This window comes from Rana temporaria, chromosome 1 (assembly GCF_905171775.1).
Source record: "Rana temporaria chromosome 1, aRanTem1.1, whole genome shotgun sequence".
NCBI lineage: Eukaryota > Metazoa > Chordata > Amphibia > Anura > Ranidae > Rana > Rana temporaria.
In genome coordinates, this window is record NC_053489.1 from 689,561,316 (window position 1) to 689,633,404 (window position 72,089).

Here is a 72,089-nt window from a genome sequence, read left to right on the forward strand (position 1 = left end):
CTGGGTGACGGAGAGCTGGGTGACAGGGGGCTGGGTGACGGAGGGACAGAGTGACGGAGGGACAGAGTGACGGAGGGACAGAGTGACGGAGGGACAGAGTGACTGGGTGACAGAGTGACTGGGTGACAGAGGGACTGGGTGACAGAGTGACTGGGTGACAGAGGGACTGGGTGACAGAGGGACTGGGTGACAGAGGGACTGGGTGACAGAGGGACTGGGTGACAGAGGGACAGGGTGACAGGGGACTGGGTGACAGGGGACTGGGTGACAGGGGACTGGGGGACAGGGTGACAGAGGGCTGGGTGACAGAGGGCTGGGTGACAGAGGGACTGGGGGACAGAGGGACTGGGGGACAGAGGGACTGGGGGACAGGGGACAGGGTGACAGAGGGCTGGGTGACAGAGGGACTGGGTGACAGGGGATTGGGTGACGGAGGACTGGGTGACGGAGAGCTGGGTGACAGGGGGCTGGGTGACGGAGGGCTGGGTGACGGAGAGCTGAGTGACGGAGAGCTGGGTGACGGAGAGCTGGGTGACGGAGAGCTGGGTGACGGAGGGCTGGGTGACGGAGAGCTGGGTGACAGAGGGCTGGGTGACAGAGGGCTGGGTGACAGAGTGACTGGGTGACGGAGAGCTGGGTGACGGAGAGCTGGGTGACGGAGAGCTGGGTGACGGAGAGCTGGGTGACAGAGGGACTGGGTGACAGAGTGACTGGGTGACAGAGGGACTGGGTGACAGAGGGACTGGGTGACAGAGGGACTGGGTGACAGAGTGACTGGGTGACAGAGGGACTGGGTGACAGAGGGACTGGGTGACGGAGGGACAGAGTGACGGAGGGACAGAGTGACTGGGTGACAGAGGGACTGGGTGACAGAGGGACTGGGTGACAGAGGGACTGGGTGACAGAGGGACTGGGTGACAGAGGGACTGGGTGACAGAGGGACAGGGTGACAGGGGACTGGGTGACAGGGGACTGGGTGACAGGGGACTGGGTGACAGGGGACTGGGTGACAGGGTGACAGGGGACAGGGTGACAGGGGACAGGGTGACAGGGGACAGGGTGACAGGGTGACAGGGGACTGGAGGGCTGGGTGACAGAGGGCTGGGTGACAGAGGGCTGGGTGACAGAGGGCTGGGTGACAGGGTGACAGAGGGCTGGGTGACAGAGGGCTGGGTGACAGGGTGACAGAGGGCTGGGTGACAGAGGGCTGGGTGACAGGGTGACAGAGGGCTGGGTGACAGAGGGCTGGGTGACAGAGGGCTGGGTGACAGGGTGACAGAGGGCTGGGTGACAGAGGGCTGGGTGACAGAGGGCTGGGTGACAGAGGACTGGGTGACAGAGGACTGGGTGACAGAGGGCTGGGTGACAGAGGGACTGGGGGACAGAGGGACTGGGTGACAGGGGATTGGGTGACGGAGGACTGGGTGACGGAGTGACTGGGTGACAGAGGGACTGGGTGACAGAGGGACTGGGTGACAGAGTGACTGGGTGACAGAGGGACAGGGTGACAGGGGACTGGATGACAGAGAGCTGGGTGACAGGGGACTGGGTGACAGGGTGACAGGGGACAGGGTGACAGGGGACAGGGTGACAGGGGACAGGGTGACAGGGGACAGGGTGACAGAGGGCTGGGTGACAGAGGGCTGGGTGACAGAGGGCTGGGTGACAGAGGGCTGGGTGACAGGGTGACAGAGGGCTGGGTGACAGAGCGCTGGGTGACAGGGTGACAGAGGGCTGGGTGACAGAGGGCTGGGTGACAGGGTGACAGAGGGCTGGGTGACAGAGGGCTGGGTGACAGGGTGACAGAGGGCTGGGTGACAGAGGGCTGGGTGACAGAGGACTGGGTGACAGAGGGCTGGGTGACAGAGGGCTGGGTGACAGAGGGACTGGGGGACAGGGGACATGGTGACAGAGGGACTGGGTGACAGGGGATTGGGTGACGGAGGACTGGGTGACGGAGAGCTGGGTGACAGGGGGATGGGTGACAGGGGGCTGGGTGACGGGGGGCTGGGTGACGGGGGGCTGGGTGACGGAGAGCTGGGTGACGGAGAGCTGGGTGACGGAGAGCTGGGTGACGGAGAGCTGGGTGATGGAGGGCTGGGTGACGGAGAGCTGGGTGACAGAGGGCTGGGTGACAGAGTGACTGGGTGACGGAGAGCTGGGTGACGGAGAGCTGGGTGACGGAGAGCTGGGTGACAGAGGGACTGGGTGACAGAGTGACTGGGTGACAGAGGGCTGGGTGACAGAGGGCTGGGTGACAGAGGGCTGGGTGACAGGGTGACAGAGGGCTGGGTGACAGAGGGCTGGGTGACAGGGTGACAGAGGGCTGGGTGACAGAGGGCTGGGTGACAGGGTGACAGAGGGCTGGGTGACAGAGGGCTGGGTGACAGGGTGACAGAGGGCTGGGTGACAGAGGGCTGGGTGACAGAGGGCTGGGTGACAGAGGACTGGGTGACAGAGGACTGGGTGACAGAGGGCTGGGTGACAGAGGGACTGGGGGACAGAGGGACTGGGTGACAGGGGATTGGGTGACGGAGGACTGGGTGACGGAGTGACTGGGTGACAGAGGGACTGGGTGACAGAGGGACTGGGTGACAGAGTGACTGGGTGACAGAGGGACAGGGTGACAGGGGACTGGATGACAGAGAGCTGGGTGACAGGGGACTGGGTGACAGGGTGACAGGGGACAGGGTGACAGGGGACAGGGTGACAGGGGACAGGGTGACAGGGGACAGGGTGACAGAGGGCTGGGTGACAGAGGGCTGGGTGACAGAGGGCTGGGTGACAGAGGGACTGGGTGACAGAGGGACTGGGTGACAGAGGGACTGGGTGACAGAGGAACTGGGTGACAGAGGGACTGGGTGACAGAGGACTGGGTGACAGAGTGACTGGGTGACAGAGTGACTGGGTGAAAGAGGGACTGGGTGACAGAGGGACTGGGTGACAGAGGGACTGGGTGACAGAGGGACTGGGTGACAGAGGGACTGGGTGACGGAGGGACTGGGTGACGGAGGGACAGAGTGACTGGGTGACAGAGTGACTGGGTGACAGAGTGACTGGGTGACAGAGGGACTGGGTGACAGAGTGACTGGGTGACAGAGGGACTGGGTGACAGAGGGACTGGGTGACAGAGGGACTGGGTGACGGAGGGACAGAGTGACTGGGTGACAGAGTGACTGGGTGACAGAGGGACTGGGTGACAGAGGGACTGGGTGACGGAGAGCTGGGTGACGGAGAGCTGGGTGACGGAGGGACTGGGTGACAGAGGGACAGAGTGACTGGGTGACAGAGTGACTGGGTGACAGAGGGACAGAGTGACTGGGTGACAGAGGGACTGGGTGACAGAGGGACTGGGTGACAGAGTAACTGGGTGACAGAGTGACTGGGTGACAGAGGGACTGGGTGACAGAGGGACTGGGTGACAGAGGGACTGGGTGACAGAGTGACTGGGTGACAGAGGACTGGGTGACAGAGTGACTGGGTGACAGAGGGACTGGGTGACAGAGGGACTGGGTGACAGAGGGACTGGGTGACGGAGGGACTGGGTGACGGAGGGACTGGGTGACGGAGGGACAGAGTGACTGGGTGACAGAGTGACTGGGTGACAGAGGGACTGGGTGACAGAGGGACTGGGTGACAGAGGACTGGGTGACAGAGTGACTGGGTGACAGAGGGACTGGGTGACAGAGTGACTGGGTGACAGAGGGACTGGGTGACAGAGGGACTGGGTGACAGAGGGACTGGGTGACAGAGGGACTGGGTGACAGAGGGACTGGGTGACGGAGGGACTGGGTGACGGAGGGACTGGGTGACTGGGTGACAGAGTGACTGGGTGACAGAGGGACTGGGTGACAGAGTGACTGGGTGACAGAGGGACTGGGTGACAGAGGGACTGGGTGACGGAGGGACTGGGTGACGGAGGGACAGAGTGACTGGGTGACAGAGTGACTGGGTGACAGAGGGACTGGGTGACAGAGGGACTGGGTGACAGAGGACTGGGTGACAGAGTGACTGGGTGACAGAGGGACTGGGTGACAGAGGGACTGGGTGACAGAGGGACTGGGTGACAGAGGGACTGGGTGACGGAGGGACTGGGTGACGGAGGGACAGAGTGACTGGGTGACAGAGTGACTGGGTGACAGAGGGACTGGGTGACAGAGTGACTGGGTGACAGAGGGACTGGGTGACAGAGGGACTGGGTGACGGAGGGACAGAGTGACTGGGTGACAGAGTGACTGGGTGACGGAGGGCTGGGTGACGGAGGGACTGGGTGACAGAGGACTGGGTGACAGAGTGACTGGGTGACAGAGGGACTGGGTGACAGAGGGACTGGGTGACGGAGGGACTGGGTGACGGAGGGACTGGGTGACGGAGGGACAGAGTGACTGGGTGACAGAGTGACTGGGTGACAGAGGGACTGGGTGACAGAGGGACTGGGTGACAGAGGACTGGGTGACAGAGTGACTGGGTGACAGAGGGACTGGGTGACAGAGTGACTGGGTGACAGAGGGACTGGGTGACAGAGGGACTGGGTGACAGAGGGACTGGGTGACAGAGGGACTGGGTGACGGAGGGACTGGGTGACGGAGGGACAGAGTGACTGGGTGACAGAGTGACTGGGTGACAGAGGGACTGGGTGACAGAGTGACTGGGTGACAGAGGGACTGGGTGACAGAGGGACTGGGTGACGGAGGGACTGGGTGACGGAGAGCTGGGTGACGGAGAGCTGGGTGACGGAGGGACTGGGTGACGGAGAGCTGGGTGACGGAGAGCTGGGTGACGGAGGGACTGGGTGACAGAGGGACAGAGTGACTGGGTGACAGAGGGACTGGGTGACAGAGTGACTGGGTGACAGAGGGACTGGGTGACAGGGGACTGGGTGACAGAGGACTGGGTAGAGAGAGATTATACAGTCCACATTACAATTTACAGGGGCAGCAAAGGTGACAGAGAAAAGGGGGGTGCACCATGCAACCCCCCCCCCCCCCCTCTCTCACTGTCACCTCTGCTGCCCCTGCAAATTGTAATCTGGACTGTATAATATCTCCCCCCCATTGCATGGTCAACCCCCCCCCCCCTCCCCTGCACCTACCTTTTCTGCCCCTGCTCCAAGGATGGCCGGCGCGGCGCAGCGGAAGTCGGGACTCGCGGGAGGTCGGGACTCAGGACGGACGGCGGATCGAGTCCAGCTGAGCAACCGAGGCCTGGAGGGGAGGAGGAGGAGGTCTTGGTCTGTGCCGCGGTACTGGTAGGTGACGGTGAGTGACTCACTGTCTCTGCCTGCCCTGTAACGATGCTGCTGCTCTCTCTGCAGCAAGAACCGCGGCTGGCCGTTGGAGGAGGAGGAGGTGGGGGTGGAGTCGGAGCCGCAGAGAGAGCGGGACACGGTGACGTCACTGGTTGCTACAAGCCAAGCGGGGCTTCCCTAGCAACCAGTGATTTAGAATCATTTAATTACAGCGACAGCAGCAGCAGTGAGTGTGGCAGGCAGTTGATTCCGGGACTCTCTATTGTCCCGGTTTGAAGGCTCCCGGGACACGGGACAAAAATGTATATTACGGGACGATCCCGGGCAAACCGGGACACGTGGTCACCCTAAGGGATGACTCAGGACTGACTCCCACAGGGAGGGGGCACACTGGCACACTTGCATAATGCATGAAGACATATTTTTACACCCGTGAAGATCCATATAGAAAGCCACGGCAGCCATTTTAACTGGTCACTTGTAAGTAGGAAATAGCCATTTTGGAATGGGTAATTATGTCATTTTTGATTTTATCTTGAATCTATTGTTGTTTTCTAAAATATTGAAGTATTGAATTTTTGCAATTATGATTTATCCTTATTAATCAATAACTGGTAGATTTTTCTCTAAGGAGTATATTTTTCCTTTTGCATAGTTCCAATTTTAGTGACAAAACAAACGTCCAATGTATTTCACATTGTTAACCACTTACTTACCTGCAGTATAGTAACGGTTGGACGTGTGAAATAGACGTTCTGTTTCATTGTCATTTACACAAGGTTATTGAACCACATTGAGAATATATCATGGCACAAATGTCAAATGTACTGCATGCCCAATTTGGGGGTATTTTTATTGATTTTCAAGTCGTTCATGTAATGCAATTTGTATTTTAATTTCATGTAAATATTCATATTTTTGTCTACCAATAAATGTAGCTATTTTGTATGATCATACGTCTCCGTGAATAAGTTTCATATTATAGACTGTCATATAGATTGACTTGTATTCAAAAATATCTTCATTAAAAAATAATTCATAATAAATACTGTGCGGGTAAAAATGACCATAAAAAAGCACAACACTAGGAGTCTCTAAGAATGTAGAATGGTGGCAGTGACAAGGAGTTTCTAGCAACACCTCCCAACAACCTTCTAACAAGACCAAGATCATTTCTAACAAGATCTTTCTGCACAGTAATTTCCAGCCAGTGAGCCTGTTATATAAAGGACCCAACATCGGCATATACTGTAAGCACTTAATACTCTCATACAACGATCAGTAAATCAGATATGAATTCTTATTCTTAATAAAAGGGAACACTTTCTGGAAGTGTTCGGCCTCCTCCAGTTATATAAACCGGGAAGTTTCAGACGGTTTGTTGGGAGTTTTCTGTGTCTGGTCTTTGTGGAGGAGGACCCTCTGATGGCCTACTGGTGGTGTCTGTCCTCTCTTACATCCCAGCAGGCTGTAGACGTGTCTCTGCCACTCCGAGGATGCAAAGTAATAGATCAGAGGATCCAGACAACAACTGATACTGCTCACACTGACACTGATGATGTAGACGATGTACAGGACGTTATTACCTTCGTTATAGACCTGCAGGAAATGCATGAACCAAATAACATTGGCTGGGCCAAAGCAGAGGACAAACACACACAACACCACCACAGTCAGGAGGATGGCTCGGGACCTCTTCTGGGCGCCCTTCATGCTCGGTGAGCTGAGACTGTGGACAATTCCAATGTAACAGAAGATTGTAATAATTAAAGGTAAAAAATATAAAAGTGCGATACAAATGGGGAAAATGTAGTAAACATGAAACCTTTCAACCAATTCGGCATCCAGAATATCATAACAAGTTGTGATCTTCAGGTCGGGAAATTGACGGGTTTGTTGCCTTATGAGAATCGGCACGGTGCTGACCATCGATATCACCCAGATGCAGCAACACACCAGCCAGGCTCTTCTCACGGTGCGCCAGGAAAGGGACTGGACTGGGTAGACCAGAGCCAGAAACCGGTCCACACCGATACCTGTCATCAGCAGGATGGATCCACGCATGTTACTTAAATACATGGCCGTGACAAATCGGCACATCCCTTCCCCCACCATCCAGTTATTTCCAGAGAATCGGTACACGATGTGGAAAGGAAGAATACAAACAAAGAGAACGTCGGCAGCGGCTAGATTCAGCAGGAACACCACTGCCGGCTTCTTCACCTTCACCTTCACCAAGAGCACGATGATCGCCATTATATTGAGAGGAAGAGACACGAGGAGAACCACGGTGTAGATGGAGGGCACAAACTTTGTCACCAACCAGCTGTTCATATACTCTTTAAATTCACGTAAAAACATTTTGTGTAGGACCTCGATTTGTTGGGTTTTATTACCTGAAAACATCAAAATATGAGGTGAAGTCATTGTGCGATAAACATTGTGCGGCATTTTTCACATTACATCAAACACGAGGACAGCTGGTGATCTCTTGTGTGTCTCCTTAATGTTGGGTGTCCTGAGATCTGCTGAGGATTCCAATGTAAGGGGAAGGACACAGCAGATCTCTGGGAATATGCTTCAGCTCTAGTAGGTTAGACACTAGGCTAACCAAAAGGCCCATCAGATCTCTGTGTATATGGTAGAGTGACAGGTCAGTCTTGCTGGCTGAGAGGAGACGTGGGACTACAATTGTATCATACTCACTTTCTCGTGCAGAAATGTCATGTTATATTCAGAATGTGTTTGTGTTTTCCTGCTGTTTTATGAAATCCCGTTGAGGCTAGAACTGATCACCGAACTTGTCTCCAGCAGCCATCTTTGCAAAGCTTCATATTCTCATTGGGAAACAAGTTCTCTCGAGATTTTGCTCACCATTTTTTGTTAGAACTGATATAAAAACAGAGCCGATCCACCATTTTAGGGTTGTGTGGAATTAGTGAGGGAAAGATACACTTCTTGTGAGGGAAAGCCAGGCCTTACACAGGGAGAGTATTCCATGACTAATGTATATCAGATAGCCCAATCTTCTACTATCCCCTTACCCCCCTTGTATTTAATCCCCCCTTTAACCCTGACTGGGGACAAAGAGAAGGCAAATTTATTAAATGCTTTCTTCAGCTCTGTGTATACAAAGGAGCATGGGGGAGGGGCTCATGTCCAAAATGGGGGTGGGAGTGACACAGCCCCAAATCCACAATGGCTCAAAAGTGACATGGTCCAGAAATATTTAGACAGAATAAAGGTGGATAAAGCACCTGGACCTGATGGCATCCATCCACAGATCCTAGGTGAGTTGAGCTCTGTCATTTCAAAGCCACTGTATCTAATATTTAGGGACTCATTAATGACAGGAATAGTACCACTGGATTGGCGCAGGGCCAATGTGGTGCCCATATTTAAAAAGGGAACAAAGTCTTTGCCAAGTAACTATAGACCTGTTAGTTTAACTTCTATAGTTGGGAAGAAACTGGAACGTTTAATAAAAGACCACATGGATGAGTTCTTGCTGGAAAAAAACTATTTAAGCAACAGACAACATGGATTCATGAAAGACAGAAGTTGTCAGACAAACCTGATTTCCTTTTATGAAGAGGTAAGTAAAACCCTGGACAGAAGAATGCCTGTGGACGTGATATACTTGGACAGAGGAATGCCTGTGGACGTGATATACTTGGATAGAGGGGTGGCTGTGGGCGTGTTATACTTGGACAGAGGCGTGGCTGTGGATGTGGTATACTTGGACAGAGGCGTGGCTGTGGACGTGGTATACTTGGACAGAGGCGTGGCTGTGGACGTGATATACTTGGACAGAGGGGTTGCTGTGGGCGTGTGTTATACTTGGACAGAGGCGTGGCTGTGGACGTGGTATACTTGGACAGAGGCGTGGCTGTGGACGTGATATATTTGGATTTTGCAAAAGCGTTGGATACAGTTCCGCACACACGGCTCATGTGTAAGGTAAGGTCTACAGGATTGGATATATCAGTTTGTAAATGGATAGAAAACTGGCTGAAAGACAGAATTCAGAGAGTCGTGGTTAATGATTCTTACTCTGAATGGTCCAAGGTTATCAGTGGTGTACCCCAAGGGTCAGCGTTATCAGTGGTGTACCCCAAGGTTCAGCGCTGGGACCCTTACTTTTTAATATATTTATAAATGATATTGGGTCTGAGATGAAAAGTAACATTTCTGTTTATGCAGATGACACCAAGCTATGCAGTGGAATAACGTCCTTGCAGGATGTCTCCAATTTACAAGCCGACCTCAATGCTCTGTCTAATTGGGCGACTGAGTGGCAGATGAAGTTTAATGTTGATAAATGTAAAGTTATGCACTTGGGGACTAAGAATATGCATGCATCATACATACTAGGGGGAGTACAACTGGGGGGGATCTGTAGTGGAGAAGGATCTTGGGGGGATACGTAGTGGAGAAGGATCTGGGGGGATTCGTAGTGGAGAAGGATCTTGGGGGGATACGTAGTGGAGAAGGATCTGGGGGGATCCGTAGTGGAGAAGGATCTGGGGGGATCTGTAGTGGAGAAGGATCTGGGGGGATCTGTAGTGGAGAAGGATCTGGAGGGATCCGTAGTGGAGAAGGATCTGGGGGATCTGTAGTGGAGAAGGATCTGGGGGGATCTGTAGTGGAGAAGGATCTGGGGGATCTGTAGTGGAAAAGGATCTGTGGGGATCCGTAGTGGAGAAGGATCTGGGGGGATCCGTAGTGGAGAAGGTTCTGGACGGGATCTGTAGTGGAGAAGGATCTGGGGGTTTTAGTTGATCATAAGCTCAATAATAACATGCAATGCCAAGCTGTGGTCTCCAAAGCGAGGAAAGTCCTTTCTTGTATAGAGAGGGATGGACTCCAGAGACAGAGATATCATTTTGCCCCTGTACAAATCATTAGTAAGACCTCATCTGGAATATGCAGTTCAGTTTTGGGCCCCAGTTCTCAGAAAGGATATCGGGGAACTGGAGAAAGTGCAGAGAAGGGCAACCAAACTGATAAGAGGCATGGAGGAGCTCAGCTATGAGGAAAGATTAGAGGAACTGAATTTATTCTCTCCTGAGAAGAGGAGAATAAGGGGGGATATGATCTCCATGTACAAATATATAAGAGGTCCATACAGTGGACTTGGAGTTGAGTTATTCACTTTACGGTCAACACTGAGGACAAGGGGGCGGTCTTTACGTCTAGAGGAAAAGAGATTTCACCTCCAAATACGGAAAGGTTTCTTCACAGTAAGAGCTGTGAGAATGTGGAACAGACTCCCTCCAGAGGTGGTTCTGGCCAGATCAGTAGATTGCTATAAGAAAGGCCTGGATTCTTTCCTAAATGTACAGAATATAACTGAGTACTAAGATTTGTAGATAAAGTTGATCCGGGGAAAATCCGATTGCCTCTCGGGGGATCGGGAAGGAATTTTTTCCCCTGCTGTAGCAAATTGGATCATGCTCTGCTGGGGTTTTTTGCCTTCCTCTGGATCAACTGTGGGTATGGAGTTGGGTGTATGGGATTGTATTGTGTTTTTTATTTTGTTTGTTTATTTATTTATTTTTTTGTGGTTGAACTGGATGGACTTGTGTCTTTTTTCAACCTGACCAACTATGTAACTAACTATGTAACTATGTAACTAACTATGTAACTATGTAACTATGTAACTAACTATGTAACTATGTAACTATGTAACCCATTAACGAGAGAGACACAGAAGTTGGAGTAAAATCGCCACAACAGCCTCTTTTATTTTAAAACTCAAATAATTAAATATTTTAAATAATTCCAAATCTTTATTCATTATTTTTTTTTAACCAAAACAACTTTATTAACACCCGTCTAATTGGTCTTTGACAGTGTAACGGAATGACCCGGGACACCCAGAGACTTTGTGAGGATGGGGGATACTCCTGTGTCAGCGTCACTGATAACTCTTGGGTCTGAGTCCACCCTGTGCCCTTTGGGCATGGGGTGGCAAGTGAATCATAATTCATGTATTACATGAGATGGGACATCACTGATAGTTCGTATTGCAGGATTTTGAGATACTGCAAGATGTTGGCCCAACCAGTCAATAGTGACTCATTCTATGATCAGCCCTGACTAGTGACATGCTAATTGAGTCAGGGCTTGGAAGACATTTCATTGTCCTTGTGTAAAGGTGTTGTAACGGACAGGTGTTAATCCAGGTCTGCTCCCAGACCTCTAATTATGTATGCTAAATACTGTTTATGTGTGGAATATACTTGTTGGAGACAGAACGTCTTTCTGGGGATGTGGATTAGAAAGAGAGCATTGTGTGATGGTGTTTTGTTTGTAATGCTGTTGTAAAAGAATGTGATTGAAGCCCCCACGGTGTGATGTGTGGGTGGGGACAGTTTGATTGTTCCTGTGCCTTGAAAACTGTATAAAATCTGAGAGTGAACCATTAAAGTTGTCTTCATTTTGAAACCAGTAATGGAGCAAGTCTCGTTATTCTGGGATGTCTGATGTCTTTTGGACGGTTGGAGTGTCAGATGAGCTGTCGTAGTTGATGGAAGGTCGTAAACGGTGGTGACCGTTACAGACAGCAACCCCACTTAACCTCTCTTTCCACCACCACACTGCGGTACCATTACCATATCCGGCCTCCAGCCGAATCCAGCTCAGAGACACCCCTTTTTTTTACCCCGTAGTGCACCATAACCGTATTCCAGCGGACACCGTTCCACTGGAATAACCCCAGAAGGGGCCCATCCCACTGATGAGCCCCACCATTTCCATTACATCTGTTAACTGTCACCATCAAAGACCAAATGACACCGCCACAGCCCGAAAGGGTAACCCCCTTACCCTTACGGGCCCCTCCACACCCGCAGGGCCCTCTGAATTCCTTCCTGCATACCCAAGGCCCACAAATCCATACCCACGTCGGTTAGGTGAACAGCATCTCCACGCAGGTACCACATTAACCTCCAACTCCGTGTGACAAACTACCAAACCACTGTGCCGAGCCACAAACCTCCCCACCACCTTGTTCACCTTGATCCTCCCCTTATTGATCCTAGCCACCGACCTCGCCATGCGCCAAGTGGTCCGGGCAACAATGTCAGACCACACCAGCAACATACCTGGGAATGCTACCCGGAAGGTCAATACATCTGCCTTAACGGCTGAGATCAAATCCCCTTTGGGCCTAACCCCCAAGTCATCCCCCCCCACGTGTAATACCAACACGTCAGGAGGTCGGTCGAGCCGGACATAGCGCTGCACCTCTGGCAGCACCCTTCCCCACCCCATCCCCGGAATCCCCAGCCACCTAATCCTCACCTACCGCCTGGAAATCCCCAACTGCCTACCATCCGGCCTAGCATCTGCTCTCCTGGCCCCCCGGCAAACAAAGGAATGCCCCATGATCCAAACGAGGCGTGAATGACCTCCCTCTGAAAGACAAAACGGAGCAATACTCTTGACCGCCGCCTCATCCAACCCGCATCGGGCCGCCTCAGTAGCCGCTCTGATACGGAGACATTTCCTAAACATCGCCACAAATTGGAACCGTGACACGAACGAACCATCCCCATGCACCAAGAACTGCCCCTCCAACACCGGGCGTACCGACAGGAACTCCTGTACCACCCGCACAGGGCAGACCCCCGAACCCGGTAGCGGATACAAAAACACATCCACCCCCTTACCCTTTTGATCCGTTTTAGACCGCCGAAGCCTAAAAAACACCCTGTCCTCTGAAGACCTCACGTCACCCACTTACAGGCCCCCGCTACCTTTTTGGAAGGGCTAACCAACTCCCCCACACGAAACGCCCCAAAAAACGCCACCGCAAAAAACGCCCGGAATAAACTCACCTCATAACCAGAAGAGCAAATCTCCCCCAGGACCCCACAAATCTTCTGTAAGACCGAAAAGGAAACCGGTCTCCGCATGTCCCTGTGAGCATGACCCTTTCTGTACAACATTACCCCCAACAACCTGCAGACCCCCGCCCCCAACCCCCAACAATTTACACAAAACAGAAGCAACATCCCCAGAAGACAAGGAACTCAACTTACCAGGCTGGCTGGGATCGTCCCTCACGCCCTTTGGGGTGCCGACATCTGGGGAGTGGGGACCTATGAGGGGGAGCACAACAGTCACCGAATATTGATGTTTTTTTTTAATAAAACCAGCCGATTCTAATCGTAATTAATGTGGGAAAAGCAATGTTAAAAGTTTATTTTTAGGGAAACCACCGCTTTAAGTCACTATACAGTCAATTTGTTACATCTTATCTCGTCTTGTTATGTGAACTTTGACCCCACTTCTCATCCTTCAGGACTAGTTGAACCTCTGTGTTCATAAACAAAGGTATCTCCCAGACTACTGCGGCCCGCCTCCAACGCTATGCCCTATTCTTGGGGGCATACAGCTACAAAGTTCAGTATCGTGGTCATGATGCCAATGCTAATGCGGACGCTATGTCCTGACTGACAGGGAGGTCCATGGACTCTTCTCCACCGGTCAAGAGTTGTCGTTGTCGGTTCAATATTGAGTTGGCTCCACCCTTTGCAGCTATAACAGCTTCACCTCTTCTGGGAAGGCCGTCCACAAGGTTTAGGGGTGTGTCTATGGGAATGTTTGACCATTCTTCCAGAAGAGCATTTGTGAGGTCAGGCACTGATGTTGGACGAGAAGGCCTGGCTCACAGTCTCCGCTCGAATTCATCCCAAAGGTGTTCTATGGGGTTGAGGCCAGGACTCTGTGCAGGCCAGTCAAGTTCCTCCACCCCAAACTCGCTCCTCCATGTCTTTATGGACCTTGCTTTGTGCACTGGTGGGCAGTCATGTTGGAACAGGAAGGGGCCATCCCCAAACTCCTCCCACAAAGTTGGGAGCATAAAATTGTCCAAAATGTCTTGGGATGCCGACGCCTTAAGAGTTCACTGGAAGTAAGGGGCCAAGCCCGACCCCTGAGGAACACCCCTGCACCATAATCATAGCTCGCAACTGTCCCTGATTTCGAGCAATGTCCCTCTGTCCCTCATCCCTCCTCATTTGTCCATTGTAACAGTCACCACCGTTTGCGATATTCCCATTCCATCAGCCACGACAGCTTATCCGACAGTCCGACAGACATCAGACACGACCCATTCCATTTCCCAGAATAACGAGATCGACAAGCTCTGTTACTGGTTTCAAAATGTATGAATGAATACTTTTAATGGTTCCTTAGCTTTCTTATATACACTACAACTTGTTACAATAATCAAAGGAACAAAGAAACTCTCCACCCACACATCACACAATGGGTCTTCAATCTCATTCTTTTAGATAATGACATGCAGGTGAGTTAATTACTACTCATTACCCAGACAGTCTGTCTCCGCATGCAAGTTCCCCTCCCCTGTTACACAAACACATTCCTTTACTAAACATAATTGACATGCTAATTCCCTACCCCTGAAAGGAGACATCTGACCTTTCAGACTTAATTAGTACAATGGACACAGAATGTAATCACAGCAAGATACTTTAACATCCCATAATAGCCAGCCAGGCTGACTCTCAGTTTCAATCCACACACAAAACAGTATTAGCATCACACAATGGAATTTCTAGGAGCAGACCCAATAAACACCTAAAAAGCATGTGTCCCCACATAAATGAATAATGTCCTATTGACCTGGTGGGGTCAGAATAACCAACTTGTAATATCTCAAGATCTCCTGCAATACCTGAATTATCATTAATGTCCCATCTCATGTAATCCGAGATATCAGTTCTCAGTCACCCTATGCCCAAAAGGGGCATAGGATGACCCTAGACCCAAGAGTCATTAGTGACACTGGCACAGGAGTACCCCCCATCCTTCAAAGGTCTCTGGGTGTCACGGGTCATTCCATGGATGGCCTTCCCAGAAGAGGTGAAGGTGTTATAGCTGCAAAAGGCGGAGCCAACTCAATATTGAACCCTCCGGACTAAGACTGGGAGGTCATTAAAGGTCATGTGTGTGTAAAGGCAGGCGTCCCAATACTTTTGACAATATGGTGTATAAACCAGTGCATCCAAAAAACAAAAGCCTGCAATATCAACTAAAATGTGTCCAAAAATTAGAGTCCAAAATCTTCTGAAGCTCGTCCAATATTCTGATTCCCACCAGTGTCCAGAGGAATCTGTGACTGAATCGCACACCGAGCATGCCAGAAGATGAAGAAATACCTCGATGTGTGAAAGCTCCTCCCCCGTCATGCACCCACCCCTGAGGAGATCGATAATCGGAGATCGCTGTGAAGGATTCATCATTCTGCTCTGTGCCATGAGCCTTTATGACCCTCCTTACTACTCTGAGGTCCAAACACAAGGGGGACGGCTGGGGCCCCTCACGGGTTTGCACGCTGTTACTAAGCTGGTATCTCCGCAGGTTTATGGTGGCGCTGCACTCATTTGGGGCAATCGATCGTTGTAATAACACCTATGTAAAGTGTGACTCCAGACAAACTTTATTTGGGAGGCTCAGGAAAGGGTTTGTATTGGTGATTGTGTCCCTGCTGGGTGATTTCCCCCTCCCATTCTCTCCAGGTGACACCACATTCGTCAGATTCTGATATGGTGTCACAAGGACAGGAAGTAATGAGGAGAACACAGACACCAAAACTTACCTTCCCACACTCCATCCAAGGAAAAGGAAAAGTCTTGGCTGGAGTTCCACTTTAAAATACATTTTACAGAATAATGGAAGCATAAAAAAGACTTTTCATAATGAAGCTCCTTACCTTTAATAGGCGATTCACCTGAGAATAAGAGAAGAGAAGACACAGAGTTAGGTTTGATCTTCCATTGATATAAAAGTCACTTTATACAGAGTAGTGTTGGGTGAACGGTTCGGCCCGAGCATGCGTTCAGGCCGAACAATGGCTGCTCACCCATTCGGCAAACCCCCAAAACCGTTTGTTTGGCCGCCAAACGTCCAAAATTCACTGCGCTACTGCACATCGCATTGAAAGCCCTGCTTGGCTGAAACAATGAAAGCTTTGCCCAATCAGGGCACAGAGCACTGTCACAGCCATGATTGGATGCTGTTATGATGAGGAACCGGATCCATTGAGAGTCGGTCACACTCACCTGTCATGCGAATCGAATGCGGGGAAAGCCTCATCCAATTCACATAAGTGTGAACCCGGGCCTCAGTGTGCAATTCTGATTCTATTGTCAGTGTAGAATATCGGTTTAGTGTGAATCTAGTGATAGTTCAGGGTGAGTGTAGCGACCATTCATCTTTACATTGGTGTCAGTTCATTATGTCAGGAGAGGTTTACTGCAGTATATTTCAGTGTGTTATTGCACGTCTACCGCAGTATATTTCAGTGTGTTATTGAATGTCTACCGCAGTATATTTCAGTGTGTTATTGCACGTCTACCGCAGTATATTTCAGTGTGTTATTGCACATTTACCGCAGTATATTTCAGTGTGGTATTGCACATTTACCGCAGTATATTTCAGTGTGTTATTGAATGTCTACCGCAGTATATTTCAGTGTGTTATTGCATGTCTACCGCAGTATATTTCAGTGTGTTATTGCACGTCTACCGCAGTATATTTCAGTGTGTTATTGCACATCTACCGCAGTATATTTCAGTGTGTTATTGCACGTCTACCGCAGTATATTTCAGTGTGTTATTGCACTTCTACCGCAGTATATTTCAGTGTGTTATTGCACGTCTACCGCAGTATATTTCAGTGTGTTATTGCACTTCTACCGCAGTATATTTCAGTGTGTTATTGCACGTCTACCGCAGTATATTTCAGTGTGTTATTGCACATCTACCGCAGTATATTTCAGTGTGTTATTGCACGTCTACCGCAGTATATTTCAGTGTGTTATTGCACTTCTACCGCAGTATATTTCAGTGTGTTATTGCACTTCTACCGCAGTATATTTCAGTGTGTTATTGCACGTCTACCGCAGTATATTTCAGTGTGTTACATGCACGTTTACCGCAGTATATTTCAGTGTGTTATTGCACGTCTACCGCAGTATATTTCAGTGTGTTATTGCACATTTACCGCAGTATATTTCAGTGTGGTATTGCACATTTACCGCAGTATATTTCAGTGTGTTATTGCATGTCTACCGCAGTATATTTCAGTGTGTTATTGCACGTCTACCGCAGTATATTTCAGTGTGTTATTGCACGTCTACCGCAGTATATTTCAGTGTGTTATTGCACGTCTACCGCAGTATATTTCAGTGTGTTATTGCACTTCTACCGCAGTATATTTCAGTGTGTTATTGAATGTCTACCGCAGTATATTTCAGTGTGTTATTGCATGTCTACCGCAGTATATTTCAGTGTGTTATTGCACTTCTACCGCAGTATATTTCAGTGTGTTATTGCACGTCTACCGCAGTATATTTCAGTGTGTTATTGCACATCTACCGCAGTATATTTCAGTGTGTTATTGCACATCTACCGCAGTATATTTCAGTGTGTTATTGCATGTCTACTGCAGTATATTTCAGTGTGTTATTGCATGTCTACCGCAGTATATTTCAGTGTGTTATTGCACATCTACCGCAGTATAATTCAGTGTGTTATTGCACGTCTACCGCAGTATAATTCAGTGTGTTATTGCATGTCTACCGCAGTATATTTCAGTGTGTTATTGCACGTCTACCGCAGTATATTTCAGTGTGTTATTGCACGTCTACCGCAGTATATATTCAGCGTTTACACCCACAGAGGAGGAGGAGCCTGCGCTCAAAGGAAAACACACGCCGCTGTCTGAGGTCTGCACTACTGGGGGGGTTACTGTCTGAGGTCTGCACTACTGGGGGGTTACTATCTGAGGTCTGCACTACTGTGGGGGTTACTGTCTGAGGTCTGCACTACTGGGGGGGTTACTATCTGAGGTCTGCACTACTGGGGGGGTTACTGTCTGAGGTCTGCACTACTGGGGGGTTACTGTCTGAGGTCTCCACTACTGGGGGGTTACTGTCTGAGGTCTGCACTACTGTGGGGGTTACTGTCTGAGGTCTGCACTACTGGGGGGGTTACTGTCTGAGGTCTGCACTACTGGGGGGGTTACTATCTGAGGTCTGCACTACTGGGGGGGTTACTGTCTGAGGTCTGCACTACTGGGGGGTTACTGTCTGAGGTCTGCACTACATGTGGATATTACAGTGGGGGGAGGGGGAGGATGTGGATATTACAGTGGGGGAGGGAGATGTTGATATTGCAGTGGGGGGGGGGGGTTTTGCTGATCCGAAAAATGATCCGATCCGTGACTCCTGATCTGAGGAACGATCCGAAGCGTGAGTTTTTTGATCCGTTGCACCCCTACTTGTGTTACTATGTTGATGTTTTAATGTTGGTTTTCATTATGTGCTCCCCACAAATATGTGATCCTATGTGCAGTTGCACACGCCCCCTTCATACATGTGATACATAGTATTATGCACCCATGCAATGTGTTTATTTTGTACCCAACCCCAATCGCTCAGCTGCTTCATTTAAAGTCCCAAATGTTCTTCATGTTCCTCAATTGTTGTGCTCCAAGGGCAGCCTGTTAGATTTTAAATGTATTGATATTATGTTATAAAGGTCTCTGAATCATTTTGGTTTAGACATGGTAGCTTTGAGGGCAAACAAGGTCAGTTACATTTGTTGTAGGCCACATCTATTCTTGAAGACTTGCGTCAAGAAAGAGGTTGGAGATGTTACTTAAAAATACCTAAGTGAGTGTGAACGATCATTACCAACCTTCTTTGGAAAGCTAGATTTGTGCTTAGTTAGCTGTTAAACCTGTATAAATGTACACGTGGTAAGCATAGTAAGTTAGGAATCTCGAGGGTCATCCCGGCCCTACGGAAGCCTCAGGGTGGGGATGGGACCCTCACCCAGGAGAAAGATCATAAGGGGCTCTTTCCAGCAGAGAAGATGTAACATCTATTTCCTCCTTCTGTAACTTTGTGATGCCTACCTGCCATGATGTCTGTAACAACGTAACAATGTAAGCATAAACTGTCTAGCTGTCATAATCGTTGGAAGAATAAAACATCGTATAATGAAGGAATTTATGTCTGAATATTTTGGAAGCAACGCCTGGAGAGGAAGAGGTTTTTGACACATTGCATGATACGTGTTAGAGGCATATGTCCATTATGTCCTCTCTGTTCTATCTCTGTCTCCTCTTCCCCCTGCCCCCCTGGCATCTAACACAGCCGACGGCGTTCAATTCTCCGATGTCCTCACTCGTGACCCTGCAGACTGAGACTAGTGGGTGGTGCTGGCGCCGTTCAATTCTCCGATGCCCTCACTCGTGACCCTGCAGACTGAGACTAGTGGGTGGTGCTGGCGCCGTTCAATTCTCCGATGTCCTCACTCGTGACCCTGCAGACTGAGACTAGTGGGTGGTGCCGACGCCGTTCAATTCTCCGATGTCCTCACTCGTGACCCTGCAGACTGAGACTAGTGGGTGGTGCCGACGCCGTTCAATTCTCCGATGTCCTCACTCGTGACCCTGCAGACTGAGACTAGTGGGTGGTGCCGACGCCGTTCAATTCTCCGATGTCCTCACTCGTGACCCTGCAGACTGAGACTAGTGGGTGGTGCCGACGCCGTTCAATTCTCCGATGTCCTCACTCGTGACCCTGCAGACTGAGACTAGTGGGTGGTGCTGGCGCCGTTCAATTCTCCGATGTCCTCACTCGTGACCCTGCAGACTGAGACTAGTGGGTGGTGCCGACGCCGTTCAATTCTCCGATGTCCTCACTCGTGACCCTGCAGACTGAGACTAGTGGGTGGTGCTGGCGCCGTTCAATTCTCCGATGCCCTCACTCGTGACCCTGCAGACTGAGACTAGTGGGTGGTGCTGGCGCCGTTCAATTCTCCGATGTCCTCACTCGTGACCCTGCAGACTGAGACTAGTGGGTGGTGCCGACGCCGTTCAATTCTCCGATGTCCTCACTCGTGACCCTGCAGACTGAGACTAGTGGGTGGTGCCGGCGCCGTTCAATTCTCCGATGTCCTCACTCGTGACCCTGCAGACTGAGACTAGTGGGTGGTGCCGACGCCGTTCAATTCTCCGATGTCCTCACTCGTGACCCTGCAGACTGAGACTAGTGGGTGGTGCTGGTGCCGTTCAATTCTCCGATGTCCTCACTCGTGACCCTGAAGACTGAGACTAGTGGGTGGTGCTGGCGCCGCACAGGCCGGTGGAAGGGGAAATAAAAAAAGCAGGTGCCGGATCATATTAGAAGGCAAGGCATTGCATAGTTGGAAAGTGCGGCGGCGATGGCGGCTGCGGCCCGCCACTACTTTTTTAACTGACAACCAGGCAAAACCGGCCCCAGGGCACTGTGTGCAGGCGGCCCACCAGGAATTTTCCCGGTATCCCGGTAGGCCAGTCCGGCCCTGGACTTTAGGTTACATTTGTGTTACAGAATGATGGAAACATAGAAAGATATTTAATAAATGAAGCTCCTTACCTGGATAGATCATGCCCACTGAAAACAAGAGAAGACACAGAGTTAGGTTTGATCTTCCATTGATATAAAAGTCACTTTATACAGAGTAATGAGGATGTACCATGTGACCTGAGCCCCAGTCACCAATCAGATCGTAGCTCACTGGTCACATGATAGAAGGGTGGTCAAAGTTCTTGAACTTGGGGGCCCCTGACATCACTAATGGGCCACACATAATATTCAGGAGCCAGTCCTAGACTGGAGACACATGAGATCTTTGCTATTACCCCCCTTTACACATCAATCCCCTCCCCCATATTTCCTATGAACAGCCCTCAGCAAGATCCAAAAATAACATTTAATCAAAATCCCATCCTTTACTGGCCTTAGGAAGTACCTGGGTAAGAAATACAGACTGCCGTATTCCGGGGCCACGAGGGCCACACAGTTAGCTCTGAATGGCAGAATAGGGCCCCTTGGGGGCAGGTTGGTCTCCAGGGATCTATATTCTGTAGAAGGAAGTTCCTGGCCTATTGTACAGTGAGAACTCTATGAGGATGGACAGATATTGGTGGACAGTCTGATCCTCTCTACCCTCTATGGTTACTATGGAGGCTCCACCCTCTGGCCATAGTGCCGTCCTTACCACGCGCCCTGCAGATCAGGGGAAGAAAACTGCCGCCTTCTCCTTCAGAAGAAGTATAATAATATTCCAGGGCAGGAAAAGAAGCTCTAGTGTGATTGGGCAACACAAACATGGAGAACATACTTGAGGGGGGACAGTTTACCTTGTGGACTCAAATAAAAGCCATCTACAGTATTTAGTCCCCACCAATTGTGCAAGTTCTCCCCCCACTTATGAAGATGAGAAAAGCTCCTCCCTCCTCCACTCATTACCTGTATCTTCTTCTATAGGAGGCTCCTCCTCCTCCACTCATTACCTGTATCTTCTATAGGAGGCTCTTCCTCCTCCACTCATTACCTGTATCTTCTTCTATAAGAGGCTCCTCCTCCTCCACTCATTACCTGTATATTCTTCTATAAGAGGCTCCTCCTCCTCCACTCATTACCTGTATTTTCTTCTATAAGAGGCTCCTCCTCCACTCATTACCTGTATCTTCTTCTATAGGAGGCTCCTCCTCCTCCACTCATTACCTGTATCTTCTTCTATAAGAGGCTCCTCCTCCTCCACTCATTACCTGTATATTCTTCTATAAGAGGCTCCTCCTCCTCCACTCATTACCTGTATTTTCTTCTATAAGAGGCTCCTCCTCCACTCATTACCTGTATCTTCTTCTATAAGAGGCTCTTCCTCCTCCACTCATTACCTGTATCTTCTTCTATAAGAGGCTCCTCCTCCACTCATTACATGTATCTTCTACTATAAGACGCTCCTCCTCCTCCACTCATTACCTGTATCTTCTTCTATAAGAGGCTCCTCCTCCTCCACTCATTACCTGTATCTTCTTCTATAAGAGGCTCCTCCTCCACTCATTACATGTATCTTCTACTATAAGAGGCTCCTCCTCCTCCACTCATTACCTGTATCTTCTACTATAAGAGGCTCCTCCTCCACTCATTACCTGTATCTTCTTCTATAGGAGGCTCCACCTCCTCCACTCATTACCTGTATCTTCTTCTATAAGAGGCTCCTCCTCCCCCACTCATTACCTGTATCTTCTTCTATAAGTGGCTCCTCCTCCTCTACTCATTACCTGTATCTTCTTCTATAAGAGGCTCCTCCTTCTCCACTCATCACCTGTATCTTCTTCTATAAGAGGCTCCTCCTCCTCCACTCATTACCTGTATCTTCTCCTATAAGAGGCTCCTCCTCCTCCACTCATTACCTGTATCTTCTTCTATAAGAGGCTCCTCCTCCTCCACTCATTACCTGTATATTCTTCTATAAGAGGCTCCTCCTCCTCCACTCATTACCTGTATTTTCTTCTATAAGAGGCTCCTCCTCCACTCATTACCTGTATCTTCTTCTATAGGAGGCTCCTCCTCCTCCACTCATTACCTGTATCTTCTTCTATAAGAGGCTCCTCCTCCTCCACTCATTACCTGTATATTCTTCTATAAGAGGCTCCTCCTCCTCCACTCATTACCTGTATTTTCTTCTATAAGAGGCTCCTCCTCCACTCATTACCTGTATCTTCTTCTATAAGAGGCTCTTCCTCCTCCACTCATTACCTGTATCTTCTTCTATAAGAGGCTCCTCCTCCACTCATTACATGTATCTTCTACTATAAGACGCTCCTCCTCCTCCACTCATTACCTGTATCTTCTTCTATAAGAGGCTCCTCCTCCTCCACTCATTACCTGTATCTTCTTCTATAAGAGGCTCCTCCTCCACTCATTACATGTATCTTCTACTATAAGAGGCTCCTCCTCCTCCACTCATTACCTGTATCTTCTACTATAAGAGGCTCCTCCTCCACTCATTACCTGTATCTTCTTCTATAGGAGGCTCCACCTCCTCCACTCATTACCTGTATCTTCTTCTATAAGAGGCTCCTCCTCCCCCACTCATTACCTGTATCTTCTTCTATAAGTGGCTCCTCCTCCTCTACTCATTACCTGTATCTTCTTCTATAAGAGGCTCCTCCTCCACTCATTACCTGTATCTTCTTCTATAGGAGGCCCCTCCTCCTCCACTCATTACCTGTATCCTCTCTATAAGAGGCTCCTCCTCCACTCATTACCTGTATCTTCTTCTATAAGTGGCTCCTCCTCCTCTACTCATTACCTGTATCTTCTTCTTTAAGAGGCTCCTCCTCCTCCTCCACTCCTTACCTGTATCTTCTTCTATAAGAGGCTCCTCCTCCCCCACTCATTACCTGTATCTTCTTCTATAAGTGGCTCCACCTCCTCTATTCATTACCTGTATCTTCTTCTATAAGAGGCTCCTCCTCCTCCACTCATTACCTGTATCTTCTTCTATAGGAGGCTCCTCCTCCTCCACTCATTACCTGTATCCTCTCTATAAGAGGCTCCTCCTCCACTCATTACCTGTATCTTCTTCTATAAGTGGCTCCTCCTCCTCTACTCATTACCTGTATCTTCTTCTATAAGAGGCTTCTCCTCCTCCTCCACTCATTACCTGTATCTTCTTCTATAAGAGGCTCCTCCTCCCCCACTCATTACCTGTATCTTCTTCTATAAGTGGCTCCACCTCCTCTATTCATTACCTGTATCTTCTTCTATAAAGAGGCTCCTCCTCCTCCACTCATTACCTGTATCTTCTACTATAAGAGGCTCCTCCTCCACTCATTACCTGTATCTTCTTCTATAGGAGGCTCCTCCTCTTCCACTCATTACCTGTATCTTCTTCTATAGGAGGCTCCTCCTCCTCCACTCATTACCTGTATCTTCTTCTATAGGAGGCTCCTCCTCCTCCACTCATTACCTGTATCTTCTTCTATAGGAGGCTCCTCCTCCTCCACTCATTTCCTGTATCTTCTTCTATAAGAGGCTCCTCCTCCACTCATTACCTGTATCTTCTACTATAAGAGGCTCCTCCTCCACTCATTACCTGTATCTTCTTCTATAAGAGGCTCCTCCTCCACTCATTACCTGTATCTTCTACTATAAGAGGCTCCTCCTCCACTCATTACCTGTATCTTCTTTTATAAGAGGCTCCTCCTCCACTCATTACCTGTATCTTCTACTATAAGAGGCTCCTCCTCCACTCATTACCTGTATCTTCTTCTATAGGAGGCTCCTCCTCTTCCACTCATTACCTGTATCTTCTTCTATAGGAGGCTCCTCCTCCTCCACTCATTACCTGTATCTTCTTCTATAGGAGGCTCCTCCTCCTCCACTCATTACCTGTATCTTCTTCTATAGGAGGCTCCTCCTCCTCCACTCATTACCTGTATCTTCTTCTATAGGAGGCTCCTCCTCCTCCACTCATTACCTGTATCTTCTTCTATAGGAGGCTCCTCCTCCTCCACTCATTACCTGTATCTTCTTCTATAAGAGGCTCCTCCTCCACTCATTACCTGTATCTTCTACTATAAGAGGCTCCTCCTCCACTCATTACCTGTATCTTCTTCTATAGGAGGCTCCTCCTCCTCCTCCACTCATTACCTGTATCTTCTTCTATAGGAGGCTCCTCCTCCTCCACTCATTACCTGTATCTTCTTCTATAAGAGGCTCCTCCTCCCTCCTCCACTCATTACCTGTATCTTCTTCTATAGGAGGCTCCTCCTCCTCCACTCATTACCTGTATACTCTCTATAAGAGGCTCCTCCTCCACTCATTACCTGTATTTTCTTCTATAAGTGGCTCCTCCTCCTCTACTCATTACCTGTATCTTCTTCTTTAAGAGGCTCCTCCTCCTCCTCCTCCTCCACTCCTTACCTGTATCTTCTTCTATAATAGGCTCCTCCTCCCCCACTCATTACCTGTATCTTCTTCTATAAGTGGCTCCACCTCCTCTATTCATTACCTGTATCTTCTTCTATAAGAGGCTCCTCCTCCTCCTCCACTCATTACCTGTATCTTCTTCTATAGGAGGCTCCTCCTCCTCCACTCATTACCTGTATCCTCTCAATAAGAGGCTCCTCCTCCACTCATTACCTGTATCTTCTTCTATAAGTGGCTCCTCCTCCTCTACTCATTACCTGTATCTTCTTCTATAAGAGGCTCCTCCTCCTCCACTCATTACCTGTATCTTCTTCTATAAGAGGCTTCTCCTCCTCCTCCACTCATTACCTGTATCTTCTTCTTTAAGAGGCTCCTCCTCCTCCTCCACTCATTACCTGTATCTTCTTCTATAAGAGGCTCCTCCTCCTCCACTCATTACCTGTATCTTCTTCTATAGGAGGCTCCTCTTCCTCCACTCATTACCTGTATCTTCTTCTATAAGAGGCTCCTCCTCCACTCATTACATGTCTCTTCTACTATAAGAGGCTCCTCCTCCACTCATTACCTGTATCTTCTTCTATAGGAGGCTCCTCCTCTTCCACTCATTACCTGTATCTTCTTCTATAGGAGGCTTCTCCTCCTCCACTCATTACCTGTATCTTCTTCTATAGGAGGCTCCTCCTCCTCCACTCATTACCTGTATCTTCTTCTATAGGAGGCTCCTCCTCCTCCACTCATTACTTGTATCTTCTTCTATAAGAGGCTCCTCCTCCTCCACTCATTACCTGTATCTTCTACTATAAGAGGCTCCTCCTCCACTCATTACCTGTATCTTCTTCTATAGGAGGCTCCTCCTCCTCCTCCACTCATTACCTGTATCTTCTTCTATAGGAGGCTCCTCCTCCTCCACTCATTACCTGTATCTTCTTCTATAGGAGGCTCCTCCTCCTCCACTCATTACCTGTATATTCTCCTATAAGAGGCTCCTCCTCCTCCACTCATTACCTGTATCTTCTACTATAAGAGGCTCCTCCTACTCCACTCATTACCTGTATCTTCTTCTATAAGAGGCTCCTCCTCCTCTTCCCATTACCTGTATCTTCTTCTATAGGAGGCTCCTCCTCCTCCTCCACTCATTACCTGTATCTTCTTCTATAGGAGGCTCCTCCTCCTCCTCCACTCATTACCTGTATCTTCTTCTATAGGAGGCTCCTCCTCCTCCACTCATTACCTGTATCTTCTATAGGAGGCTCCTCCTCCACTCATTACCTGTATCTTCTTCTATAAGAGGCTCCTCCTCCTCCACTCATTACCTGTATCTTCTTCTATAAGAGGCTCCTCCTCCTCCACTCATTTCCTGTATCTTCTTCTATAAGAGGCTCCTCCCCCACTTATAACCTGTATTAATGGCACCTGTGTGAACTTGTTATCAGTATAAAAGACACCTGTCCACAACCTCAGACAGTCACACTCCAAACTCCACAATGGTGAAGACCAAAGAGCTGTCCAAGGACCAGAAACAAAATGGTAGACCTGCGCCAGGCTGGGAAGGCTAAACCTGCAATAGGCAAGCAGCTTGGTGTGAAGAAATCAATAATTCGAAAATGGAAGACATACAAGACCACTGATAATCTCCGTCCATCTGGGGCTCCACACAAGATCTCACCTCGGGGGGTCACAATGATCACAAGAACGGTGAGCAAAAATCCCAGAACCACACAGGGGGACCTAGTGAATGACCTGCAGAGAACTGGGACCAACGTAACAAAGGCTACCATCAGTAACACACTACGCCACCAGGGCCTCAGATCCTGCAGTGCCAGACGTGTCCCCCTGCTTAAGCCAGTACATATATATGTGATTGTCACCGGCGCAAAAAACAGGTTATATTATATTGACCTGCTGCGGTACTGTGTAAACCTCCAAAAAGGTTTATGAGTGAAAGCAGAAAAATGTGGTTACTGCGCTGGTCTAAATACGCGATGACACAAATTGGTAAATTAAATCGAATACAATAAAGTGCTGAATCCAGTGCAGTGATATACGTGATAAAACACAATAAATAACTATGCAAATAAATAAATAAGTAAATAAATTGCAATATCCAGCTGTCACGAGCGTGTACTATTACGTAGTGCTAAGTGCAACTACTGTGCCACCAAATAAGATTTAAATAAGTAAATAAATAACAATAAAAAATGTCACAAGCATGTGACTAAATAAATATCAAAATTTCATTTCTTTGCAGATGAGAGGGCCATCATTCTTGCTGGCATGGAGAGGCACTATGACCGCCTCCATGGGTCCTGCAGCAAAAACACAAGTAAGGGGAAAAGGGACGAGATCCTGCAGAGGATCACAGATCAGATGAATGCTGTGGGCAATGAGGCAAGGAGGCCCAAAGACATAGCCAAAAAGATCAATGATCTAAGGCGGAGGGTCAAGGACAAGATGGCCCTCATGGCGAGGCATGCCAGGGGCACTGGTGGGGGACCTGCCTCAAGGGTCCGTCTGACACCTGATGAGGAGGTTGTTGCCCGGTGCCTTACCAGGGTGCAAGTTGAGGGAATGCCGGGCTATGATTCTGTTCACCCGCCCTTGAGCACTGGTAAGTGTGTTTATTTCTACTATCTGGTGTGTAGCATGTGAGGGGGGAAGGGAATATGTGACAAGTGTGTGGGTCCACCAACATGTGAATGTTTTGTGTCATCCACAGATGTCCAGGATGTAGCTGGGCCATCTCGTGCCCCTGCCCGTCCAACACCATCCCCTGATGCTGATGCCCCTGCCCGTCCAACACCATCCCCTGATGATGATGCCCCTGCCCGTCCAACACCATCCCCTGATGATGATGCCCCTGCCCGTCCAACACCATCCCCTGATGCTGATGCCCCTGCCCGTCCAACACCATCCCCTGATGATGATGCCCCTGCCCATCACACACCCTCTTCATCTGATGAAGATGCCCCTGACCCCCAGGGAAGGCAAGCGGCATTGGTAGAGGAGAGTGGTGCCCACACCTCCATTGAGGAGGTTCTTCAGGATGCCGAGCATTTGGGGGAGGAGGTGTCACTGACACTTTTCCTGGAGGAATTGTCGACCTTGGCTGGTCCATCCCGGACCTCAAGCCCACGATCCACAATTTCCTCTGACTCTATCTCCAACCCACCCACTCCCTCTGTCTCCATCTAATCCCCCCCCTATGCCAGGCCTGAAGCCTCTCGTGGGCCCAGGAAGGCAACGCGGAAAAGCAGTGGGGTTTCTGATTTGCTGCCTGTGACCATGACTACTGCGCAGGACAACCAGACCCGCCTTATGGGTGCGATGGCCCAGGACATCAGTCGAGTGGCTGACAGCCTTGGGGAGAGGGGACATGTCACCGATGTTCTTCAGGACGTTGCAGGCAACACCACTGCAACAATGTCATGTTTGCGGGATCTACAAAACACCACGGCAAGCCTTGTGGAAGAGGTGCGGACCCTAAATGAGTCCGTCCAGGGCCACACAGCTGCCATTGTCGGAGTCCAGACAGAGACCAATAACCTCCTGAGGAGGATAGTGGTGGCATTAGAGGGCAGGCCTCCAGCCCCGGTGGATGCTCCTCCGCCTGATACAGGCCCCCCCCCCCCCCTCAACCAGGGCAATTTTTTTTTTTTTTTTATTGCTCTGGTAAAGAGTTTTATTTATTATTTTTTCTTGCTCTGGTAAAGAGTTTTATTTATAATTTTTTCTTGCTCTGGTAAAGAGTGTTTTTTTTTTATTCAAAATGCACACGGTGAGGCGTGCAGAATAGTGTGACTAGTGTGTGAATGGGGGGGTGACACTCCTGCCAGCAAAGGGGTGTCACCCTCTGCCGTGGGAAAGGTGTATGAATGTACAGTGACATAATTGGAGCCTTGGCGTGGCGTTGCTGCTCCCTAATACCATGTGGTTTATTTGGGTCTAATCCAATTCGATGAGGATGTGGTGTGTGTGAGCTAGGGACCACAGTGGTGTGCATGCATGCATTCTACTTGTGCCATGATTAATGTGTGTGTTTAACGTTCAAAGAGACGTTCAACGAGGCATCTCCTGATTGCTGTTCCCTCAGCAGACGGGGTATCCTCGGTTAGGGGGGGATTGTGTGGTTGGGGGGTGAGGTCAGCACGTAGCTCAATCTGCAGGCCCCTTCTCACGGCGAAGTTGTGCAGCATGCAACATGCACCGATGATCTGGCACACAAAGTTTGGGGAATACAACAGGGTACCCCCAGACTTATCCAGGCATCGGAAACGGGACTTCAGGAGGCCAAAGGTGCGTTCCACCACTCCACGGATACGTGCGTGTGCATCATTGTATTTTCTCTCTCCTGGGGTTTGGGGGTTCCGGAATGGAGTCAGGAGATGGGGCCCAAGTGCATATGCAGAGTCACCTGGAAGGGAAAAGACAGGAGGATGTTAGTCGTGCATGTGCCCCTTGTGATGTCTGCATTATGGGGGGGGACAGTCATGCCTGACACCCATGTCACTCACCAACCAGCTGTCCCCATACACGTTCTGTTCAAATTCTGTTGGGATGGGGCTTTGGCGGTATATGTAGCTGTCGTGGCAGGACCCGGGGTGTTTGGCACGGACGTGCCATATGAGGCCTTGGGCATCGGCTATCACCTGTACATTGATTGAATGCCAATGCTTCCGATTGCGGTATATGTGCTCTGTCTCATGGGGGGGTCGTAGTGCCACATGTGTGCAATCAATGGCCCCCACGGTGCGTGGGAATCTGGCAATTCTGACAAAATCCGCCCTTGCCTTCTGCCGCAGGTCCTCCTGGGTGGGTCTGACAATGTGGTGGGACATGCGTCTGAGGATTGCGGGGACAACCTGGTGCACACATCTGCTCATGGTGGATTGTGACATCCCAGATACTACTCCACTTGTCCGATGAAAAGATCCACTGGCCAGGAAATGGAGTGTTGCCAGGACCTTGATCAGTGGCTGCACTGCTTGTGAGCGGTGTGTTGGGCTGGTGATGTCATCATGCAGGGTTCTGGTTATTTCCTGGATGGCTTCAGTGTTGAATCTGAAGAGGCGATACACCTCTGCTTCACCGATGGCAAAGACGTTTACTGGCGTTCGGTAAATCCGCTCCCGTGCCCTCCTCCTTCTCCTTCTAAGCGTCTGGGCGCACACTAGTTGTGCTATGACCATGCCTGCCCCTGGCATGTTGGCATACAGAAGTCTTGTCCTGAAAGTGTGGTTACTTATTTAAATCTTGTTTGGTGGCACAGTAGTTGCACTTAGCACTACCCAATAGTACACGCTCGTGACAGCTGGATATTGCAATTTATTTACTTATTTATTTATTTGCATAATTATTTATTGTGTTTTATCACGTATATCACTGCACTGGATTCAGCACTTTATTGTATTAGATTTAATTTACCAATTTGTGTCATCGCGTATTTAGACCAGCGCAGTAACCACATTTTTCTGCTTTAAGCCAGTACATGTCCGGACCCGTCTGAGGTTTGCTAGAGAGCATTTGGATGATCCAGAAGAGAATTGGGAGAATGTCATATGGTCAGATGAAACCAAAGTAGAACTGTTTGGTAGAAACACAACTCGTCGTGTTTGGAGGAGAGAGAATGCTGAGTTGCAACCAAAGAACACCATACCTACTGTGAAGCATGGGGGTGGTAACAGCATGCTTTGGGGCTGTTTCTCTGCAAAGGGAACAGGACGACTGATCCGTGTACATGAAAAAATAATTGGGGCCATGTATCGTGAGATTTTGAGTGCAAACCTCCTCCCATCAGCAAGGGCATTGAAGATGAAACGTGGCTGGGTCTTTCAGCATGACAATGATCCCAAACGCATCGCCCGGGCAACGAAGGAGGGGCTTCTTAAGAAGCATTTCAAGGTCCTGGAGTGGCCTAGCCAGTCTCCAGATCTCAACCCCATAGAAAACCTTTTGGAGGGAGTTGAAAGTCTGTGTTGCCCAGAGACAGCCCCAAAACAAAGCCAGCCAGCCAGGGCCAGCCATGGATGCCACTGCTGCAAGGAAGAAAATGTCACCTTGACGCATGGCCTAGTGGTCGAAATTAAAGGAGAAGTCTGGACAGAAGAACAGCTACTCCCTATTCTGAGAACTTTATCCAAGAATGCGAAGCTATGGGTGATAGATATGCAGGTAGATAACACAAACCCGCACACATATGCCATATGTGAATAGAAAAAAGAACTCCCAGACTGTTTTAACCACTTAAGACCCGGACCTTTAGGCAGCTAAATGCCCAGGCCAGGTTTTGCGATTCGGCACTGTGTTGCTTTAACAGACAATTGCGCGGTCGTGCGACGTGGCTCCCAAACAAAAATTGGCGTCCTTTTTTCCCCACAAATAGCGCTTTCTTTTTTTGGTATTTGATCACCTCTGCGGTTTTTATTTTTTGCGCAATAAACAAAAATAGAGCGACAATTTTGAAAAAAATGCAATATTTTTTACTTTTTGCTATAATAAATATCCCCCAAAAACATATATACATTTTTTTCCCCTCAGTTTAGGCCGATACGTATTCTTCTACCTATTTTTGGTAAAAAAAATCGCAATAAGCGTTTATCGATTGGTTTGCGCAAAATTTATAGTGTTTACAAAATAGGGGATAGTTTTATTATTTTTATTTTTTTACTACTAATGGCGGCGATCAGTGATTTTTTTCGTGACTGCGACATTATGGCGGACACTTCGGACACTTTTGACACATTTTTGGGACCATTGTAATTTTCACAGCAAAAAGTGCATTTAAATTGGATTGTTTATTGTGAAAATGACAGTTGCAGTTTGGGAGTTAACCACAGGGGGCGCTGTAGGAGTTAGTGTTCACCTAGTGTGTGTTTACAACTGTAGGGGGTGTGGCTGTAGGACTGACATCATCAATCGAGTCTCCCTATAAAGGGAATCACTCGATCGATACGCCGCCACAGTGAAGCACGGGGAAGCCGTGTTTACATACGGCTCTCCCCGTTCTTCAGCTCCGGGGAGCGATTGCGACGGAGCGGCTATAAACGAATAGCCGCGCCGTCGTCCCGGATCGCTCCCCGAGGGAATCCGACCGCCGCATGTCACGGGGGGGGGGGGTCCCGATCGGACCCCCGACCCGCGGAAAGGCAGGGACATACCTGTACGCCCATCTGCCTGTACGTGCCATTCTGTGGACGTATATGTACATGCGGCGGTCGGCAAGTGGTTAAAGGACCCAATGTGAAGACCCCAGATGGTGTGGAACTTGTTCTGATACACCCGACAGCAGGGCAAGACAGTCCTACTTCTTCTAGTGCATCGGCACCCAAAGGGCCCAAAGAACAAAAGACAGAGGGGTCTGGCCCCACCCCACTAAAAACTCAGCCCAGAATTATGCGCTGTTCTGGGAGAAATTGTGGCTCAATGCAAGAAAGATTCTCCAGATTACCTGATAACAGGATACCGGAAGCTCAGAACCTTCTCGAGGAGCCAACCAGTGCCGTCCACGGAGGATGGATTCGAAGAATGGCTGGACCATGCCACTCAGGCTCTGGAAGAGTGAGAAATTCCAGAGAAGCATAAAAAACAAAGGATTATGGAGAGCCTGAGAGGGCCAGCATTGGAGGCCATACGTAATCTTAAACTCAGCAAAAAGGACTGTGTTGCACAGGACTATCTAGATGTTTTGCAGAGTGTATTTGGAAGGACTTAGAACACCAGTGAGCTCCATTATCAACTAGAGCACTGTTTCCAGAAACAAGGGGAGAAGTTATCCGAATTTGTCGGCCGCCTAGACAAAATCTTGCATCAGATCCTGCTGAAGAAGGGAATAGATCCAACAAAAGTGGATGAGTTCAGGGCTCAACAAGTTATAAGAGGGGCCCAGCCAATGGATCCCATTGCTCTTCAGTTATGAACCCAGCAAGGAGGGGGAGTGTTGAAGTACCCTGACTCGGATGATCCGACAAGAGGATGTCCTACTAGATCAGACGAATGGACACCAACCTTCAGCACCCCTGGCACGAGTTTGTGTGGTGGCCACTGAGGACAGTGACCCTCAAGTTGAGTTACTGAGGACACAAGTGTCTCAACTGATAGAGATGGTGGTCGCCTTGACCAGTCAAGCAGAGGTTCTTCCTTACCAAACCAGAAGGGAAGAGCTGGAGAAGCCCGCCTATAGGCAGAATGATCAATCAAGGAGACCCAGGAGGTTCATATTCTGTTTCAACTGTGGAGGAGTAGGACATACAAAGGAGGTTTGCCCCAGCCCAGCCAAGAATGGTCAACCAATGTACAAGCCGGCGGAAAACTTCAGAGGGCCCCGGTGAAAGAGTCAACCGGGTGCCCGCCTACTGTAGACAACTCCAAAGTAACAAAGGAAGCATAAAGGCGAGGCAAGGAAGGAAAACCTCGTCCAAGGCCACCTTATACCCCCCCCCCCCTGCATGGACGGGTGGGAGCCAGAGAAAGCCCTAATAAAAAGGGAGTGAGGGTACAGGTCACGGAGCAAAAAGGGAAATCTACACCCCCGGAAGTTTCCTGAAAACTTAGTAGGGACTTCCCCATTAGTCTCCATCCAAGTGGAGGGAATCTACACAAAGGCCCTTCTGGATACTGGAGCTCAAGTGACACTCCTGTATAGAGACTTTTATGATCGATACCTCTCTCATCTGCCCTTGCAAAAACTGGAAGAGCTGGAAATATGGGGTATTGGCACTCAGAGTTTCCCCTACGACGGGTACATACCTATCTGTTTGACCTTTGATCCTTCAGTGGCAGGTGCAGCAGAGACCTTTGAAACCCTAGCAGTAGTCTGCCCTCGACCACCAGGGGCTCACAAGAGCTCCCTCATCATAGGGACCAACACCGATTTGGTCAGGAGACTTTTGCTCCCTCTCGCTGAAGTGGCAGAGACCCCCTCATGCAAAGTCCACCCGATGTTACGGAGAGTCTACCAGCAGTTAGTGATGGAGAGGAAGGCTCCTGAGGAAGGAGTGGGGAAGATCTGGCCGCTGGAAAAGACAGCGAAGATTTTAAGGCCAGAAGATGTGACTTGTTTGAAGGCTTCGGTAAAGCTTACCTGGTCTCAGCCGGACCCATTCCTCGTCCTTGAGCCTGACCCAACCAGACACTCGGAAGGAGTGGAGGTGATCCCTGAGGTGATTCTGTTAAAAGTGTTGGAGCGAAATTGTGGAAGGGTGTCTGTCAGCATCAGGAATGTTACTGCCAACTCTGTGGAGGTGCCAGCCAGAATGCTACTAGGCCGGGTACACCAAGCCACCCCAGTCGCCCCCACTGACCTAGAGGGGGAGAAGAAGATTGAAGACTTACAGAAAGTTCATCAACCTCGCAGCCATGACAGCCATGGCGTGCACGTGCACGTAAGGACGCGCGCGCGCTCGTAGGTGGGGAGGTGAGAAACATCTATGGGATTGCACGGCGGGGAGGACGGACCGCCGAGGTGAATGAAGGGAGGAGACAGCAGCGTCCAGCCTGACACGCCGTGCGCTGAGAGCCGCACCAACAGGCTCCATCGTTCCACAGCATCAGAGGGTGATATCTAAGGACACACACGGCCCCCCTCACAGGTTATACAGTCTGCGAGGAGCGGATGGTTGGAAGCAGGAAGGGAGACACGCGCCGCTGCGCTGCCGAGTATACACAGGCATCCTCATCACCCTCATCTCCGGTAACATACAGGCTTCAGATAGAAGCACGGAGGTAAGGTAGGGGCTGGGGAAACCCCTGATGGGAGATGTAAAGGAAGTTGTATGCTGACTACCAAGTGGCTAAGGAGAGATGGTGGAAAGGTCAGATAAGGGCTATATATAATACTCTCATATAAAACAAAGAAGTGTGTATCCTAAGAGATGATGAGAACTGATGTTAAAAACTAGGTTGCATACAGCAAATTGTGAACCGACAGGACTGTATTCTGACTGTATAAAAAAAAAAACATCCCAGCAGCATATAGTACTGTCAAGCACTGCATATGGGTTATGTTATGTAATGAGCTCGTTCATGGTTAAGAGGCTAGAAGGGGTTAAAAAAGCAACTCCCAAATTGAATAAGTTACTTGAATTAAAAAGATTCAATACTCTGTACATGGTACCCTGAAAACCCATGCAATAAGCCGCGGTACGAAATCTAATGGTTTGGCACTTAAAGTAGTCCTCGGAAAAATTGAACTCTGAACTTAGAACATTGAAAATCCATGTAACACTCCTTGGATGGGCACGATATCTCATTGAGGGGTAAATTCTGACCGTAAAAGACGGTAGGGGAAAATAAGCCCCTCCTGACATTTGGCATACAGTTTTGTTAAGCTTAGTAAAGCACAGCAGGAAGATCAGGAGGACCAGGAAGAGAGCTTGACCATGGATAGGGGGCAAAAAAAAAGGGGTTAAAATATAAACCCCCAAACTAAAAAAAGGTCTTGCATTTATAAGGACACACCCCCCCCCCCCCCCTGCATAAGACATAAGGTAACCAACACAGTACATGAAAAAACCCCCTTTAAACCTGGAACCCTGAAACCGGCCAAGCAGGCCCTGTGGCCCTCCGTTTTTGTGACTATCTCCCCGTTTTGTCCACCCTCTATGTCTGTTCTCTCTTTTTTTTTTTTTTTTTACATACAAGTAATATCCTAGTGATTGGTCAAGGATATTTATCCGTACGACCGCAGGGACATATATAGAAGCAACTAACACACGAGGTGTGACAGAGAAAAATAATAAAAAACCTGGATGGGGGAAAGGATCTTGATTAGAAAATTGACCTGATCTTTTTTTCTCTTGCCCCCCCACCCCATTAATGTAGAGCCATATAGCTCCCCTCGCCCAAAGACGCGATCAGAGATACGTATAAGCGTAGAGGCAAAATTGAGAGAGCAGAGCAGACAGGAGAAGGGGCCGAGCTGGGTAAGAGAATTAGAAGGAGGGGGGAGGAAATGCACAGGATGGCAAGTAGATCTACAAAAGGGGGACCTCCGAAGACACCTAGCGATAAAACAACTACAAGCTCAATTAGGTCATTTATGATCAAAGATGACACCCCCCGACCACAAGGTGCAAAGCAAAAACAGGGAGGGGGGAGAGGAAAAGGGAAATTGAAAACAAGAAACCTCAAAGTGGAGACTCGAGAGAAGCTTCAAGAGAAGGAGGCGCACAGAGCGACTCAGAAGCTAGCAGGATGGATGAACCCCGGTCAGCTCCACAGTCCCCATCAAGGGATGAAATGGAAGGTATGTTTCTAAGATTAGAGACTAGATTAGAGAACGCTATCAAAGGGGAGATACAGATCCTACGGACAGACTTGGGACACCTTCTATCTAGAATAGAGTCAGTGGAAGAGAAGACGGATAAGCAAGAGATGGAATCCAACACTTTAAAGGTCCAACTTGAGCAGGTACTACTCCAACAGAGACAAATCATGTACCGACAGGAAGACCAGGAGAACAGAAGTCGGAGACAGAATTTGAGAATTAGATCTATACCAGAGGAGAAAGGGGAAGAGCTTAAAACAACTATACAGAAGATATTTAATCCCTTAATGAAACGTGCCCCAGAGGAACAAATTATGATCGAAAGAGTACATAGAGTGGGAAACCCCAGAAGAGCAGAGACCGATCGACCTAGAGATGTAATCGTAAGGTTTCAGCTATATGAGGATAAAGATAGGATCTGGAAAAAGCTGAAGGGGGCCCCCCCTATAGAGTACCAAGGACTAAAACTCCAGATATTTGCAGATCTTGCTCCAGATACATTGGCAAGACGGCGACTCTTAAAACCACTTCTAAATCAACTTGTAGCCCAGAAAATCAAATACAACTGGGGGTTCCCCGCCTGTCTAACAGCAACAAAAGAAGGGAGGTCTGCGATCTTAAGATTCCCCGAAGATTTAAAGGACTTTTGCAATAGATTAGAAATCCAGCCCCCTGATCTACCGGGATGGGCGTAGACCCCGGAGAGAAAGATTCTGTCCTTTTCTTGTCGGCTTTTCTTGTCGGCTTTTCTGCCATTCCTTCCTGCCTTTCTCTTTCCTTTCTTTCTTTCTTTTTCTTTCTTTTGCTTTTGCGCTTTCTTTCTTCTTCTTTGGCTCCTCCTTTCTCTCTTGTCCCCGTCCCTCGACTTGGTGGGGGGGGGGGGGGGGGGGGGGGGGGGGAGAATGATGAGGCCCGTACCCTATTAAAGAGGAGTCTTAGGCTCCCCTTTCTCTCTTTTCCCCATCCCCCGACTCACAAGGGGGGGGGGATTGGGGGGGAGAGGGGAGAATGATGAGGCCTGTACCCTACTAAAGAGGAGTCGGTAGGACCCCTTCTAGCCCACTCGAAGTCAACGAGTGGGAGGAGGCAATCCCAGCCCCACCTGGAGAGACCCAAGCCAGGACATGGTAACTGACTTGGAGGTCAATAGGTGGCCAAAGGGGGGGGAGGGAGAGGGGAGGGGCAGAGAATCGAGTAGGTGGCTGAGAGAGTGCGGCTGCAACCGAAGTGGCGGGGGGGGGGGTTTTTGGGTTCGGGGGGGTGGGATAGGGGATGGGGAGACCTCACCAGATTGGCCAACAAGAAAAAGTATAGGGAAAATGAAATGCCAGTGATAGGGTTGAAGATGAAGAGAAAAAAAAAAGGAAAAATAAAGAAATGCCAGTAATCAAATGCTTATCCTATAATGTAAAAGGCCTCAACAATCCCGCGAAAAGACATAAAATATTAAAGGAATTGAAAAATTACAGAACAGACATAGCTTTTCTACAAGAGACCCATCTCACAATTGATTCTAAAATCAGACTATACTCTCAAGACTATCCAACTTGGTATTACGGGGATACGATCTCTAAAAGAGCCAGAGGAGTGGCAATAGGGATAGCTAAGGGTACACGCTTTATATTAAACAACAGAATGACTGACCCAGAGGGGAGGTACCTCTTTTTAAAAGGGAGAATAGAAGAAATGGAATGCACCCTCGTTAACATATATGCACCAAACGATCGCCCAATAAAATTCCTTGAAGAGATCCTAGGAAAATTAAGAGACTTTAGGGCCGGAAAGGTGATTTTGGGAGGAGACTTAAATTTTTGCATGGACCCAAAAATAGACAAGACCTCACAGATCCAGGAATTTGGGAACACACAGACAAGTAAGATAAAAAACAGCTTATATAGAAACCAACTGATAGATATATGGAGAATCCTAAACCCGGGATACAGAGACTATACCTTCTACTCACCGGTACACGGAAGTTACTCTCGCATTGACTACTTTTTACTAGACCACAGCATACTAGAGATGGTTGTCGAAACCAGAATTGAAGTGGCGACAATATCTGATCACGCTCCAATCAGTGTATCCCTGAGAATCATAGGAAACGAGAGGCCAAAAACGATCTGGAGACTCAACGAGGCCCTACTGGCGGAGGAGACTAGCCTCAAAAGGGTTAATAAAGACCTGGAAGAATACTTTAAGACAAACGATACAGACGGAATATCAACAGCTATCTTATGGGACGCCCATAAAGCGGTAATCAGGGGGACTTTAATATCTGAAGGTGCTAGGAAAAAAAAAGAAAAAAGCCGCAAAAGGGAAAAATTAATAACGGAGATATACGGTTTGGAGCAAAAACATAAAGTAACGGATACTAACCGAGAACTATACCATGAACTGGTGATAAAAAGAAACGAACTTAAAGAACTACTAGATCAAGAAACGAGAAGAGAGTTCCATCTTATCGCCCAAGAAAGATACAAGTGGGGAAATAAAACAAATAAACACCTTGCTAGGATGGTACAGAAAAAGAAATCAAGAAATTACATCGAGAAGATCAAAGACGAGAAAGGGAAGGAGGTACACACAACAAAAGACATCGCGGAAACTTTCAGAATATACTATGAAAAACTATATGCAGTAGAGCAGACGATTCGATCAGAGGATGAGAAAAGAGATAAAATTTCAAAATTTTTGGAAGAAGCAGGACTGATAAAAATGAGTGAAACCGACAGGAGTCTGATGGATCAACCTATCACAGTTAAGGAAATTCAAACGGCCCTGACGGCCAGTGTGTCAGGCAAAAGCCCAGGGCCAGACGGCTTCACCGCCCTATACTATAAAAAATGCAAGGAGATCCTCCTGCCAGTACTTTGTAGATACTTCAACGGAATTGGAAGAGACTATTGCCTGGGTAGAGAGGCCTCTGAGGCAACTATTACAGTAATTCCCAAAGAAGGCAAAGATATCAAAAACTGTGCAGGGTATAGACCTATATCCCTGCTAAATGCGGATATGAAGTTGTTCTCCAAAGTACTGGCAGAGAGAATTAAGAGAGAGATGGGCAAATTGATACATCCAGACCAGACGGGGTTCATTAAAGGGAGAGAAGGAAGGGACAACGGACTCAGAGCCTTACTGATCCTTCAAAAAATGAGGGAAAATGGGTCCCCAGGTCTATTCCTGTCAATAGATGCCGAAAAGGCATTCGACAGGGTAGACTGGGGACTCATGTTACAAGTCCTAGAAAATATGGGCTTTGGCCTGAGGATGCTAGATTGGATCAGAGCCCTCTATCGGTCACCAACGGCAAAAATAAAAGTAAACGGCAGCCTTTCAAAATCATTCACGATGAAAAACGGCACAAGGCAGTGTTGTCCCTTGTCCCCACTCCTATTCGTCTTATCTCTTGAACCACTATTGGCTAGGGTACGCAATAACCCAAACATAGAGGGAGTAAAAATCGATCAAGAAGAACATAAGCTAACGGCATTTGCGGACGACGTCCTCTTCTATGTTGTGAACCCTATAACATCAATCCCAAAGCTCTTGATCCTATGTGAGGAATATGGAGAAATCTCAAATTTTAAATTAAATCTCACTAAAACAGAAATCCTTAATGTAAATATTAATAGAACAGAGGAAAGGCTGTTAAGAATGGTGCTCCGACTTCCATGGGTAAAGGAACTCAAATATCTAGGGATACGGCTGGCAAATACAACCAGGAAAATCTATGAGATTAACTATTTACCTCTATTGGACGAAATTAAGGGTGAAATTAAAAGGGTAAAAAACCGACAAATCTCATGGATAGGGAGAATAAACTTCTGCAAGATGGTCCTATTGCCAAAAATCGTATACAAATTTCAAATGATTCCTTTGGCCCTCCCAAAGCCGCTTCTTAATATGTTAAACAAACTCATCATGAATTACATATGGAATTTTAAGAAGCATAGAATCTCCCTACAGATTCTAAAACAACCAAAAAATAAGGGGGGACTCGCAGTGCCGGACATAAAAAAGTATTACGAAGCAGTAGCGGTATCTCGAGTTGTAGAGTGGGCCAGAGTCAATAAAGAAAAAAGGTGGGTCAGTTTAGAGAGCGCACTATCTAAGGTGAGATTAGACACGATAATATGGAATCCCCCTAGACACAGAAAATTTAGCACGAAAATACATGCAATAACAAAAAATGCACTAAAAATTTGGGACACAGTTAAAAAAACAAAAAAAATGGATAGAAAGTTTAACTCACCCCTTATAGCACTAAAAAATAACGAATACTTTGCACCAGGGAAAACACAAGTGGGAGGGAATTGGATAAAAAACGACACAGCACGATTAAGAGATATAATTAAAGATGGACACTTGATAACCTATGAAGAGTTAAAACAGAAAGAAACCTTGATGGAAATCAATGAGTGGAGATATCAACAACTCAGTCGGTTTGTTCAGAAATTACCATCCCCATTAAGAACAGGGGAACAGCTAACAGAAATGGAAAAATTATGTATAATGGAAAACGCCAAAGGCACCATATCAAAAATATATAAGATACTACTGCAGACCGACGAGAGGGCGATACCCCCATTCATTGAAAAATGGGAAAAGGAATTTAAATCACAGTACGATAGGACCCAACTACAGAAAATGTTGAAACTGACACACTCTTCAGCAGTAGATAGCCGAACGGCAGAAACGAACTATAAATGTATTGCCAGATGGTATATAACTCCTAATAAATTAAGCAAATTTAAAGAGGACCAATCCGAAAACTGCTGGAGAGGCTGCGAGACCCCAGGAACCATGGCACATCTATGGTGGGAATGCCCCAAAGTAAAGACTTTCTGGGAGAAGATCTTGAAGTATATAGAAGAGATAACAAAAAATAAAATAAAAAAAGATCCCTGGACGGTCTTATTCCATGGAGGCGATATAGGCCTTAGAAGATACAAGGAATCACTGGTGCCACACTTATTGAACGCGGCAAAAAGGCTAATTCCCAGAAAATGGCAAGAGACAGAATGCCCCATGATATGGGAGTGGATTGACGCCGTGGAAGAGACATACAGGATGGAAGATCTAAGTAATGGGCTGGAGGGGAACGATATAAGTAAAAGTAAAAAATGGGACGATTGGAGAGAATTTAAGAGGTCATGGAGCTATGCTGAAAATCTGAGGGCTGGTACAGAAATCCCTGATAAAATCCTATAAAGTGGCCATATCTGGTGAGGAGGGGGGGGGAATAGGGGGGGAGGGAGGGAAGGGGAAATTCAATAGGAAAATATATTGTGTTTGTATTCATAAAGTAAATAAAAAACAAAAAAAAAAAAAAAAAAATTATATAAACAAAATAAGAAAATAACAAATAAAAATAAGAAATAGAAACAAGAAACTAAATAAAAAAAAAAAAATATATATAAATAAAATAAAATGAGTACAAAACAAATTAAAAGCATCCCTTTACTAATGATGTAAAACCAAATAGAGACGCTATGTGGGCTGGCAAAAACGAAAGCTGAGCGCTCTAAAGAAACTCTAGGAGGCGGAACCTGAAGTAAAGGAAAAAAAAAGAAAAAAAAAAAAGAAAGTTCATCAACCTGATGGCACCGGCCTCCCTCCAGAATGGGAAGAGAGGGCGAAAGCCCAACTAGACAGGTGGCAGGAGATATTTTCCAAAACTGAGTTGATGTTTGGATGTGCGAAGAGTGCCACCCACAGGATTCGACTAAAGGAGGATAAACCCTTCAGGGAGCGAGTCCGGAGAGTCCCTCTGACGGATTTGGAAGACCTCAGAGAGCAACTGGCAGAGTTAAAAAGGACAGGAACCATCAGAGAGTCCAGAAGCCCTTATGCTTCACCCATAGTGGTGGTGAGGAAGAAGAACGGCTCATTGAGGTTATGCATTGACTACAGAACCCTCAACAAGCGAACCATACCTGATCAGTACACCACACCTCGGATTGAAGATGCTTTACAAAGTCTGTCAGGAGCTAAATGGTTCAGTGTGATGGACTTAAAGAGTGGTTATTACCAAATTTCCATGCACCCGGAAGACAGAGAAAAGACGGCTTTCATCACCCCGGTGGGTTTCTTTGAGTTCAATCGCATGCCACAGGGATTGTCAGGTGCCCCAGCCACTTTCCAGAGATTGATGGAGAAGACAGTAGGGGACATGAACCTGATCGAAGTGTTGGTGTACTTGGATGACATTATTGTGTTTGGAAAGACACTTGAAGAACACGAACAGAGATTAGAGAAAGTGCTAAAGCGACTTCATGACGAAGGCCTCAAGCTTTCCAGAGAAAAGTGTCAGTTCTACCAACCGTCGGTTCACTACCTGGGTCATATTGTCTCTGCAGAAGGGATATCGACAGATCCAGAAAAATTGGAGGCAGTTACCTCTTGGCCTAGACCAACCAATGTGACGGAGCTACGGTCATTTCTGGGATTCTGCTCCTATTACAGGAGGTTTGTGGAAGGATTCGCAAAGATCGCAAGGCCTTTAAACGAATTGTTTAAGACAGAAGATGACGACGACGCTTCTGAATCAGAACGGCCGGTGAAGATCAACCTGGGGCCTCGGAAGTCCAAAGAGTCCATTCGTGACCAATGGAATCCCAAATGTGAAGAGGCGTTCATTCAGCTCAAAAAGAATCTAACCACTGCTCATGTTCTGGCCTACGCGGATACTTCCAAGCCTTATGAGTTGCACGTGGATGCCAGTAGAGAGGGACTTGGAGGAGTATTATACCAAGAACACAGTGGTATACTACGCCCAGTAGCCTACGTGAGCAGGAGTCTAACTTCATCCGAAAATAATTATCCTACTCACAATCTTGAATTCCTGGCGCTGAAGTGGGCTGTCGTAGATAAGCTTAAAGATTACCTATACGGGGCTGAGTTTGTGGTGAGAACTGACAACAATCCGCTCACCTACTTACTAACCACAGCCAAATTGGATGCAACAGGGCATAGATGGTTGGCAGCCCTCTCAGAATTCAACTTCAGCTTGAAGTACCGGCCAGGAGTGGGAAACAAAGATGCAGATGCTCTCTCCAGAAGGCCCCATGGGTTAGCTGTCTCCGAGAAAGAGTGGACTCGAATAACCCCTGAAGGGGTGCGAGCTCTGTGCCAAGGAACAGAGTTACAGAAAAAAGGAGGACCCAGAGCTGAAGAAATAGGAGTTTCGGCAGTGGGAGTACCCAAATTCTACTGCAATGTGACTCAAATGGGAAGCAAGGACCTACCCAAATTGTCAAAGAAAGATCTAAGGAAAGATCAAGAAGAAGATCCCCTTGGAAAGTTGGTCCTGGAGGCTTTGGAGGATCACGACCCAGGTGTGCTCCTTACCAGTCCCTCAAGAGAAGCACGGCTGGTGCATAAAGAGTGGAACAGGCTGCAGCTCCATCAAGGGGTGGTCTACCGTAGGGGCCCCTCTGATGGTCCCGAAGAGAAATGGCAGATGTTCCTGCCCAGTAAACACCGAGAGACCGTCCTAGCTGCACATTATTGGGAGCTTGTGAGTATAGATCACTTATAATTGGTTATAGACTCATTTTAGCTACCCGGGTTCTTTTTTTTCCCTTTTGGTTTATTTGCTAACTACTGCAAAGACGCTTGCAGGGTCATCCCTGTACATGTAATATTGTATGCTTAAACTGATGTTTACCCTTTTCCTTACCCTCTTTACTATATATATCAAGTAAAGCTACTTCTTTGGTTTTTACTACATGGTTTGTGTCGGGTGTGTTTACTTCCGGAGTAACAAATCTGCAGAAGGTAACATTAGTATATTATTATTGTTGCATTTTTCATATGTGCTTTTGTGGCCCCAGCCAAGTAGGGGACACAATACCATTGCATGTGACAGGTGTGCCAAGGGAGGGTTCGAGCCACTTAAAGGGGGTGAATCACTTAGCGAGAGTAGATCCCAAATCTAACCAGCGGCTCCTGAGGGGGTAGCGCTACACTTATTTTCCACCATAATTTGCAAATAAATTCTTTCCAAATCAGACGATGTGATTGGATTTGTTTCCACATTTTGTCTCTCATAGTTGAGGTCTACCTCTGATGACAATTACAGGCCCCTCCCATCTTTATAAGTGGGGGGAGAACTCGCACAATTGGTACTTTTTTGCCCCACTGTATATTGTTGTCATGAACTTCTTTGAAATGTCTAGGCACTGAACATTTATCCTTCTCCGTCAGGATGCTATTTCTATTCTATGTTCATTCATTCTGGTCATCATTAGGGATGAGCCCAACCCCCCCCCCCTGTTCGGTTCGCACCAGAACCTGCGAACACACCAAATGTTCGTGTGAACTTTAGAACCCCATTAAAGTCTATGGGAGTCGAATGTTTGAAATCTAAAGTGCTAATTTTAATGGCTAATATGCAAGTTATTGTCCTAAAAAGTATTTGGGGACCCGGGTCCTGTCCCAGGGGAGTGTTTGGGGACCTGGGTCCTGCCCCAGGGGAGTGTTTGGGGACCCGGGTCCTGTCCCAGGGGAGTGTTTGGGGACCCGGGTCCTGTCCCAGGGGAGTGTTTGGGGACCCGGGTCCTGCCCAGGGGAGTTTTTGGGGACCCGGGTCCTGTCCCAGGGGAGTGTTTGGGGACCCGGGTCCTGTCCCAGCGGAGTGTTTGGGGACCCGGGTCCTGTTCCAGGGGAGTGTTTGGGGACCCGGGTCCTGTCCCAGGGGAGTGTTTGGGGACCCGGGTCCTGTCCCAAGGGAGTGTTTGGGGACCCGGGTCCTGCCCCAGGGGAGTGTTTGGGGACCCTGGTCCTGTCCCAAGGGAGTGTTTGGGGACCCGGGTCCTGCCCCAGGGGGAGTGTTTGGGGACCCGGGTCCTGTCCCAGGGGAGTGTTTGGGGACCCGGGTCCTGCCCCAGAAGAGTGTTTGGGGACCCGGGTCCTGCCCCAGGGGAGTGTTTGGGGACCCGGGTCCTGTCCCAAGGGAGTTTTTGGGGACCCGGGTCCTGTCCCAGGGGAGTGTTTGGGAACCCGGGTTCCTGTCCCAGGGGAGTGTTTGGGGACCCGGGTCCTGCCCCAGGGGAGTGTTTGGGGACCCGGGTCCTGCCCCAGGAAACATGTATCAATGCAAAAAAAAAAGTTGGGGGAACTCCACGCCATTTTAAAAAAAAAAATGGAGTGGAGTTCCCCTTAAAATCCACACCAGACCTGAAGGGCCTAGTAATTGAATTTGGGGGACCCCCACGCATTATTTTAATTTTTTTTATGAATGAATCCTCTCTGTAATTGCCAGAGCCGACAATTCATTAGAGCCGCAAAGCCGGTTTTAAATAACTTTTATTCCTTTCAGAAATTACATTTTGTGCAGGGACAGTTCTATGTACGGGAAACATGCGCTTTTTCACATGCTGACTTTACACCCCCCCCCCCTAGGTACGAAATTTAAAGGAATATTTCACTTTTATTGTTTCACTTTTAGCATTATTAAATTCACTGCTCCTGAAAAAACGGTAGTTTTTAAAACTTTTTTTGCATTGATACATGTTTCCTGGGACAGGACCCGGGTCCCCAAACACTCCCCTGGGACAGGACCCGGGTCCCCAAACACTCCCCTGGGACAGGACCCGGGTCCCCAAACACTCCCCTGGGGCAGGACCCGGGTCCCCAAACACTTCCTTGGGGCAGGACCCGGGTCCCCAAACACTCCATTGGGGCAGGACCCGGGTCCCCAAACACTCCCCTGGGACAGGACCCGGGTCCCCAAACACTTCCCTGGGACAGGACCCGGGTCCCCAAACACTCCCCGGGGCAGGACCCGGGTCCCCAAACACTCCCCTGGGACAGGACCCGGGTCCCCAAACACTCCCCGGGGCAGGACCCGGGTCCCCAAACACTCCCCTGGGACAGGTCCTGGGTCCCCAAACACTCCCCTGGGACAGGACCCGGGTCCCCAAACACTCCCTTGGGACAGGACCCGGGTCCCCAAACACTCCCCTGGGGCAGGACCCGGGTCCCCAAACACTCCCCTGGGGCAGGACCCGGGTCCCCAAACACTCCCCTGGGGCAGGACCCGGGTCCCCAAACACTCCCCTGGGGCAGGACCCGGGTCCCCAAACACTTTTTAGGACAAAAACTTACATATTAGCCTTTAAAATTAGCACTTTAGATTTCTCCCATAGACTTTAACAGGGTGTTCCGCAGCTTTTTGAATTTGCCGCGAACACCCCTAATTGTTCGTTGTTCGCCGAACAGACAATGTTCGAGTCGAACATGAGTTTGACTCGAACTTGAAGCTCATCCCTACTGTAGTCTTCATTGGTCGAGATTTTCAGACAATATACATGAGGCCACACGGGCAGAGTAGACCATAGATGACATATGCGATGCCACAATTAATAAACTGCTTCATCTTCTGGCTTCTCCCATCTACCCCAGTTACAGCGTTTTTTCCTGTAACGTATGTACACAGTTCCCGCACTCCACATCTATAGCTCCCCTTCTGATGAAAGATGGTAGTCCAGCCATTGTTCAACCCTTTGCTCTTAATTTTCTTTACCCTACTCGGGGCAATGATGCTCCTCAAATCTTTGGGTCTTCAGAAGACTGAGTTTGGATGAGGCAGGAGGCAAGTCTTCAAGAACGGATCCGATTCCAGAACCTTCCAATTTTTCTTGAAGATTTTCTGTATCATAGAGACTTTGTTGTTATACCTAGTGCAGAACCTCACCAGTGGTGCTTCATCCTTGGCATACTTTGTAGTTTTATCGCTCTTTATATCGCCGTCTCCATATAACTGCAAATACTTCTGGAAGGCCTCCTCTATATGCACTTCGTCATACCACTTATCCTTACATTTGTTCCTTAAGACCAAGCTTTGATCTTCATAATCCTTTTTAAGAGTACAAGTCCGCCTAAGTCTACAGAACTGCCCGAATGGAACATTCTTGATCCACCTTGGGTGATGACCTAGGAGTTCCATCCCCTCGGGTGGGAGGGGTTAAGACTAAAGGGCGGGACTGGCCAATTGATGGTCACCTGATTTTGGACCCCTCTACACATGTGCACACCTATTCATATATATTTGAGGGCACTTAGGAGAAGGCTATAACGGACCATCTAGGCTCTGAAGAAAGGGGTGTGGCCCAGAAACGCGTCAGCCATTCTGCTGTTGGGGTACCATCCGATCCTCGGTATCATCAGGTCCTGCTGGCAGGAACCAAGAGAACAGTCTGATTGCTAGATAAGCGTGTATTTAAGCTCTCTTTGTGAGTAAGACTATTGCTTTTATTTTCTTCAATAAAAACTTTTTTATGGTAATACACTAGGTCGGTGCGCCCTCCCAACCTTTTTTTCTTTCTTTTTTTAGCCATATGAACGCCCGTGGTTCTGAGGGGGGGTGCAAGATTGCCCTAGGATTGGACTACACCACCCTTTAGCGAAAACACCAGAGCGCAGGAGAATTTTGTATTATTACCTTGTGGACTCACGATGGTCCTAACTGACCATAGAGCTTACGGACCATAGAGCTTACCGACCATAGAGTTTACCGACCATAGAGCTTACCTACCATAGAGCTTACCGACCATAGAGCTTACCGACCATAGAGCTTACCAACCATAGAGTTTACCGACCATAGAGCTTACCAACCATAGAGTTTACCGACCATAGAGCTTACCAACCATAGAGTTTACCGACCATAGAGTTTACCGACCATAGAGCTTACCTACCATAGAGTTTACCAACCATAGAGCTTACCGACCATAGAGCTTACCAACCATAGAGCTTACCGACCATAGAGTTTACCGATCATAGAGCTTACCAACCATAGAGTTTACCAACCATAGAGCTTACCGACCATAGAGCTTACCGACCATAGAGTTTACCAACCATAGAGCTTACCGACCATAGAGTTTACCACAATTGGACGAGGGATGAGCTCAGTGTTCGGACGTTCATTCAAATGCCAAATGTTTTTGGCGTTCATCAAGGACTGAGAGCTTCCAGTTGTCAATGGTTGCTAAGGAAGTAGTGGGTGCTTGTACCCACCCCGTCCCTACCAACCACTGATGTCACTTGGCCCATTCATTTATATGGACAGAAATCCCCGGCCACAAACATATGGACAAGGATTGGAGTGGTGACACCATTGCCTAAATATAGTCACAAGGCCATATTTGAACAATGATGCCCCCACTATCTCCGCCCCTTCTGCTATATTGCCAATGACATCTCCAGTGGCGTTGTGGCTCCGTGCCATCCAGCTACCCGAGGACTGTTTATCTGTGCTCTGCCCATTACTACTACAATATGATACTCACAAAAAGAACCACCTGAAGAATGATTAAGCCCGGGATCTGCAACAAGAAAATAATTAGGAATTCAGTTGATTCTCGGGATTCATCTTTACACACAAAACACAACATTCCTCCGTCACATCGTCACATAGTTGGTAAAGGTTCAATAAAGATTTGAGTCTATCCACTTCAACCTGAGTGTATGTGTTTATGTCAGTACCATATACCATGTCCCTGTACATTCTTGTCAGGTGTGTACTTACCGAGGCCGCGATGCTGAGAGCGGTTCACCCTTGCGAATTGACGCACTCCGCCCCCTGGAGGTGAGACAGGGAGAGGACGGCGCGAAGAGGCACTGGCTACCAGCAGGTAGGGTAGATCTTGTAGATGATCTGGTAGAGCTGAACCGTTAGAGCAGAGGCAAAAGGGAAGTCACCAAGAGCAGGCTGAGGGTCAAACACCTGGCAGGTGCAGCTCTTTGCGGGATGTCAGCTGAAGACACAAGTCCAGAGCACAGCAGGGGTTAGAGCCAGTAGGCAGCAAACTAGGTCCGGGTGCAGGCTAAGGCCTCGTACACACGGCCGAGGAACTCGACGTGCCAAACACATCGAGTTCCTCGGCCAGTTCAGCCCTGAAGCCGCCGAGGAGCTCGGCGGGCCGAGAGCTCCCATAGAACAACGAGAAAATAGAGAACATGTTCTCTATTTTCTCGACGAGTTCCTCGGCGGCTCCATCGGGCCGAAAGTGTACACACGACAGAGTTTCTCGGCAGAATCCGGCTCTGACCGAGTTTCTCGCCGAATTCTGCCGAGAAACTCTGTCGTGTGTACGAGGCCTGAGGGTTTGTTGCTGAAGGTGCAGGCTGAGGGTCAAACACCTGGCAGGTGCAGCTCTTTGCAGCTGAAGACACAAGTCCAGAGCACAGCAGGGGTTAGAGCCAGTAGGCAGCAAACTAAGTCCGGGTGCAGGCTGAGGGTTCGTTGCTGAAGGTGCAGGCTGAGGGTCTAGTACAAGGGACAAGTAATCAGTCCAAGCAGCAGGTCAGGGTCTGGAGACAAGTAGCAGATCCGAGTCACAGGCCAAGGGTCAAACACAGGTAGAGAAGCAGATCCGTAAAACAAGCCAAGGGTCAGGTCCAGGAGAGGAGAGCCGATCCGGGTCACAAAAGAAGTTCAGATACAGGTAAACAGGAAGCCAGGTACGAACAGGAAGCTGACAACAAACCAGCAACCTGTCAGGGTACCTGGGCCGCGTTATATAGGCCCGCCAGAGCTCCGATTGGCGCACTAGTGCGCATGCGTGTGCACCGTTCCCCCTGCTTGTGCCTCCGCTGATGCGCCATTCCACCGCGCATGCGCATGCGCATAGGACGGCGGCTGGCGTGGCTGACTTGGCAATTCCTCTGACAATTCTATTCACTGAGAAACTTATATACAATCCTCTACTGACACCACTGTGACGGGAGTCACTTTGGGCGGGGGGGGGGGCGGCTCGTGGAACCCAGCTTACATTAGAGAGGTCCCGCGTCGCGAAATTTTAATTTTACATAGTTTGCGTAAGTGAATCGTTCCCGCGTCGCAAAATTTTTATTTTACGTAGTTTGCGTAAGTGAATCGTGAATGGCGCTGGACGCCATTCACGTTCACTTTGAAGCAAATGACGTCCTTGCGACGTCATTTGCCGCAATGCACGTCGGGAAACTTTCCCGACGGAGCATGCGCTCTACGCTCGGCGCGGGAACGCGCCTAATTTAAATGATTCCCGCCCCCTACGGGATCATTTCAATTGCGTGCTCTTGCGCCGGGCATTTTGCCGGCGCGCCCGCGCAATTTACGGAGCTTATGCTCCGTGAATCGAGGGCAGCACAAAAAAATTGCGGGGGCGCAGGGCAAAATCGTTGCCCTGCGCCTCCGTAAAAAATACGCGAATTTCCGAACGTACGCCCGGCCGACGCAGTAAAGTTACGCCGTTTCTGTTAGGCTTTTCCCGGCGTATAGTTACCCCTGCTATATGGTGGCGTAAGTGCAGCGTACCAATGTTAAGTATGGCCGTCGTTCCCGCATCGAAATTTGAAAAAGTTACGTTGTTTGCGTAAGTCGTCTGTGAATGGGGCTGGACGTCATTTACGTTCACGTCGAAACCAATGACGTCCTTGCGGTGTACTTTGGAGCAATGCACACTGGGAAATTCCACGGACGGCGCAATGCGCCGTTCAGGAAGAAACGTCAATCATGTCGGGTCACTGTACATTTACATAAAACACGCCCCCCTGATCCAAATTTGAATTAGGCGGGCTTACGCCGGCCGATTTACGCTACGCCGCCGTGACTTACGGAGCAAGTGCTTTGAGAATACAGCACTTGCCCGTCTAAGTTGCGGAGGCGTAATGTAAATCGGATACGTTCCGCCGCCGCAAAGATAAGTGGTTCTATGTGAATCTAGCCCTTTGGTGTATTTGCAGTGCAGTGCAACTTTTTTAAATAAAAGCCTTTGAATCTTCATACTACACCATGAGGCTTTCTCCTTTCCATTCTGCCTGAGTGTTACATGGAATCGGTGATCGGTGATCCGATCGGGTGAAACTGTAAGGCCCCGTACACACGACCAAACATGTATGCTGAAACTGGTCCGCGGACCAGTTTCAGCATACATGTTCGGTCATGTGTAGGCGCGAGCGGGCAGAATTCCAGCAAACATTTGCCCGCCGGGCCTTTTCCCAGCGGGCAAATATTCCTGGACTTGTTTTAAAACCGTCCGCTGGAATCCTGCCCGCTCGGACATGTACGGTCGTCAGTACAGACCTACCGTACATGTCCGAGCGCCCACCGTCCTTCGCATGCGTCGAATGACTTTGACGCATGCGTGGAAGCATTTAAAAGGCAGGCCCGCCCACGTCGCCGCATCATCGTCGCGGCGACGGCGCGGACACGCCCCGCGTATTGTTTACGCGCAGACTTCTGTACGATGGTTAGTACAGCCATCGTACAGAAGTCCCCGGGCAGACATGTACGGTGAAAACGGTCCGACGGAGCGGTTTCATCGTACATGTTTGCCCGTGTGTACCCGGCCTGAGGAGTATACTGCAGCAGAAATCCAGTGTAAGACGAACGGAATTCAGCACAACGCGATCGGTGTGTCCTGGAGGAGGAATCCCCGGATGACTATCCTGGCTTGGCTGGAGGATATTCTGATGGGCGTTATACGATCTTCTATCTGGTAAGTGGCTGTGAATGAATTTCCTTTACTAGATGAACAGAACATCAGAGTGGACTCACCTGCTGATCCCATTTCATTTCTATGGACTTTGCCATTCATGAGTCGCTCATATTTATCTATTGGAACGAATCTTCAGAGTTAATCCTTTAGTATTTATGAACTCACCTGTCTGTTTTTTTGTATGAACACTATTGTTGAAGGACACTGGAGTTTGTGTGATAATTTATATTTTCTAGGTGAGACCGCAATTCATTTTTTTATATATATATGTATGTTGACTGAAGTTTTAAGGTTTTTTTGATTGCAGCACCACTTTATTCATCATTTATTTTTATTTTTGCAATTTTCTTGTTTGCACGTTGCTGTCATTTTTTCATTATTATTTATTTAATAAGGGGTTCAGCGCAGATTGTTTTCCCTTTTATACAGACCTCCATACCATTGACTCTTACAGGGCCCTGTTTGAAGTCAAATGTAAAACTTTGTTTTATTTTCTTCACCAAGTAAACTACTCACCCTTGGTTAAAGAGGAGTTCCACCTAAAAATGGAACTTCCTCTTAACCCACTCCTCGCCCCCTTACATGCCACATTTGGCATGTAATTTTTTTGGGGGGTGGAGTGGGGGCTTCAGGAGAAGGGGACTTCCTGTCCCACTTCCTCCTTCCTCCGAGGGGCTGGAAAGGCGATTAGCTTAATCGCCTTTTCACAGCCCCTCCCTGTAGGCGAGCGCCTGTCCAATCGGACAACGCCGCGCCGCTCGCGCATGCGCAGTGCCGCTCGCGCATGCGCAGTGGGTGCCCGGCCGTGAAGCCGAAAGCTGTCACTGCCGGGTGCCCACACTAGAAATGAAGACGCCGGCCGGCGAGGGGGGGGGCGAGGAGCGGAGCCCCAGCCGGCGCATCGCTGGAGCCGTGGAGCAGGTAAGTGTCAGTTTATTAAAAGCCAGCAGCTACACTTTTTGTAGCTGCTGACATTTAATAAACTTAAAAAATGGGTGGAAAACCCCTTTAAGTTATCTCTTGTGTGAGGCTTTATCTGTCGCATGCGTGGAGCAGGAAACCAGCAACAAGGTAAGGTTTTTCCTTTACACATATACTGGTATAGTACTCTATGGTATTATTGTGGTTCTCCACTGCTAGTGGGTCCCACAATCAAGTTATTGTCCAGGTGTGTCAGGGGAGGGTTCGAGACACACTTGTGGGGTTGATAGGCAGAGCGTAGACCCAAAAATAAACCAGCAGCTCCTACGGGGGTAGTGCTACAGTTGTTTTATAGTACAGGTAAATGTATGCAGGCTTGGCTGGCAGCCAAACCTGTCTGTTTTCGTAATGGGTTGGGTAGAAATCCAGGGAGAGCTGGATGACTCAAAGGCAGCATCTCCCCTTACTTACCAAATGTTCTGGTACCTTCTAGAAGAATGGGAGGGGAGAAGAGGTGGAGTTGCCTGGAGTAGTCTGAGGACCCTGACCTATGCCCAACTTGGATTAGCAGGGGGTAGGCCCCCTCAAATACTCAGGGTCTGCCCGCTGGGAACTAGTTGTTTGGGTGGAAGCTAAAGATGGAGTGTTAGGCTGTTGTTGCCTTTGAGGGAGCTCCCCAGTCTGGGGGGGGTGACCATGGGCCTGGGATCGGATGTGGACAGGACCCTCTCGAGACACATGGAGGTGTCCTGGACAGAAGGCACTGGGAGCAAGGAGAGGACAGTGGGAGAACACTGCTGGGCAAGTCTCCAGGAGCAACAGCAAGAGTCTGGTGAATCAGCAGGACTGTGAGGCACGCCTGAGAGGAGTGGCATGGCGCAGACTGGAATAGGTGCAGAGCCAGTCAGGAGAACTATGGTGATACAGGCAGTGGAAAGAGGCAGCTGCAGCCAGAAGGGCTGGCAGGGCCTGAAGAGGTGGTACTGAGAGCAGTAGCCACATGTGGGACAGCTAGCACTAAGAACTATTACCATTTAGCTACACCATAGGGGCCTGCAGTTCCTGCCTGCAAAGGGCATTTGCTTTGGGCCTGGCTGAGCCATTGTCAGGCCCCAACCACAGTGCTAGTTGGTTCTGGCAGTGATAGTCTGCAAGCAAGTGTATATGCTGGAGAAGAAGAGACGAGGTTGTCTATACAAGTAGTCCTTACATTTCCAATCTTCAAACAAGTGGGCATCCCATATGCACCCTATATCCATCCAAGATCTATTCCCCGTTGTAACGGGAGGGCCCGTGGGACCCAGAAGCTCTTGAAAAGTAGGAGATACTGCTTCACCAATGACTCTTATGTCTAAAATCATCCTATGTCCACTAGGGGCATAGGATGACTGAGAGATGATATCCTGGATTGCTTTAACATGGGTCTGTAATTCACAATGTATTCCAGCATATCTGGAAGAACTATTTACAGGTTGTTTATTTTGAACTCAACAGGTTAATTGAAAGAGTGACTCATTCAATGTGGGAACACAGACTGTTAAGTGTTAATGTTGTCTGCTACTGTGATGTAAATGCATCTTTGTATGGCTCCTAAGAACCTTCCATTGTGTTGTGCTAATGGACACTGTATTGTGTGAAGTTCTATTGATGATAAATGTGGATTGTGAGTTAACACAGTCTAAAGGTCAGATGTCTGACTTATCAGCTGTAGTTAATTAGCTCATGTAAATTATGTCTACTAAAGAAATGTGTATTGTATAGCAGGTGTCTATCTTGAAAGGTCATATCTCGGAGTCACCTTGTCTGGGTAAATGATTAATAATTAGCTCATGTAAATTAGATCAAGAGCTGGTGCCAGAAGGTCTACCAAAAAGATGTGTATTGAGCTCCTTGTGTCATGTGGAGTTGAGTCATTGTTCATTTTTTGTTACTGACTGTATATAAAGAGTCTGAATTTCTCATTAAAGAGTCTATTAGTTTTGAACCAGAGAACAGAGCTGTGTGTCTCGTTTCTGGGGGAATCCGTATGGGTCATGTTCGCCGGATTGTGGAGTGTCGATAGCTGTCTTGGGTTCGGAATGGAATATCTTAAACGCGGTTAACCCCTGTCCCATTTGAGGTTCTGTTACACCAGTATAAAAACAAAAAACAAGGACTGTTTCTTGACTGAAGTGTGTCTGGAAATTGATGTGCCTGGCTGTGCAGGGTGGGAGATGAACCACAATCACCAGCAGCCCTTATGGGGGTACCGCTACATATTTTCACATAAAAGGAACATTTCTGATCTTCATTTGGTACATTTTTATCTTTAACACTTTCACATCCACAGACAAATATAATTTTTGTAAACTGTAACGGAATGGCACGTGACACCCAAAGACTTTTGAAGGATGGGGGGTACTCCTGTGCCAGCTGCACTAATGACTCTTGGGTCTAGGGTCATCCTATGTCCCTTTTGGGCATAGGATAACTGAGAAATGATATCTCGGATTACATGAGATGGGACATTAAAGGGGTTTTCCAGCCATTTTTTGAGTTTATTAAAAGTCAGCAGCTACAAAAAGTGTAGCTGCTGGCTATTAATAAACTGACACTTACCTGCTCCACGACTCCAGCGACGCGCCGGCCGGGGCTCCGCTCCTCGCCCCCCCTCGCCGGCGTCTTCATTCTTACTGTGGGCACCCGGCAGTGACAGATTTCGGCTTTCCCGTCGGGCACCCACTGCGCATGCGCGAACGGCGGTGCGCAATGCGCGAGTGGTGCGGTGCCGTCCGATTGGACAGGCGCTCGCCTACAGGGAGGGGCTGTGAAAAGGCGATTAAGCTAATCACCTTTCCAGCCCCTCGGCGGAAGGAGGAAGTGGGACAGGAAGTCCCCTTCTCCTTAAGCCCCCACTCCCCCCCAAAAAAATTACATGCCAAATGTGGCATGTAAGGGGGCGAGGAGTGGGTTAAGCGGAGGTCCATTTTTAGGGTGGAACTCCTCTTTAATGATAATTCATGTATTGCAGGATCTTGGAGTATTACAGGTTGCTTATTCTGACCCCCAACAGGTCAATAAGAATGTCTCATAGACTGTTGAGATGCTAATTAAGGCTGCCTATTGTGGGATGTTTAAGTGTCTTGCTGTGATTGCATTCTGTGTCCATTGTGCTAATTAGGTCTGCTTCTAAGATATTTCATTGTGTATGCTAATGACACTGTATTGTGTGTGGAATGTGCTTGTCAGCTGCAGTAATTGACTCCTCTAAATGCGGGGCCAGAATGTCTGTCTTGGAGTGAGGGGGGGAACTCGTTAAGGGCCCATTGTGTGATGTTTTGGGTGGAGAGTTTCATTGTCCCTGTGATTACTGAAGCATGCTTTGTAACTGTATAAAAACCTGAGAGCTGACCATTAAAGCATTCATTTGTTTGACTCGGAGAACAGAGCTTGTCTCGTCTTTCTGGGGAATTGGTATGGATCATGTCTGCTGGCTTGTCGGACTGTCGGATAAGCTGTCTTGGGTTGGTGGAATGGAAGATCGTAAACGGTGTTAACCCCTGACCGTTACATAAACCAACTGTTAGGGGGAAACAGTTGGGTGGCTCTTCAGCCGCTCGATTCTTTTCACACACCCTGGTAACAGTCGATCCCCCAGCCATGTTTTCAGGGCTCTGCACTCCCATCAGCAGATCTAGGACCAGCATGGTGGGTGCCGCTGGGTAGAGAGGAAGAAGATCATTAAACTTCTGTTTGTTGATCTCCCCTTCCTACGAAGAACCCAGAAGTAAAATTTTTCATGTCAATTCCCAGTCCTTCTGTCACTTTGGATCTAAAGGAGAGTGATCTGCTCTCCATTATCTTCAATAGGGGGCAGGTGGGACATCGGGGGTCTAAAAGTCACTCAAGAATGCATCACATGTGATAAAAAAAAATTGTGAAAAAAGTTTGTAAAAAATGAAGGTACACCCAAGAACTTAAACCCCCCTAAAAAATGTTGAGCCCCCCTGATGTAACCTCATCTTTTATATTTTACCAAAAAATTGGTAATGGCTAATAGGGATGAGCCCGCTCTCTGAATTTGACTCGAACGTCGGGTGTTCGATGAATTCTGAACATTATGGGGCGTTAGCGGGGAATCTGAGCGCCCGTGGAATGCCCCATAATGCACTGTGAGATCGCAGTGCATTGACCACTGCTGAATGGCCAAAGCACACACCTGACCTGCATGCTCTGGCCAATCACAGCGCACTCTGCTGTGAGAGCCATGATTGGCCAAAAGCAGGGTGCCTTTGGCCAATCACGCCCCACACTATGTAAGGCTGCTTACACAGCGGCCGTACATAGTGTAATGAATGAGAGCAGCAAAATTACATTTCTAAACGAAAATTTAATTTAAAACTCGCTCGCAGCTGTAATGTATTGCCGGATCCCGGCATAATACATAAAAATCATAGAAAAAAATGGCGGACAAGGTGCTTTGGGGGGGCCAGAAATCACCCTCCCCATGTTGAGGGCATGTGGTCTGGAATGGTTCAGGAGTGGGACCGCTCTCGTCCCACCTTTTCCTGCGGCCCGGCAGGTTGCATGCTCAGTTAAGGGTCTGGTATGGATTTAGAGGGACCCCCATGCCATATATTTTTTTTTTTCATTTTAGTGTGGGGTTCCCCTTAAAACCTATGCCAGACCTGAAGGGCCTGGTATGGATTTTGGGGGGGCCCCCACGCCATTTTTTTTTATTTTGGCTCAGGGTTCCCCTGCCAACCTGGAAATGGACTGGGGGGAACTCACGTTGTTTTTTTCAATGATTTTTTATGTATGTTGTTGGGATCCAGCAATACATTACAGCCACGAGCAATTTTATATATCATTTTTTTCCTTTTAGAAATGTAATTTTCCTGCGGTACTGTTATGAACATGGGAAAGATGCGCTACTTTACAGGCAGACTAAGGCCTCGTACAGACAGTCCGTGGACCGTTTTCATCAGACATGTCTGCTGGGATCATTTGGTCTGATGTGTGTACCCACCATCAGACCAAATTCCCCGCGGACAGAATACGCGGTGACGACGCGGTGACGTGGCGTCGACGATGACGCGGCGACGTGCACGAACCTGGAAGTTTAATGCTTCCACGCATGCGTCGAATCACTTCGACGCCATGCGTGGGTTCTCAGGCCAGCGGACATGTCCGATGAGTTGTACTAACCATCGGACATGTCTGACGGACAGGCTTCCAGTGGACATGTTTCTTAGCATGCTAAGAAACATTTGTCCGCTGGAAACCTGTCCGCTAGCCCAGGAATCCGGTCCGCTAGGCCGTACACACGGTCGGACATGTCAGCGGAAACTGGTCCGCGGACCAGTTTCAGCAGACATGTTCGGTCGTGTGTACAAGGCCTAAGGTGTAATGGCAAACACAAGATTTCTGTGACTATTGTGTTAATTGCCTCTAGATGGCGCATATGTGCTTACTTGTTCATTTATTTCCCCATCATGCATTATTTCATGCTAGCTTCCTGTTTTCTGAAAGGAGAACAGTGCTTTCTCTCAAGGTTATCTATCTATCAAGGCCCCGAGGCGATTCAGTTCGCATGTGTTGCGCTATACAAGTTTCTCACTAACTCACTCACTAAAGTAAGTCATCTACCAAGAATCTTCAAGGTACAAACCCCCCTCTCTTATCTCACAAGCAGGCAACAGTGGTATATAGATTTATTTCTGTCTAGATATTGTCGTGAAAATTTGTATTTAATATGTATTGTCATAGTGTCACCCAGTGTTAGTACTTCCGCGGGCCGCTCTAAAGAACTGACTGGGGCAGTCTGAGGCTGGTTGAATCTCGTCTGGTAATAGAAAATGTCTTGAGGTTGGAGTGTGATGTTTGCGGCGTGGGCGTATGTCCTCCGGCGAGGGGCCCTCTGTGCATTAGCGCGGACGATTGTTGAGGAGGGAATACGCTCACTTATGTGCGCTCTTGTCTCTGCTGTGTCTGATCAGCATTGTTTGGGACTGTTTCCATTTATTACGCCTGAATCTACTGTTCTCCTTCTTCCTTCAACTCTATCCTTTCACCACAAGTTTAATGTTTGTACCCGGGTGGGTAATAAAGAGCACAGAAAGGACACCTGTCGTGGATATTCCATTACTGCTATATGCAACCCTAAGACGGCGGAGGAGCCGTGAGGTAACATGCCACCCAAAAGCAGCTCCTTCGAGGGTAGTGCTACACGTGGAGGCTCGTCCGGGATAGGCTGTTACCTCGAACAACCGAATTGAAAAATTTTTTTCCGATGTTAATACAAGGAATTGCCGTGGTGTTGGACTGTGCTGGTGATGAAAGAGTTAACGTCTCCTTTACTATTTTTGGTGCACGTGCATCGGAGTGAAGTGTGCCTGCAACGTGCGGGAAAAAGAACTTAAAGTTGGAGGAGTTACCCACCCCTATGTGAGACATAGGGCGAGTTTGGTGCCAAAAGGACAGATCGATTGACCGCCCACGAGAAAAGAGTCGTGCAACCATGTCTGTGCCACTGACGCCGTTTGAAAGACTAAGACCCCCGATGTCTGTACCGGGAGTCAATCCAATATCTGCTGCCACCGGAGTCCCCCTGACCGATACCGGGATCTGAATGAGGACCCAGGGGAAGTTTTGTTTTCCAGTGGTAGCGTGGAGGTCCTCGGACTGTCCTGCCCCCGCTGTTTGGAGCTGGCCCTCCGGATCCTGCCACTTGTTTCAAGTGGAGCCACCAACTGAGTCTCAACGTGAGTCACGGGTGGATTGGATCACCGGAACGGTGACTGCTGAAAAAGAGGTCCTATGGCCTGAACCCTCTTCCACTACTCTGACCACCAATCCTGAAGCAGTGACTGTTTCCTCCACTTTGACCCTGCAATCGGCTGCTACCCCGACCGTGTCGCCAGAGGTAAGCGACACCGAAAATAAAGAGAGTGTGCAACCGAGACAGTATGTATGGCGGTGGTCCCTGCTTGCCTCACCTCTGGAAAGATGGGCACTGTCAAGGTCTCCCACGGCTGTGGTCGAGGCCCACCTACATGTACACATGACAAGGTTAGTACTCTTGTTGGAGAAGGTGTGTGTTTGCCTGCGGAAGAGTATGATACCTCTGATCTGGACTCTTCATCCGATGTTGGGGATGACCAGTGGTTTGAGCCGGAGCTGCCCGAGTCACAGTGGGGCAGAAACTCCCGTGCTTCCAAACCCCCGCAGACACAAGAGATGCTCTGGGGATGCCGCATCACACGCGGATGTCCCGCAGCTAACCTGGGGAGTTGCGGTGCCAAGCACCAGTGTTGTTAAAGAGATTGTTCCCATGCCTGCTGCCTTGCCTGTTGCAAAGAGAGCGCCTGACGCCATTGTCATGCCAGGACTTAGACATCCCTGTACCTTGCCGAAACTGTCTCGCCTTCAGCGCATAGTCATGAAGAAGGTGGCCCAGGACTACGGGTGGGAATTCCCCTATGTGCCTCCATCTCTCATGACCCTAATTGAAGAAATGAGAGAGGAATGCTGCAGGGATGCAATTTGGGAACTAAATACGCATTCATCTGTACCTTCATGTGTCCTTCTCATCCCTGGTGGTCTAGGGTGGCATACTTTTTTTTTTTTTTTGCTTCCCTGTTGGTCCAGTGGGCATCCCTGGTGGTCCAGTGGGCATCCCTGGTGGTCCAGTGGGCATCCTCGGGGGGGCTGTGCTGATAATCGATCAGCACAAACCCCCCCTGTCACAGGAGCAGCCGATCGGCTCTCCTCTACTCGCTTCTGAAAGACGCGCGTGAGGAAAAGCCGATTACCGGCTTTTCCTGTTTACATCGTGATCAGCCGTGATTGGACACGGCTGATCACGTGGTAAAGAGTCTCCGTCAGAGACTCTTTACCTTGATCGGTGTTGCGGGGTGTCAGACTGACACCCTGCAACAACGATCGCCGTGATGCGTGCCCCCGGGGCTCAAAATCCTGAGGACGTCATGTGACGTCCACTCAGGTTTTTACAACCACTTTGCCAACGTCAATTTGTCATTGGCGGGCGGCAAGTGGTTAATGACATAAAAAAATGTCATTTTTTACAACCCGAAAAACGGTCGTGTGTACGCGCCATTACTTGTTGATATGTATTCTCCTAAGCCTTGCAGTTTGAGAAAATCTCAGAACTTACTTTGAATGTGTCTCTTTGGGAGGAAAGGAGGTTTCGCTTTTACTGGGGAAGGTGCAGCTTCAGTTCCACCCTTAGTGACGTCCTAATGTGTATTGATGTATATTTGCATATTGTGAAGGACTTTTTACCTATATGCTTCAGGTTAATCCTCCCTGCTTGTTTAAGGCTGTTAATGGTATTTACCCTTCTGCAGCTAGTCCTGTTTCAAATGTTAATTGTTCTAGCCCTGTGTTTACTGGTTACTGTGATTAGATAAGTGGCTCATGTTAATTATGCTGATTGCTTCATTGTGGTAATTATCTCTCTATATGCGGAGCCGAACCGGCTAGATACTGATTAGTTCAAAGAAATATCTTTATTTCAAAGGAGCTGTATTGAAGACCCCCCACTGTGTAAGAGGGGGGCGGAGATTTGTCATTGTAACAGTTTTGGAAATGACATATAAGCTGTGTGATATAACATTAAAGTCTATCTTGTTCTAGCAGTAAGCCTGGACTAATGTGTGGCTTTCTGGGCGATCTCAGGAATATTCCTCCTAGTGGAATATTGGGTGACGTTCTTATGGAAGAAGGGAATCTTTGACGGGGATATCATACCAATACCGTCACAAATTGGTTGGCAGCAGCGGGATTTTCCCTTCTACTCTCCTTTACACCCGGGATTCCAAGCAGACACTGGAAGAACTACTGGAAGTTCGTGGAAGGATTGCTAGCAACAAAACCGAACGGGTCATAATAGCAGAATCAATGGAGATAGACCAGGAGAACGGGATTGCAGCAACGCCAGCGGTACAAGAGATGGAGACACCAGTGATTCAGGAGGAGGAATCGCCAGCCAACAAGCTAATGAGAGAGAAGCTAGCATGGTTCGGCCCGAACCCAACGGCAGATGTGGTGCTGAGAGTGATGGAGCTACAGGAGGCTAAAGAAATAAGGGACGCAGAACTACAGTTAAAACTGGCAGCAGTCCAACAAGCAGCCGCACCTTCTCCGAACAGTGAGTACAGCACAGCAGACGCAAGGAAGATTCCGTTTAGCGCTTTTAAAGCTTTTGATGAAAAGGACTGTGAAATTGATAACTACCTGGCAGACTTTGAGCGACAATGTAACCTGCACCGAATAGCTAGAGGAGAGTGGGTTGCAATATTGTCAGGCAAACTGTCAGGCAAAGCTTCTGATGCTTTCCGGACCGTGCCAGATCAGGATATCCATAGCTACGCCAGGGTTAAAGAAGCGCTCCTGGCTCGTTATGCAGTAACCCTAGAGTCCCACCGACAGAAGTTCAGGGACTCACGCAAAACCACGAAAGACTCTTACGCGGAATGGGCATGCCAGTTGTCCCTGTCGGCCTCTAACTGGGTTAACAGCAGCCAGGCCACCACCGCAGAGGACATTTTGCAACTAATGCTCCTGGAGCAATTTTACAATCACATCCAGATGGATGTCAAAGACTGGGTGAGAGATCGCAGGCCCATGACTCTACCAGAGGCCGCAAAGTTGGCGGATGAATATGCGGATACTCGCAAGACAAACTAGGTCACATCACGGGTACAACCTCCACGACCAACGGTGCCCTCACACCCACCAGCCGCTAGATACCAACCTCCTAACAGACCGGTGACATCTAGCCCTCGCTATCCACGCCAGGAGGACAACGAACAACGCTGCTTCCGGTGCAAACAGCTGGGTCACTTCAAGCAGAATTGCCCCATGAACGACAACACCAGGTCAAATTGGTCTCAACCGGGGTACCACCCACCAGCAGCAGCCCATTGTGTAGACTCGGCTTGGGATCTCCAGGAGCTGGGTCCGGAAGAACCATTGGACACCATTTACGAAGTCCTCATGGTACAATCTGGTATTACAGACAACAGGGAACACCATTGTCAGCTGGTCATGGGCGACGGCCATGAGCCGGAGGGGCCCTGGAGGGAGCTGGGCAGAAAGAGGCACCGCCGGCTACCCCCCAAGAAGAAGAGGTCCTGGAAGCCGTATAACAAGCTGACCTGGGAGGAGAAAAAGGGACTGGAGGAGAGGGAGTCGCAGCGGGCGTCCCAGATGCGGGCCGAGATGTTCGCCAAGGGCCCACCGGTGGCCCTTTACACCACCACCCAGTTCCTGATGATGAAGGACCACGTGGAGAGCCTGCAGAACATGAGCAAGCAGGAGCTGATCCGTGAGTACATAGAGCTGGAGGAGTGCATAAGCCGCATGGAGGAGGAGAACAACCACCTGAGGTCACAGCAGGCTGACCCCCCCAGGCTCCATGAACTGGAGATGGAGCTGGAGAAGCTCAAAGAGGAGAACTGGCGGCTGCGGAGGGAGCAGAGGGTGGCTGACCCTATGGGGCCCTGATTCCTCCCCCACCCCCCCCCCCCGAACTCTGAGCACCGGTGCTACAGCATTTCAACAAATATAACTTTTTCTTTTTATGAATCTCCTGTGACTGTCACTTCAGAGCCATAACCTGCCCCCTCCCATAGCAGGACACCTAGATGGCGGCGCACAGACCCATTCACTGTCTTCACACTGACTTCTGGTGACTCTGCAGATCGCACAAAGACTTGGGGACTGAACGGCGTGTGATCTGACGACCTGGTGGCATACCTGAGTCTGAAGCAGTTGCCAAGGGAGGTCAGTCACGCCAAACGGAGTTAACCTCGGACTAAAAGCTCTGAACCCGTCAACCCTACTGGACCAGGAAAGGTCCAACCGGGCTTGCCGGAGCAGGGAGAAAGGGGGGCCATTGTGAAGGACTTTTTACCTATATGCTTCAGGTTAATCCTCCCTGCTTGTTTAAGGCTGTTATGGTATTTACCCTTCTGCAGCCAGTCCTGTTTCAAATGTTAATTGTTCTAGCCCTGTGTTTACTGGTTACTGTGATTAGATAAGTGGCTCATGTTAATTATGCTGATTGCTTCATTGTGGTAATTATCTCTCTATATGCGGAGCCGAACCGGCTAGATACTGATTAGTTCAAAGAAATATCTTTATTTCAAAGGAGCTGTATTGAAGACCCCCCACTGTGTAAGAGGGGGCGGAGATTTGTCATTGTAACAGTTTTGGAAATGACATATAAGCTGTGTGATATAACATTAAAGTCTGTCTTGTTCTAGCAGTAAGCCTGGACTAATGTGTGGCTTAATGGGCGATCTCAGGAATATTCCTCCTAGTGGAATATTGGGTGACGTTCTTATGGAAGAAGGGAATCTTTGACGGGGATATCATACCAATACTGTCACACATATGTTCTTCCAATTTTTGTTTTGCAGGTTGTTAACCTTCAATCAAAACTGTCGGAGAATGGGGCAGGGTAGATAGTCTGGATTGTGTAATGTCATAATGTATAATTGTGAATGTAACGGGAGAGCCGTGGGACCCAGAAGCTCTTGGAAAGCAAAATGGACAGTCAGAATATATCTTGGGCTACCTGAGATGGGACTATTATGTAATTATTATCCACAATATATTCTAGGATATCTGTGGAGAACTGGTTGCTGTTTGTTGATTCTGAACTCAACAGGTTAATTGAAAGAGTGACTCATTCATAATGTGGGTCAATGGAAAGGTAGCCAATGGCCTACGTGATACTGGGGCCACCATGACCCTGCTACAGAAGAACCTCATCCCAGAGAGCTGGCACACCGGCGATACTGTAGCCGTAAGAGTAGCGGGAGGCACCGTCTTCCGGCTACCCATTGACAGTGTTCACCTGGATTGGGGGGTTGGTTCGGGACACGTGAATGTGGGGGTGATGAAGGATTTGCCAGCGGATGTACTACTGGGAAATTATTTGGTCCCCCTCATTTCTGCTTATGCCCCGATGTGCCCCGCTGAAGCCAACCCAGTGACTACCCGTGCCCAGACCCGTGATGATGGAACCGGCCCGCTTACTGCTGAGACCTGGGTAAGACTACCTTCCCCGACATGTACTGTAGATCCGGCACAATATCACAGTCTAAAATGGGAATGTGACAAGTTGGCCAGTGAGAAATCAGAGATGCAACGACACTACGTCACGTATTATGAGATGTCCCGTGGCTTGAACATTGAAATGCACAAACAGGCGGAAATTGTCAAAAGATTAAATGGGATTTGCATCCAGGTTGTGTCTTATCTGTCCCAAGAGCATCAGCAACAGGGAGCCATTGAGAGAGCAAAGCAAGTGACTGTTCCAGAACTGAATTCCATTATTCACCTTCACCATCAGCTACCGACCTGGTAAGCAAAATGGCAATGCTGATGGGTTGTCCAGGCATTAGAGGAATGAACTTCGGAGTCAACCCGTCTGGGGTCTCCTCCTGTGTTATTCTCCTGCCGAAAGGGGGACATGTAACGGGAGGGCCGTGGGACCCAGAAGCTCTTAGAAAGCAAAATGGACAGTCAGAAAATATCTTGGACTACCTGAGATGGGACTATTATGTAATTATTGTCCACAATGTATTCCAGGATATCTGTGGAGAACTGGTTGCTGTTTGTTGATTCTGAACTCAACAGGTTAATTGTAAGAGTGACTCATTCATAATGTGGGGACACAGACTGTGAGGTGTTAATTTCATCAATTCCAGCCCACCTGTCTGTCTGGTGTGAGGTAAATGAATCTAGGATGGCTTCTGAGGATCTTTCATTGTGGCTTGTGCTAATTGAAGGAGACATCGTATTAACCTGTTGTGGACAGCATTAACCAAACTGTAATATTCCAAGATATTCAGCAAAACATGAATTATCATTTATCAGTCACCCTATGCCCAAAAGGGGCACAGGGTGACCCAAGAGTCATTAGTGACGCAGGCACAGGAGTACCCCCCATCCTTCAAAAGTCTCTGGGTGTCACATATCATTCTGTTACACCTTGTATCCCTGCTCTGCAGCCTGATCCCATCTACCTTATCCCTCTCCTGATCCTGATCCTGTCCCTCCCGTGTACCTGTTCCCTTGTATCCCTGCTCTGCAGCCTGATCCCGTCTACCTTCTCCCTCTCCTGATCCTGTCCCTCCTGTGTTCCTGTTCCCTTGTATCCCTGCTCTGCAGCCTGATCCCATCTACCTTCTCCCTCTCCTGATCCTGTCCCTCCCGTGTTCCTGTTCCCTTGTATCCCTGCTCTGCAGCCTGATCCCGTCTACCTTCTCCCTCTCCTGATCCTGTCCCTCCTGTGTTCCTGTTCCCTTGTATCCCTGCTCTGCAGCCTGATCCCATCTACCTTCTCCCTCTCCTGATCCTGTCCCTCCCGTGTTCCTGTTCCCTTGTATCCCTGCTCTGCAGCCTGATCCCGTCTACCTTCTCCCTCTCCTGATCCTGTCCCTCCTGTGTTCCTGTTCCCTTGTATCCCTGCTCTGCAGCCTGATCCCATCTACCTTCTCCCTCTCCTGATCCTGTCCCTCCTGTGTTCCTGTTCCCTTGTATCCCTGCTCTGCAGCCTGATCCCGTCTACCTTCTCCCTCTCTTGATCCTGTCCCTCCTGTGTTCCTGTTCCCTTGTATCCCTGCTCTGCAGCCTGATCCCGTCTACCTTCTTCCTCTCCTGTCCTGATCCTGGCCCCATCTTCTGATCTCCCGTGTATGACCCTGGATTAGCTACATTTATGATCCTGGTTTCCCCCATCTCTTGTATATACGTGTTTGTTATTTGTGGGTCACTGGTTGTTGGTTGTTGTACACTGATTTGCATTGGAGGTGTTTGTATATATATATATTATCACTTATCTTAATAAACGTCTTTATTTTCACTTGACATACGTTTGGTTTCCTCTGTTGCAGTCCGCACAGTTCTGGTCACCCCCGTTACTGACAATTACAAAGCAATGATATGTTTTATAATTGTTTTTAATTTAGTTTTCCTCAGACCTGGATAGAAAGAGGTGAGGTGAGGCTGCCATGTCTCCACATCACTTCCTCCACCCTCAACTGACCAATGATCTCCTCTCCAGGGACAGACACCAGTGGAGGACATGTGATGGGTGCAATGATCTCCTCTCCAGGGACAGACACCAGTGGAGGACATGGGATGGGGGCAATGATCTCCTCTCCAGGGACAGACACCAGTGGAGGACATGGGATGGGGGCAACGATCTCCTCTCCAGGGACAGACACCAGTGGAGGACATGGGATGGGTGCAATGATCTCCTCTCCAGGGACAGACACCATAGAGGACATGGGATGGGGGCAATGATCTCCTCTCCAGGGACAGACACCATAGAGGACATGGGATGGCGGCAATGATCTCCTCTCCAGGGACAGACACCATAGAGGACATGGGATGGGGGCAATGATCTCCTCTCCAGGGATGGACACCATAGAGGACATGGGATGGGGACAATGATCTCCTCTCCAGGGACAGACACCAGTGGAGGACATGGGATGGGTGCAATGATCTCCTCTCCAGGGACAGACACCATAGAGGACATGGGATGGGGGCAATGATCTCCTCTCCAGGGACAGACACCATAGAGGACATGGGATGGCGGCAATGATCTCCTCTCCAGGGACAGACACCATAGAGGACATGGGATGGGGGCAATGATCTCCTCTCCAGGGATGGACACCATAGAGGACATGGGATGGGGACAATGATCTCCTCTCCAGGGACAGACACCAGTGGAGGACATGGGATGGGTGCAATGATCTCCTCTCCAGGGACAGACACCATAGAGGACATGGGATGGGGACAATGATCTCCTCTCCAGGGACAGACACCAGTGGAGGACATGGGATGGGGGCAATGAGGAGTCATTGGATATATGAAAATCCTATTGGACGGGATGATGAACAGGAGCACAAATGGAACTCCAGAGGTCCCATCAGTCCATGAAGACCCCCGACCTTCTCTACACCGAGATATTTCCCCACCTATAACAGGAATGTGTAGAATATACAATACATTACATACCGTCTAAAATATGTGTCCAATCATAATCTTCAAAAGAGACGTTCAGGAGAGATATGGGAAAACCTGAAAGGAGAAAATCATTTAGAATTCCGTCCATCTCAGGATTTATATTTCTATACAAAATCTACAATTTATGTTTTCATTTTAATGACCTTCAATAATATGCAGAATAAAAACAAATCTCCATGTTATAATTATCTGGCCGGTGTTTGTAAGAAGGAGAAAAGTCAGAATGTGAGCGACCAATCAGAACCGTCCTCTCACCCAATAACATCAGAAATCTGAAATACAACTGACCCCAGAGGAAGGACCCAGAACCCTTCCAGAGGCAAATCATTCCTCTACAACCTCTGTGATGGAAGGTCACCCTACAATACTGAAATGGGGGTACTCACCCTCCGTCTCATTGTCCTCTATGGAGAGCGAGGAGGACACACAATACATGATATCACCCTACAATACTGAAATGGGGGTACTCACCCTCCGTCTCATTGTCCTCTATGGAGAGTGAGGAGGACACACAATACATGATATCACCCTACAATACTGAAATGGGGGTACTCACCCTCCATCTCATTGTCCTCTATGGAGAGTGAGGAGGACACACAATACATGATATCACCCTACAATACTGAAATGGGGGTACTCACCCCCCATCTCATTGTCCTCTATGGAGAGTGAGGAGGACACACAATACATGATATCACCCTACAATACTGAAATGGGGGTACTCACCCTCCGTCTCATTGTCCTCTATGGAGAGTGAGGAGGACACACACAATACATGATATCACCCTACAATACTGAAATGGGGGTACTCACCTTCCGTCTCATTGTCCTCTATGGAGAGTGAGGAGGACACACAATACATGATATCACCCTACAATACTGAAATGGGGGTACTCACCCTCCATCTCATTGGCCTCTATGGAGAGTGAGGAGGACACACACAATACATGATATCACCCTACAATACTGAAATGGGGGTACTCACCCTCCATCTCATTGGCCTCTATGGAGAGCGAGGAGGACACACAATACATGATATCACCCTACAATACTGAAATGGGGGTACTCACCCCCCATCTCATTGTCCTCTATGGAGAGTGAGGAGGACACACAATACATGATATCACCCTACAATACTGAAATGGGGGTACTCACCCTCCATCTCATTGTCCTCTATGGAGAGTGAGGAGGACACACACAATACATGATATCACCCTACAATACTGAAATGGGGGTACTCACCCTCCGTCTCATTGTCCTCTATGGAGAGCGAGGAGGACACACAATACATGATATCACCCTACAATACTGAAATGGGGGTACTCACCCTCCATCTCATTGTCCTCTATGGAGAGCGAGGAGGACACACAATACATGATATCACCCTACAATACTGAAATGGGGGTACTCACCCTCCATCTCATTGTCCTCCATGGAGAGTGAGAAGGACACAATACATGATATCACCCTACAATACTGAAATGGGGGTACTCACCCTCCATCTCATTGTCCTCTATGGCGAGGGAGGAGGACACACAATACATGATATCACCCTACAATACTGAAATGGGGGTACTCACCCTCCGTCTCATTGTCCTCTATGGAGAGTGAGGACACACAATACATGATATCACCCTACAATACTGAAATGGGGGTACTCACCCTCCGTCTCATTGTCCTCTATGGAGAGTGAGGAGGACACACAATACATGATATCACCCTACAATACTGAAATGGGGGTACTCACCCTCCATCTCATTGTCCTCCATGGAGAGTGAGAAGGACACAATACATGATATCACCCTACAATACTGAAATGGGGGTACTCACCCTCCATCTCATTGTCCTCTATGGCGAGGGAGGAGGACACACAATACATGATATCACCCTACAATACTGAAATGGGGGTACTCACCCTTCATCTCATTGTCCTCTATGGAGAGTGAGGAGGACACACACAATACATGATATCACCCTACAATACTGAAATGGGGGTACTCACCCTCCATCTCATTGTCCTCTATGGAGAGTGAGGAGGACACACAATACATGATATCACCCTACAATACTGAAATGGGGGTACTCACCCTCCGTCTCATTGTCCTCTATGGAGAGTGAGGAGGACACACAATACATGATATCACCCTACAATACTGAAATGGGGGTACTCACCCTCCATCTCATTGTCCTCTATGGAGAGGGAGGAGGACACACAATACATGATATCACCCTACAATACTGAAATGGGGGTACTCACCCTCCGTCTCATTGTCCTCTATGGAGAGTGAGGAGGACACACAATACATGATATCACCCTACAATACTGAAATGGGGGTACTCACCCTTCATCTCATTGTCCTCTATGGCGAGTGAGGAGGACACACACAATACATGATATCACCCTACAATACTGAAATGGGGGTACTCACCCTCCATCTCATTGTCCTCTATGGAGAGTGAGGAGGACACACAATACATGATATCACCCTACAATACTGAAATGGGGGTACTCACCCTCCATCTCATTGTCCTCTATGGAGAGTGAGGAGGACACACACAATACATGATATCACCCTACAATACTGAAATGGGGGTACTCACCCTCCATCTCATTGTCCTCTATGGAGAGTGAGGAGGACACACACAATACATGATATCACCCTACAATACTGAAATGGGGGTACTCACCCTCCGTCTCATTGTCCTCTATGGAGAGTGAGGAGGACACACACAATACATGATATCACCCTACAATACTGAAATGGGGGTACTCACCCTCTGTCTCATTGTCCTCTATGGAGAGTGAGGAGGACACACAATACATGATATCACCCTACAATACTGAAATGGGGGTACTCACCCTCCATCTCATTGGCCTCTATGGAGAGCGAGGAGGACACACACAATACATGATATCACCCTACAATACTGAAATGGGGGTACTCACCCTCCGTCTCATTGTCCTCTATGGAGAGTGAGGAGGACACACAATACATGATATCACCCTACAATACTGAAATGGGGGTACTCACCCTCCGTCTCATTGTCCTCTATGGAGAGTGAGGAGGACACACACAATACATGATATCACCCTACAATACTGAAATGGGGGTACTCACCCTCCATCTCATTGTCCTCTATGGAGAGTGAGGAGGACACACAATACATGATATCACCCTACAATACTGAAATGGGGGTACTCACCCTCCGTCTCATTGTCCTCTATGGAGAGTGAGGAGGACACACAATACATGATATCACCCTACAATACTGAAATGGGGGTACTCACCCCCCATCTCATTGTCCTCTATGGAGAGTGAGGAGGACACACAATACATGATATCACCCTACAATACTGAAATGGGGGTACTCACCCTCCGTCTCATTGTCCTCTATGGAGAGTGAGGAGGACACATAATACATGATATCACCCTACAATACTGAAATGGGGGTACTCACCCTCCGTCTCATTGTCCTCTATGGAGAGTGACGAGGACACATAATACATGATATCACCCTACAATACTGAAATGGGGGTACTCACCCTCCGTCTCATTGTCCTCTATGGAGAGTGAGGAGGACACACAATACATGATATCACCCTACAATACTGAAATGGGGGTACTCACCCTCCGTCTCATTGTCCTCTATGGAGAGTGAGGAGGACACACAATACAGGATATCACCCTACAATACTGAAATGGGGGTACTCACCCTCCGTCTCATTGTCCTCTATGGAGAGTGAGGAGGACACACACAATACATGATATCACCCTACAATACTGAAATGGGGGTACTCACCCTCCGTCTCATTGTCCTCTATGGAGAGTGAGGAGGACACACACAATACATGATATCACCCTACAATACTGAAATGGGGGTACTCACCCTCCATCTCATTGTCCTCTATGGAGAGAGAGGAGGACACACACAATACATGATATCACCCTACAATACTGAAATGGGGGTACTCACCCTCCGTCTCATTGTCCTCTATGGAGAGTGAGGAGGACACACAATACATGATATCACCCTACAATACTGAAATGGGGGTACTCACCCTCCGTCTCATTGTCCTCTATGGAGAGTGAGGAGGACACACAATACATGATATCACCCTACAATACTGAAATGGGGGTACTCACCCTCCGTCTCATTGTCCTCTATGGAGAGTGAGGAGGACACACAATACATGATATCACCCTACAATACTGAAATGGGGGTACTCACCCTCCATCTCATTGTCCTCTATGGAGAGTGAGGAGGACACACAATACATGATATCACCCTACAATACTGAAATGGGGGTACTCACCC

The 72,089-nt window shown here is 48.6% G+C and overlaps 1 protein-coding gene across 1 annotated transcript; it reads right to left on the reverse strand.

Moving 5' to 3' along the window:
* Positions 1-6,213: 6,213 nt before the first annotated feature.
* Positions 6,214-48,642, reverse strand: LOC120924745 (proteinase-activated receptor 1-like). The gene is made up of 5 exons (XM_040335768.1): positions 48,612-48,642; positions 20,712-20,729; positions 15,996-16,013; positions 13,297-13,356; positions 6,214-7,644 (listed from the first exon to the last, which is right to left on the reverse strand). The coding sequence occupies exons 2-5, from the start codon at positions 20,722-20,724 to the stop codon at positions 6,599-6,601; spliced, it is 1,137 nt and encodes a 378-aa protein (XP_040191702.1). The 5' UTR covers positions 20,725-20,729; positions 48,612-48,642; the 3' UTR covers positions 6,214-6,598.
* Between the last annotated feature and the right edge of the window lie 23,447 nt (positions 48,643-72,089).

What these genes read in the sequence shown, in the direction of transcription:
- LOC120924745 (XM_040335768.1), bottom strand. An exon ending in GGACGATCCCAGCCAGCCTG is followed by an intron (nt 7,645 to 13,296) that starts GTAAGTTGAGTT and finishes TGATGTTTTCAG; the next exon opens with GTAATAAAACCCAACAAATC.